Here is a 66075-nt window from a genome sequence, read left to right as displayed (position 1 = left end):
TGGCATATACCACATTATGTTCCTTCAGACACTGGACTATCAGGGCTGTAATTAAGTTTATTTTATTACTTAAGGACACAGTTTTTTGAAGGCATGTTTTGTTAGTGTTACTAACTCCTTTCCTTGGTCAAAACAGAACCAAATTGTGCCAATGAGAGAATGCCAGACAGCTTGGCTTGTACCTGACTGTAATGTTTCACTCCTTAGTTGTTTTAGGCAAAAGGTCAGTGGTGTCTTATCCAACACATCTTTCATTTTGTGGGAAAGGATGTTTAAGCTCCTAATTGGCCACCCTAGGATCATGGGCTTGGCTGACAAATCAGTACTTTAAATGGCAGCGCATCCCCACTAACTAGAGGGCTTATTAGCAGGATATGTCATGGATTATACTCTCAGAACGCTTCGATTTTGATTATTTGCTCATTTCAGAATACTAATTTCAAGCTTGACTGATTCTCCCAAGAGTTCTGGCACATTCTGAAAGTCGGTGACTCATTTTTTGGTCTGTGCCTCTGTTGTTTAAAATGTAAATCTTCAAAAATGTTAATAGTGCAGTACCAACAGTGTTTAAAAGTGCTGTTTTCCTCTGTCTGAGAGCAGAGCCTTCAGCAATGGATGATTTGTAAGAGCCCCAGGCAGAGCTCTGAACAGGAAGTTGTAAAACGGCGACTCTCCTAATGTGACGTCCTTTTGTGGGAAGAGAAATTCTTGGCCACCCGTTCATAATTAACAACATGGCTGCAGCGACTCATGGCTCTGTCTTGACCCAAGTCACAAGGAAAAAGTAAAATCTACACGAAAAGCCATCCACACCCTCCATCCAATTAATGGCAAGGACATTTTCAGAGTCCTTATTGAAAGAGTGTTAATTTCATTTCTTTGATTTTTTCTTGAGGGTAATTCGTTTTCAAATATCTGCAAGATGAAGTGCCTTGGTCCTTCCATGTCTTTCCTCACACACACACGCACACACACACACACACACACACACTCATTTACAGACACACACATGTTCTAATGCACATTTTATGGCTCTTTGAAAGCGGGAACCATAAATCCCATAAAGCTCTCCGATTGGCTACGTAGGAGGGAGCCAGTCTTGAAGGGATTTCATGAGTGCAAGAGGGAGGGAAGCTGGGAGGGAAGGGAGGGGAGGAGTGGGAGGGATTTCATTTCAAACTGAGCCACACGTTGGCCGTTAGCTCTCCAAACAGCAGAGTCTCAGCCCCCGTGTGAGCAGGGACAGAAGAAACAGAGAGAAAGGAAGTGCTGGATCGATGAAGTCACTCCTTCCCAAAACAAAATTCGCATCGAGGGCGTCCCTGTGAGGGTTTTACAGTCTGGGTTCTGCGTATCTCTGTGTGCCATGACCTACAGGACCTCCTCACGGCTCTGCAGATGTGCCAGACCCACCACACACACACACACACACACACACACACACACACACACACACACCCTCAGGCAAAAGCACTGAAACAGACACTTTTTTGTCCCTGTCACATGCTGCTCTCTGTTTTGACCTCTCTCTGTATCACTTTTCACTTCCTTCCTCACAAACTCTCATCCTCTCTCAGCCCAGTATCTGCTCAACAAACAGTGAATAAATGAATGAAGAAATGTTCATCTTGTCTTACCAATGTCCAAGTCATGCTTGTGATATTAACTTTGGCCAGAAGATGGCGCCTCTAGACTGGTGTGCTGACCAGAGCAACCCACTGGACATTTGCTTCATCAATTCTCAGTCCAGCGTCATTAAACACTTCATTGCTTCATATGTTTTGATGGAAGTGAAACCATTTTCCACCTGCGTATATTGAAAGAATTGGGCTATTGGTAGTGAGTAATGAAGGCAATTATTACCTTAAATTCTGCAAATGACCATGGATCTGATGAAAGAAAAATGACAAATGGCAAACTGGGGAAATAAAATGCCGTCATGGCTTACCTCACTCAATAAATCCTGAAAGTTGTTAGGAATAGAGGCTAAACCGCCGTCCTTTGGGATTTGTTCTATATAGTCATGGGAGAATTTCTATGATTTGGACAGCTGTCTTTTGTCCTTTTAAATAACAAACATATCAATGCTTATTTGATCTTGTGCAATCTGATGATGCAACGTGCATTTAACGAAAACAGCATGGGATTGATGCACACAGATCTCTCCACCCACATCTCAGCAAACTCACTGCTGCATCCTAGTGGCACTAAAGGGAATTTGAGACTCCAGTGTACACGGGGGACAGTATAATTAATGCAATACTTTTTCTACTGCATACATGATGTGAGAGAAAATGTATGACACATTTGTATCTATAGGCAGTGTACATTTGAAGCTGTTGATCATGACCACTTTCTCTATAAGTGTATTGTTAGTACAAGCTGTAATAACAATGCCCTATACTCAAGATGTAAAGAGAGGAATTCTGTGCAAAGAAAGAGAAAATGTATGTTTGTATGTATGTGCAGTATGTATGTATGTACTGTATGTATGCATGTATGTATGTATATTACGTATTTATTATACATGCATGCAGTGTTATGATAGCAGCCTTAGTGCCATGCCCCATGCTCTGAGCTTCAGGACATTGAAGCAGAGCCATCTCCATTGACTATTAACACATACTCTACTACAGCACGGGTTGTTCATGGTGCAAAGAAACTCCAAGGCCTTTTCCATTCAGTATTCATTCCACAGTTACAGCCACGGTTTGAATTATTCCTCAAGATCTGCAGTCTGTGTGTAAGGTCCGTTTTCCCCTGAATCAAATATGCTGGGCAGCAGAAGAGCAGAGAGATAAGGATCCATTAAACCTGGCAGTGTCCAGCCAGTGATTGTGCAGAAATTAAGAGCTACATTCTTGTTTTACCCCACATTATATATATATGTATATAGTATTTTCAACAATCATCAGTCAAAGTAGAATTAGATATTATGACAACTGTAAGGGTTTGATTGAAGAATAATGGATTTCTTATAGCAGTAGTAGCTCCATAAACCTGTCTGGTTCCTTCCAACCACACAGTCTATCAAACAAGATATCCTGCGGCTTGCTCAGCTGTCAGTAGAGGAGGTTTGAGTCCTAATGATCTTCCTGTGTGTGTGTGTGTGTGTGTGTGTGTGTGAGGGGGAATTGCTGGCTGCTGAGTGCAGGCATGCTGACAAGGAAAGAGAGAAGAGAGGGAAGAAGAAAGGTGAGGGCCTGGCAGGTGTACAGAGGACCCCTCCACACGCTGATGACACCCCCACGTGGATCTGACAGGTATGGGTTGGGGAGCAGGGGTGCCCATGCAGCCCTCCTCCCCGCTCAGCTCCGCTTGCCCAGAGCCCCGAGGGTTAAACATGAATAATGAATTCTGGCTCCCTATGGCAAGTGCTCAGGAGCCCCTATATGCTGCTTACACGCCATACCAAATCCTATCAAAATGTGTCAGCAGTATGAACTATTTTCCACTCTGAGGCTATTCATCATGCAGTGTTGTTTCTATAATTCAATGGGATTTAGTTATTTGTCTTCAGGATCATTTTTTGTTGTTTTACAAGTTTGGCTCCTCTTTGGTATCTGCCTCTCTGGTATCTTGCCATAGTCAAGATGACTGGTAATCTCTATCTCAGGACAGTTAGTGCTAGTGCTTTTCAAAATTAAAACCTCACCGCAGTTTTCTCTTTCACTTTTCTGAAGAACATAAACATGTTGGAAGTGTTTTTTTCCTTTCACTCCTTCCACCATCTGCTGTTGCAAAACACTCTGAAAGCTTTAGCTCTGTTTGCGCTGGAAGAACAGCGTCCTCTTCCTGTTTTGTGCCATAAAGCAATCCAGCAGATTTCCTGCAAAATCCGACCCGGTGGCATGCAATATTAAATGAAGTGTAGAGGCCAGTAGAGGCTGCCAATCTTGACAACTGTCTCATTTGATTACAGTAATTTCAATTGAATACAGTAATACTTTGAGACTATAATGTCTCTACTTAAGTGAAGCCCCGCATGTGTCCACACTTTCAGATACATTTATTAATGATATGTCATCCAGCCTTCATCAGGTATCTCTATAGGTGTTCAAAAGCCTTTCAAGCAGACTATAATGTTGCAAAATTAATGTGGTAATGATTTATTGATGTTAAAATGCTACATATACCTTTAATCTTTAGCACCTTTAAAATAAGGCAGACGTAAAAGATATTATTTCAAGAGTTCTATTCTAAAAAACGAATTTCAACTTTGCAAAAGAAAAAGAAAATCCTTACCTGAAGTTCTTCATTCATAATCATGAATACAATTTGAGGAACCAGGCTGTAAAAGTTGTCAAGTTACCCACTACTAAAAAGTACCTTATGTTCATTGTGTGCTATCAATCATGCTGTAAGTGTAGGTGTCACTTTTTATTAGATTATGGATATCTCATTTTGGAACAAAACTAATTTTGGAACTCTTAATTATCCATCTGTCGGAGTCTAATAACAATTAGATGTGGGTGTAGGGACAACATCACTTATGCATATGGCCAAATCAATGATGGCAATCGCACAGTACAAAGGTCAAGTGATGGATGATATCTCTGGGATCTCTGTCCATCTCTGACATCAGACTCTGGGAGTCCTGTTGCCTCGCCTGGCAAACCCAATACCAGTTTCACTCTCTATTGGATTAGCATGCTTGTGGTCCACTAACATGGTAAATATAGATTGTCTAGTTATGTGTGGCAGGGCTCAGATTGGCCTGCAAATGGCCACACCTATAACAGCGTCAGCTATTTGTCTGCAAACAACAAAAAACGCAAACTGAGTGGCCATGAATTATGAATCATTGAATGCATCTTTGGATAATCAGCTGCATTATAATAATGCTGTGTGCACTGGGAAACACGTCAAGACAAAGTCAAGGCTTTGCAGTCTGAAATAGACATTGAAAATTATTTTGCATATGAATGACCTATTGTCGAAGGATTTTGAGGATACAAGATGTTTATCTACCATCAGCACAATCTGAATAGAAAATGTAGAAATTATGTAAAGCGTGATTATTCAGAATTTATCATCGCCACAAAAGAAGCCAAACAAAATAATTTTCATCAGCTGCGCATTTAATGTATAACAACGGTACAAAGTGAATCATTTGCTTGCAAAATAGGAGTGTTTTGTATGTACAATATTTATACAATAATATTTAGTTTAAAAAAAGATTAAAGTTTAAACGTCTGACAGTTTATTGCACAACACATTTATAAATTATCATCAAAACACACATGAAACAGTGTATAATAGAGGGATGGGTTCTCTGTCATATTTCAACACTTAACAGGAAATGTATTCATTATTTATCTTATTTTATCTTGCTCTTCTGGATTAACATGGATCAAGGTCCTTTGGGGAATACAATAACCCCACTGATACTGAAATGGTAGAAAACAAAAAGAGCAGCTCTCCAGAATGATGCCAATAGATGGTCACAGTGACTTTTATGTGGAGCAATGAAATATCCTCAAGCACAGAATGAAATTCATCTTTCATCACTGCAACAGATGAATCACAAACAAACAAGCAAAAAAAATAAAAGAAAACCCTGAATCAATGCAATCCCACAGAGGTCCAAATTTTTCATCATGATACCCATTTTAAAGTTTGGATATGGCACTCCAGAAATACAGCAGCAAGAAAACAACAAGCAGTTAGATAAAAAAAAATGCACATTTGTACGTGAAACTTGGAAATATGAAACATGGAAGCAGTCAGGATGCAAAGGGAGGATGGTGCTGATAACCAACAAAAAGACGTTTATTAAATGAGCATTATTAGGATCAACTGCAGATAAAAACATGTATCATTAATCATATATCCACTCTGTGTACAAAATACGAGGAACACCTCCCTAATATTCAGTTGCAGCCCCTCCCCCCTTTGCACAATCCACATCTCAAATGTCTCAAGGTTTAGAAATCCTTCTTCTACTTGTCATCATCTGCATCTCCACTTAATGCTTAGAGCAGATTTAACAGGTAAAATCAACACCGCATCAAAGCCTTCATCTCAATTAAACTGTCCAGATTACTTCACAGAAGGAGAAGGTGTTTTTAATATCTTGTACACTTGGTGCATTTCAAGTATCATGTTCAATGTAAACAATGACTGATGAGAGGCGGAGGGTGGGAGAGTGATGCTGCTAGCCAGGGTGAGGCTAATCTGATCCGTGATCAGGGTTATAGTGTCATTAATCATGCTTTCTGCCACAGTTCAATTTGGTCTCCACTTATCTTTGAATGGCTGAATTAGTGGTCTATAGATCATTACTGTACAAAATTTCTTATCTCAAATGGGATCTTTCCGAACAATGGCATCTATTATTAATAGCTTCTACAGGAGCATTTAACATGAATGAAACATGAGAAATATTATATTTGGCACTAAAAGCTTGGGTCTGGAAATATACAATTATTCCAAATTGCAGTGTGATGCCTTGTCAGTCTGGGATTGTGAAAGAATTTGACCCTCACCCTGTCAACGAAGAGCTTTGTGTAGATTGTTTTCAATCCTTAGCAGAATTGCGATTCAGAAAATCTTCACCAAACAAACAAATATCCTCTGAAATGGAGCTTCAGCTGCGATGAAGATATTCGACGGCGCCAGAGTCTTTAGTGTTCTCTTTTTATAGGCCTTTAAAAGGCTTTAGGAAAAAGGCTTTATGACACAAAATTACACGTCTCGGCTCCAAATGGCAATGCCACTCCAAGGCCAAGTCTGTGATATGTAGTGCGAATCAGTGTCCTTCATGTTTGACATAAAAAAAAAAAAGTACTTGTAGTCTTGTCTCCTCACAAGTGTCGTCCCATTAAATTGTCTCCTGTCTTTGCTGAGCTCCCCCGGTGACTTCTCAAGTTGAGTCATTTTGTATTAAGTGCTATTCTCTTCAGAGCTGCAGCTACAAAGCTACGCCACACACATTTAGCATAACCACCAACTACAAAGACAAACCATTACCCAGTGGAAAAGAATTGGCGGCAACTTCAGCAGCCATGATGGCCCAAACCCTCTCTCTATAGGAGCCTTTTAGAAGTTGGATGTCTGCCTGTTGGAGTTTCTTCAGAAAAAATAAAAAAAAATGATGACAGTGGATCCAAAAGTCGTGCTTTGGGACGGTCTGCTGTTTGATGTGTGGTGTGGTTTGTGTGTCTGTGTATTGTGTATGTACATCTGTATGTATGTATATCTGTGTGTGTGTGTGTGTGTGTGTGTGTGTGTGTGTGTGCGCACGCCATGTTCCCTGTTTGTTTATAGGTCCATAAAGTCTCTGTAGTGTCTCTGCAAACATCACTATGTGTGTGTGTGTGTGTGTGTGTGTGTGTGTGTGTTTATGCATGAATGTGTATCTGCATAAGTGCGTGTGTGTGTGTGTGTGCATACATGCACGTGTGTGTGCCACTTGCCTTGTAAATGTGTTTATAGGTCCATACTGTTTCTTTAATGTCTTTGAGTACATGGCTATCTCTCTGTGAGTGTGTATGTGTGTGTGTGTGTGTGTGTGTGTGTACCTGTGTGTGTGTGTGTGTATATGTGTGTCTCAGCTCTCTGTAGACATGACTGAGATGATCTGCTCCACCTTGTAAGCCAGCTTCTGCTTCTGGGCCTGTTCATCCTGCTCCAGTGCCTCAGTGATCTAATACACGCACACACACACACACACACACACACACACAAAGACAGGGGTACATGAGCACATAAACTGCAGAACCAAGGTCACCGAGGCATGTCATTCATTACAGTAGCAGTTCAAGGAAACATACTGCAGTTATATATATTTATATACAGTATATAATTATATATGTGTCCTCTGCACAGCCACATGTTTCTTTCTCAGGTGCTGGTGATTGCAGGAATGACCAATGTCGATATATATAAATAAAACACTCAAGAGCAAACATCGCGTTTCACAGCTGCTTCCTCAAGTTCGCTCTTGATTCAATAGAAATAGAAAACAGATGCGCTTAAGTAATATTTTGTCATCTGATATGTCCAGGTATATCTACAAAGCAATATCTAACATCACAAAAAATTATAAAAATACGAGAACAACACCAAGTATACTACTAGGGAGAAATAATGATGCTGGCGATGACAACGGTTACTTACAATATCAATATTACATTCACATCTCTAGAGCACAAGTACATAATAATGTGAATAAATAAAAGTAAGTACATAAATGATCCAAAAATTGCTTTTACGTAACTTAACTATAACCTTCAGGTCAATTCCTGAGTAATAACGCTCCTATTACAACCTGCTAACACGGCAGTCAGCTAACCATGGCAGTAGGAGCTCCACAGTAGATAGATATCACGCCACGGCCTCACCTCTTGGCTGTACTTGCTGACGTAGGCATAGATCTCATGCAGGGCACTGAGCACATTGAACTCGTTGGAGTGAAGGCGGGCCTGCTCAGCCAGATAGGCATTCATATCCTGATCGCTGATGGCAGGCAGGCGGTTGATGTCAGCGTAGTACCTTGAAGGAGACACACACACACCGTCAGTGTCGAGGCCAGGGATTTGTGTGAGCGGATAGTCGTGTGTACCAGACCTTTCTCCTCACTCTGATTCATTCATTCAGCCGTGGAGGCTCATGAAAAGCTAAAGAATATATAGCGTTTATAGATGGCTGTGAACCTTACAGTAGGAGTTTTGGCAGGAAAATAAGGAAATGTGTCACTACCGGTTTCAGTCGTACAGTACAATACAACATGCTGCCGCATCCGAGCACACACGCACACTTCCGACTTTTTCAGAAAGACACACACACACACACACACACACACACACACACACACACACTGATGTATGTATCACTATACTTGTGGGGACCTTCAGTCACTACATTCATTCCCTAAACCCTAAACCTAACCTTAACCTTCTGAACTTCATGCCTAACCTTAACCCTTAACCTAACCTAAAACCAATCCTAATTATTAATTAATTAATTAATTAATTTAATTATTATTATTCACATAAAGGAAATATACAGACACTAACATACACACTAACATACACACATAGGAGAGAAAAAAAGGGTGAAAAACACAGTAGAATATAATATAAGAATCATGCAGTTGATTCTAATATGAAAGGAAATGGCATCAAAAACAGTCCACAAAAATGCCAATGTCGACTATAGCAAGAACATCAGGAATCCTAATAGAGGAGGCACTCAATCATCCAAAATGAAGATTATCTATCATATACATACATACATATATATACTGTATATATACTGTATATATAGGCTACTTTATCCTATTACCTTAAACCTAAACCCAAGCCCTAACCCCAAACTACCTAACCTAAACCTAACACTAAACCCAAGAAATAAACTCTGAACTAGTCCCTCAAAGTGAGGACCAGCAAAATCTATCACTTTGAGGACATTTTTTATGCTCACACACACACACACACACACACACACACACACACACACACACACACGCACCTTTCCACCCAGCTTTTGTAATGCGGTATGTCCTTGGCATAGAGCAGCTTGGTGGAGGGTGAGTCTTTGCCCAGACGGTGTTCAGACGTTGAGCAGGAGTCCATAAAGGTTTGGGCCACCACCGACAGACAGGCGTCCGTGATGCTGCTCTTATGGATGTCAAACACAAACTGGGGATTCTTGATCACATTTACCCAGAAGCGCAGGGGAAGGCTGCAGATAACGAAAAGGAAGGAGAGAGAGAGAGAGAGAGAGAGAGAGAGAGAGAGAGAGAGAGAGAGAGAGAGATTTTACACATTTTAAGATTTGTGTGGTATGTGCAAAATGAAATAATTTGCTCCATGCGTACAAAGTGTCAGCAACACCTTCTTTTTCCTTGAAGTAGCTTTAATTAAAAATGTCTTTTAGGCTTTTAGACACTTTGTGCTCAGTATTAGAGAAGTGTTTATATTGAGGATGTTTCTGGTCCTGCTTTATATTTCCTCAACACCTTCACAGTTTAACAACTTACTGTATGTGTAATGTGTTAAACACAGTCATATGGCTTTATAATCACAGTGAAGTTGACAAGCGAGGCTCCCCTCTCTCTCCCTCACCAGTTGCTCTTCCAGGTGTGGCGAACGTCCATGTCGTGGATGCCGTGTTTGTCGGCCTGCTCGTCCAGGAAGTCAAACATGTATTTGATGGCGAGGGGCAGAGCGGTGCCCCGACACACGGTGCTGAACAAAGTCTCAAACAGGTCGTCCACGAACTTCTGCAGTGTGCCCTGAAGGAGACAATGCAAGGAGATAAGTCTTCATATGAGCATGGAATAGAATAGAATAGAATAGAATAGCTCTGTTGAACAAAACTGACCTATTCCCAAGGCAACTTGAGGCCCTGAAAATTATTCTATGGGAACAAGGTCTATAGAACTTATTTGTCACAGATGGAGAGCTGATATTGTACCTTTGTTGCCAGTAGCCTCGTCAGGTAGATCTCAGACACCATCTTGCTGCCGCGCTCGCCCTCCTTCTGGTCCCCGTGGTCGTGGTTCTTCACCAGGTGCCAAACCTTCACCCCGCTCTCCAGGTCAGGGGTCAGCATGGGCACACGGGAGTGGGGGCTGTCCGGGCTGGTGGGGGTGGAGCGGAACGGGACGTCCACACCTGGATGGTCCAAGGTCAGACATAGAAGAATTGTATTTCAAATAAACAAAATGTTGCCTGAAGTTAATTTTATATCTATATAAAAAAAAATCTATGTCTATATTCATGTTATTTTGTCAACCAAGGACTTGCTATATTCAGATGGCAGAAAAATCTGATTTGTTTTTCCAAATCTGATCTGTAAGGCTGACTGTCCACATTGTAATTTACAAGAGACCAGATTGTGTTTGTGTCTTTAGACAGTATAATAATTTGCTGTCATTACGACATTGGTTGTCATAGTAACAAAACAGCCGTGTGCATGGTGACTACAGCCGCGTTTTCTGGCCAGGCGCTGGTATTCTCTTACTGTGTCTCCTCCATGTTTTTTGTTCTCTGCTCTTCTTGTCGCAACGTGTGACATTAAATACATGTTGTCCAGTGATGGAAAATAAAACACTCGAAATCTGAACTGAGAAATCTGAAGTGAGCAGCATTTTCAGAGATGCGATTTGAATCACATTTCAGATTACCTATGAATGTGTTTTAAATCTGATCTGAAAAGATCAAATTCCATATGTGTTTTTTGCTGTTCAGACTCTGTTCTGATCAGACTTGTATCGGATATGCAAAACAAATTGGATTTGAGCTGCCTGTCTGAACATAGCTGAAGTTACCTACTATCCTTTCAAAGTGACATAACTTGTCTTAACTTTGTGCTATCAATCATTTCTTTCCTTAAAGTTGTGAATACCTTACTTCTGCAACTCTTTGTTTAATGTGCTGTACAACAGACTGATGAGTGACAGCAACAGATGGTGCAGCACAGAGTGAGTATGTATTTCCGAAACGGTACTGACCGTATCTGCTGATGCTGCGTGGGAAGCTGGCTGAGGAGGGGATGTTAAAGGAGGACATCTGTTTAGGCACCAAGGCCACCACACAGCGCTCCGACACCTGCAACACACAGGCAAAACATTTCCATCATGTTTATCCATCTCCCAGCTCACAGCTGTTGGGCCAGAATCTTGCATATTCAAAAAGTACACATGGCAGGAATTAAAAACAACCTTTCAGATTAAAAGCCAGGCATTTTTTTTTGTTTTATTCTAAAGGTTGTGGATGTGTTTCATGGGCCACAGGGTCATGAGACTTACTCAACCTATAAAGGACCATGTCAGCCTTCAGTTCAAGTAAAAACATTTAAAATATTCAGGAAAATAACTGAAACTAGACTTATAGGGTTCTTCTATGACAACAGCGAAACAGTAATATCTACAACAATCAAGTCTTTCTTGAGCAACAGCTTCCACTATAGGAACAAACCTAACTTATCAATTATCCATGTCATTGAATTTCCACAAACATAAAGTTCAAACTAAACTAAACTAAACAAGATTCCATCAGAATCTCGTTGCTAACGGAGATGATTTCAACTATAGAACCAAATAAACTAATAGTGCTTCTGAATTTGGTCTTGGCATTGATAAACCCCACTTTGCCTTGCTGTGGAAAAGTCGCTGATGACATATTGTTAGCCCAAAGTTTTAAGTAATCTCACCTACTGCGCACACAGTTGGATAAAAGTCATAGTGAATATATGCTTGTTTGCCTGCCTGCACATTTATTGACTGTGTGAATGTTTTGAAGTTAACAAGGCTAAGCAGCAGCTCAGTGTGAGTGCCAGTCCTCCATTAAGTCTATGCAGTATAGTTCCAGATAACTATTCGGTAGCTGTGCCTGGCACAGGAAGGGATATCGGCCTCATCGTGAGCAGAATTCACACTACTGTTCTGCATGAGCTACAAACGAAACTAATACAAATCCAGCTTAGCAGCAGAACAAACATGTCCACACTTTGCAGAGAGATTAAAAATAAAAGCGCAAACTGTGCATCTCCTTGACAGATAAGAGAGAATACATTCCTCTCTTGTCAAACCCGCTTTTGGTGTGGCAAATGTAGATTTCCTTTGTCTCTATTTTTCTCTTTGTTTGAACAACAAGAGTAGGCTAAAGTAAATGTGAGCTGCATGGAAGTGGTGTTGTTGTCCCGAAGCTGATAGGCAAGACAGCACAGGCTATCATCAGACTGAATAAGGAACAGGATGACTCAAGCTGGAGGTTGGTGACCTGTGGAGTTAGATCTATGGATTGAAACAAAAGACACAGGCACACTAGTGTATATGCTAGCTAGACTATAATCATGCTTGTGTGAGTGTGTTTATCAAACCTTCTCTGGACAATCAAAAGTTGAAAAAAATGTTGCAAAAGGCTCAAAGTTTGTAGGTTATATGTGCCAGGTGTGCAGTGGTTTTCTAAAAAGTATGATAGTTGTTATGAGCAGACCTGGTAGTGCATGAGCGTGTTGAGTCTCTTCCAGTCACTCTCTATTTTGGTAGTGATGTCCTCATCCTGCAGGACCACACGTGCCGTCCTGCCCTGCCGCCATTCTGGGGAAAAAATGCAATTAATATTGAATGTGTAACATATGCCATCTGGTGGTTTTTTTTTTTATCTAAGCGCCTGACAGCACCATGAGCCAGTCTTACACCGTCTCTTTGCACTGCAGGTGAGATGATGTTGTCCTTGTACCACCTGTGTCAGTTTGTTCTGTCAAACTCTGTCAGATGTCAAGCGCCTCTACCCTAATGTCACCCCGACAAAAAGCCCTGTACACTTCTTGATCTTGGTGATTAAAGCGATTGTGATTCTGAGAACAAAACACAGAATAATATGACGCAGCCTCCTCACACGGTCTGAGATTTAAGATGCCTAGAGCAACTAGGAGAAGCTGATCCTCTCCAAATCCCTCACCAATAAAAGCCCCTTAAGGGGTAAAAACTACAAACCCCGGAGCAATATCAGCTACTTCCTACAAGGTAAGTTCTTCACTCCCCTTGAAAAGAGCATGTCAGCTGGTGCTCCCAGTCATTTAATACCGGTTGACATGCTGTGGGTGTAGGTGCAGTGTCAGTAAGGTTTAACTTTAGCAGTGGTGAGTGTAGCTACAGGTATGGAAGTTGGGTTTTTTTTGCCAGAATTTGATGTTGCACCCTCTGTAGATGCTGTAGGTCTAACTCATTGAAACCAATCCCCGTAAGTTTCTATGTAGGTGCTCCCATCAACATTACACCACATCCTGAGTAGAGCTGAACAATTAATCGAAAAGAAATCAAAATCACAATATGAACTTCTGCAATTTCCAAATCGCAATTAATTGCTTAAAGGAATAGTTCACCCAAAAATGAAAATTCTGTCATCATCTACTCACCCTCATGCCAAATGAAACACAGGTGAAATTTGTTAGTCCATATAACACACAGGGAGGTTACCAGCACAACTTGGTAGCAGCCTTCTCCAAAACAACTGAAGTCAATGGGGACCTGTTCTTTAGACTTCCAAAACAAAAACAGCCACACAATCACACTGTGAATAGAAAGATCTATACACCATTATTTGTTGCAAATCATTCAGCTGTAGTTAAGATTTGCACTAAATTATGGTGTAAATATACTGTAGGTCTTTTTGGAACTCTGAAGAACTGGTCCCCACTGACTTCAGTTGTTTTGGAGAAGGTTGCTATGGAGTTGTGCTGCAGCCTCCCTGTGTGTTATATGGACAAACTTCACCTGTGTTTCAACTGGCCTGAGGGTGAGGAGATGATGACAGAATTTTCATTTTTGGGTGAACTATTCCTTTAAGAGCGAGGAGCAAACTGGATTTCTGAATAGGTATTTTAGTAACAATACTGGTGAAAACCTTTCATCATACTCAAACTCGGTAAATCCTGCACACATCTATTTTTTTTAACAATCAATTTTGAACAAAATTTTCTTTAAACAATTTTAAAGTTATAAAAAATGATAGTTTAAATAGCAATTGCATTATTTTGTCAAATAATTGCAATTAGATTTTTTTGTCAATATCTTTCAGCCCTAATCCTGAGTCATGGCAATTACCTCTCAGTGTTAGTATTATTTCAGTATTGCCTACAATTAGTCTTTCACAGTATGATTTACCTAGGTCCATGTCTGCAGCGCGGGGCCGTTGGGAGTAGGGCATGTTCTTGTACACTGCGTCCAGGATTTTCTCCTTTACCTGGGTAATGGTGTCACAGTTGAGCACCTTGACAGGGATTTCTGGGCTGTTCTCATTGTCTGGGTTCACACAGCTCAGCGTCTGGGGAACCAGGATAGAGAGAAAGAGAAAGAGGGAGGGGGTAGGTGAGAGAAAGAGACAGAGAGAAAGGTGTTGCTTGTAAAAAAAAGTCCTTTCATTACCTACTCCTCACCAAACTGTCCTAGTGGAGAGGATCTTGGCCAGAAATGTAATTTCACACCTCCGGGATGCGGGTTGTGCAGCTCTAGTGGGGGGGCACTAAACAAGTAATGAGACACAGCCTCTCAGACTGTCCGACATGACGATCAGAGAGGTGTCATCCTGTCGCCGGCTGGCTGGCTCTGCTTTGGGGGCTAAAGCCTGAGGGAGAAGTTACTCTGACGGGCTAGTGAAACCCCAGCATGCTTAATTTTGATGGAGGGGAAACAGAAAAAAAAAACATGTTGTTGTATATAGGTGGCCCTTCCAAGAATGAAACGATGAACTCTTTGCTGATTAAGTTTAGTGCACACCAGTCAGGATTTACCAAACTCTAGTGGAAGAAATAGGAAAACTGTGGAGATTGTCACGGTTTAGCATTTAAAAGTTAAGTATTTTCATCCTGTTTCATTATCTGTCCACTGACTTCGTGTTATTGAAACTATCAAAACACAAGGTCAGCATTCAAAGGCACATAAGATGTTGCCTTCTTACCACCGCCTAGGCAGATTTGGATTCGTCATTCCTCTTTGTCAAGAGATGAAAAAAAGTGATTACAGACAGAATTGTGGACTCTTTGTTTTTTGAGTGTCTTGGTGACTCACCAGGGTCTTGTATTCGATCTGTTGTCGGATGAGCTTATCCTCACTGAGGGAATATCGCGCCTCTCCGGTGATGGAGTCTATGGGTCCCTTCTCCATTTGCTGTTTGATAGCACAGAACAGCATGAAGAGAGGCTCGCCAGCACACTCCTTTGTTTTGGACGGGGAACCCAGGGATTACAGAGAAAGGTGGGAGAAAGATAGGAAGAAGAAGAGGGAAGAAAAGAGATTATTCACCAGCGCAGACAGTGAGAGACAGACACTAGTGCATGACATGAAAGCTGGAGATATGTTTGACCCTATAGGTGAGCATTATCCCTCCATACCGCCCACAAAACACATCAATATCAGACGGATAAAACGACGGCTGCGACTCCAGTGTACACAGCAGTCTATTTGGTATCGAATCAATGCTAATCATTTTAAGGAGCGCCGTAATGTATCACAGTGACATCTGCAGCGATGAGGTGCACGAGTCATTTACATTACCTTGAGAAATTTGTGGAGCAAGAAGGCAAACCAATTTGTCAGCATCTTCTCCGCCACTGACTCTGTTCTGCAAGACAAGAGGAAAGTGTACTCATTTGTTAGCTGGAGATGTCCCACAGAGAGCTGGAGTGCTCTGATGATTCTTTTATGACTTAAGACGTAGAAGAGCCTGACAGTGTTGGGAAAAAAAGTAACGTGGTGACTTTACAGAGACATAACATCCTTACTCGGCCGCGCGGTCTCAAAGGACACATACTCCAATGTAGCTGAGTGCTGCTAGTGCAGAATATATTTGGGTCATGACATAATTGTGCAGACGCAACTTTGATGTCCACTTTAAGTCCTTTCACTCTGTTCCTTCCTCACTGTGCCAGCACTTAGCTATCTAACATGAAACCAGATGGGAAAGATTTCATGACTAAGTGTAGTAATCCCCTTAAATCGTGCAACAATACCTTTAAACTGGATTATAAACTGTTTTTAATTTGATTCAAAGCTAGCAGTGTTGCAGCCACCATCCTCTCTCACTCTCCCTAAACTGCTGTCTCTCTGTCACTCTCCTTCAATCCTTATCCGCCTCCTCACCTTAACCTATATCCGCTCCTCCATTGACTGCATCCCATTAGATTTTTTAGAGTGCTTCCGCAAGAGCAGCATGTTTGGGCTAACAAGTTCAAGTTCTCCTGCCTCACATGTTAACTCATCCTTATATTTAATGAGTGTGCCTCAGATTGAGAGGGCCCTCCTAAAAAAACTCATGAAACATTCAGCAGGCCAGTCTCGGCACTGGGAAAACAATCAGCAGATAACCAGAGGTGGAGGGAAGATGGGGGAGAGGAGAGAGGAGGGAGGAGAGGAGAGGTGAAGAGGGAAGAAACGTGAGCAACAGCTGAATGTTTCATGAGTGGCACACAGAAGATAAGCCAGACTGACAATGGCTCTGCCGCTGCTGCACTCACATTTCCCCCAACCATTAGGTGCTCTTCCTCTCCCAGTCCCTCCCACTCTCTATCACTTTCGCTGCTCCTGTCTTTCACCTGTCTTCTCAGGCACTCTTGTGTTTTTTTTTTCCCAGACTCTTAACGGCTGTTTCACGCCACTGCACAACACAAAACCGAACGGAGCTGGGCTTTCCTTCGCTGGCCTAGTTATTCATCCATCAGAAGTGCAGCAACTGGGCTGGAAAGGACAATGCACGAAGGAATTATCTATGCCAAAGGATTAGCAGCACTGATCGGCACTGATCAGGCTTGTGACCGGAAGGCGACTGGTGCAGATCCCCTCACCATCTTGGAAAATCTAGACAGAGAAATGAAGGAGTAATTGCTGTCTCCCCTCAACATTGCCACTGAGGTGCCGCTGTCATAAGCACTTAACCTCCAGAGGCAGAGAGCAGAAAACTGTAAAGGCCGCTCCCTAGAGTGAATGAGTGTAACTGCATGAATGTGAATTTGACTTAATTTTCTATCGAAGGTTTTCTGAGGACAGATGCCCTTTTTTGGCAATGCCTTGCTTCATATTCATACAGTTCTGTACGTATATCATATCCATATTTGCCAGAGACTGAAGACACATCTCTTCAGGTTACACCTGGACCCCACTTGAATTAACCTACAGTATCTATCATGTAATGATAAATAATAATAATACAAAAAAAGCAGATTTTACAAATGCTACTAATTCCTATTCAAGGCTTAGCTGATGAAAGACTGTGATATACAGTTGGTTTGACTACTGTTGACAAAATGCACTTATTGTAAGTCACAAAATGATTAACAGCACAGATGGTAAGTAACTCATATCCTTGGTTGAGAAAATAACACATATTTTTGAGATATTAAATGAACTTCAGATAATGGATTCTCTCTTTTCTATTGTCCTCATATATTTCATAAACAGGTATTACTGGGTTTACCTGCGCAGGAGCAGTTTGGGGTGGTTTTTGCTCTCCAGGTTGCGCTCTATGAGGTCTGACAGGAGGTGTTTGAGGACGTCGGTGGCATACTCCAGCCGTCCCTGCAGAGCGGTCATGATGAGCGAGGCCACATAGCCGCGGTCTCGCATGGAGAAGGAGCGCTGCAGCTCCAGAGTGCGGATGAATGTCAGCAGGAAAACCTTGTTATTCACCAGCTGAGCAAACTGCTTCAAGGCTTTCTCCACATTCGCCTGTCCGCTCCCTGGCACCTATATACATCATACATTTTTGTGCACACACACATGCACACACACACACACACACACAAAGACACACACTTATTAGATATTTCAGAGATCAAAGAGCAAAGTAGCCACAGAAAAAGAGGAATATGAGAATGAATGAAATATCCACCATTTGAAAAAAAGGCCTAGTCTTAAAAGAAAATATTGCTAGTATGAAAGAAATGCACCATATGGAATAATGTTAAAGTCATGAACCATCTCAAGACATTTGCATACAAAACAGTGACACTTTTGTGGATAGACCCGGGGGCCTGACTAGGACTGTACAACATCAGGGGTTTAGCCCAGATGCAGTGGCATGAAATACACAGGTCCAGCTGCATCCTTCTCTGGGGGGGAATTTTTTGATTTTCAGTTGATAAATACATCAGTCTGGTACAATTTGAGCGACTACATAGCCTAAAAATTTCCTGGGAAAAATGAAATACCTTCATGAAAAAGTAATGATGTTCTAAGTGCGATCTCAGATGCTCTTTAGAGTAGAAATCTTCTGAGATCATTGCGAATAAAATAATGGCTCAGTTGAACAGACTGTAATTGGTAACACAAACTCAATTTTGATCTTGAGCGTATGGCAATTTCATCGAAAAATAATAACGGGTGGATCAGAGACTCAGAGGGTTGTGTTGATGAAAGATAAAGTTGCATGTATCTTCAGCAACATTTTGCACTATGATTCTGTATTGCTCATGTTTCATAGATTTGGGTACGCACATTTTAGAAGACCTACACTGTCCCTATCATTTGTTTCAGCAGCTCCCCAAAGGGTTAAATCAGGCTTAGCAAAGGGTTAAATGCATAGCAAAAGAGAGATGACAGATGACACTGGCAGGCATCTAGCAGCATACAGGTCTATAGTGCCAATATTTAGAATGAAATGTTTAACCAGCATGCAGGCTTAATGGAAAATGATGAGAACTTAGTCCAGCTCACATATGGCACCACAGAAGTAGGAATTAGAGTAACGTTGTGTGCAGTGTGTTTAAAAGGTCCGGGACTATAGTTCAATAGACGGTCTAGTCCTGACCCTGGATAGAACCATTTGTGTTTCTGACTGAACATTTCTCCAAGAATGGATATATAGTGTTTTTGGAATTAAACCCCTTCAGATCAGGGCTGTAGTCAAATTCCAAGACCAGGTCTGGTTGAGTTTGAGTCAAGACCAGGTCTGAAGGGAGTCGAGACCAAGTCAAGGCTGAGACCAGAGCAAATTGAGTCTGACTCAAAACCAAGACCAAAATTGTCAATAAAGACTGTACATGTCTTTCCAAATGTAAAAATAATGCTTAAGGAGTTTCTTAAGGATCAACAGAGATGTAGATCTATCTGCAGGAGCTCTGCACTAAATCCTTCAACATCCAACTGATGCTGACTAATCAACGCATAGAAGTCCATTACAGGACCATTACAAACTATACACAGGTGTGATCCCATAAATTGTGCTGGGGAGAAAATGGAACAACCAGGTGGAGAAATACATATCGCTGAAAATTTTAGGAGGACAGGAAAAAAGTCGAGTCAACATATAAGTTTGAGTCAAAATAGGACCGAGACCGAGTCCAGGACATCGGAGAAGTGGCGTCGAGAACGAACTCCGATGTTCTGTGGCGGAGGCGGAGAACTCACCTCCAGCTCTCTCAGCACCGGGTGGTCGTCTATGCCGGGGAACAGAACCCTCATGGTGTAAGTGCGGTAGTCCAGGTAGGGGATGCCGGCTCTGTCCAGGTCGCTGGTTAACTCGTTGATGTCTGTCTGCAGCTCTGCAAAGGCTGCAAATGACAAGAGGTGTGCGTTAAACATTTTAGCAAACAAACATTTTGTCTTTGCATGAGTCACACATCGCAGTTATGAGCAACTTGCTATGAGGAAATACATTCCAGGATTTACTCAATTTATTTGAACGTTAAATACATGAGCTGAAGTACTGTAAGAATTGTAAACTAACACAATGATGACAAAGACAGACCATTGCTTCGGCTTGAACACTATGCCGAGATGAAAGGTGCTTTTTGGGAAGCGGGGCAGTTCATATGGAGAACTGCAGATCCATATAAATCCAATTAAAAAGCCTTTATTATGTTGGATAATGCATAGCAAAAAAAAAGATAAAAAGATTCAAGATTTTAAGATTAAAATTGCGATCTATTAACCAAAATAAGAACAGAAAGTGCCCTGAAATTCTTTGGATCTACATTTCTCTGTAACATAATACGATTCATAATTTATTTTACCATTTAAAAATAGCTGAGTTTTACTTGCAGATGGAAAACTGGAACTTTTAGAACTTTGTCAGTTGATCAAAACTCGAAATACAGGCATGTTTTACTCCAATGTTTACAAACATTACAAAAGTAAACTTTACATTATAAAACTCATGCTTAACTGTCACATTCTGCCAGTCTTTGCACCAAAAGCTCAGACAATAAATGTACATAAATAAATCCTCATTCCAATAAATCACAGTTTAAACAAAGCCTCTATAAGAATAATAATTTTCAAAAATGCAATTACAGGTCGGGAGTTCGTATGGGAGTGAGAGTTATTATCGGTAGACAATATTTCTGATTCAGACCCAGTTTGCCTTACCTTCCTTACACTCCAGAGCCACCCGGGACTCCAGATTGTCCATCTGCATCTGGAGGCGCTTGAGAGTGAGGTCATTCTCGTGCGACTTCCGTCTGTAGGCGAGCAGGACTATGATGACGATGATGAGCAGCAGCCCTCCTCCTGCTGTGATGCTGAAGATGGCGGGAAGTGTAAGCAGGCTGTCTGAGCGGATGTGGACCGCTCCTGGAGAGATGTGGAGACCTCCTACTTGGACCTGGACATCAGACGAACAGAAGTCAGTGTTAACAATAAAACATTTATTTGCATAGTACTTTTCAAAACAGAGTTACAAACTGCTTACAGGCAGGAAACAATAACAAATAAAACCTAATAAGATCAATAATCAAAAGGCTTTCTGCTGAAGAATAAAGCTGGCAAATACAAATTGAAATTGAAATATGTGTAGGAATGTAGACAGTATCATACAGTTGTGATATTTCATCTGCTAAAAACTATTTGATTATAGTGCATATGTATATTACTTGTAGCAGTTATACTACAGTAAATGTATTATTTAAAATTGTACAATTTAAAATTAATGGGGAGTTTATTTAGCTTTGCAACCAATGGTGGTAATAATTATGACAATCCTCTTTTTCATAATAAAGTTTATAACACAGTAAAAAATTTACAATTTTCCAGAACAGTAGCCTTTGAATAAAAGAACATAGAATTTTCTGAAAGTTCTAAGCACATAATTTAGCTCAGTTCTTTGGTCGGTTATCTTTTGTAGCGCTTTCACTTTCACTCACTCGTTCATTACCAGCGGTGCCTGCCAATAATTCTGGAGGGCAACGCTCTGTAATCGGGAACCTACCAGACCATGAGTGACAGACAATGACAGAATGACAGTGACGTAACCGAAAGCCTGTCGGTGACCCACAAACAGCGTAACGTACAGACAGATCGTGACCTACATCCAAGCAGACAGGCAGTCAGAAGGACAGACAGAGCGTCAGACGGACAGAAATAAAAACACAGGCAGACAGAAATAGTATTGGACTGACCAGGACTTTGTGCTGGCCGGTGAGGTTTGGCGGTTCACACAGCAGCTGTGTGTCAGAGACAGTGAGGGAGCAGGGAGTATCTCCAATCAACACTGTGTAATTCAGCCTGGCTCCACCGGATGCAGACGGCACCAGGTTACGTCCCTGCAACAACAACAACAGTCAAGTCATATTTATATATAGATTGCTTCCAACAAACAGGTTTGTCAAAGTGTTTTACAGAGCAGCAACAGACATAAATACAGAAACGAGCAAGAGATCAAGCACATCACAAATGTTAAGAACATACAGCACATACACAGCAAGAACTAGGAGCATTGGTTAAAAACATAAACACCAAGAACGCTTCAGGTGAGGATCCATACAGCAAAGGTCTGGTAGATGAGTGATGTTTTCAAATCTAATCTAAACATTATTACATTAATATTATATCAAGAGGCTGGGGAAAATACCAAATATATGTTCTGATTTTTTATGTTTTTCCACATGGCTGCTGTTTCTTAGCCTCATATTTCCATGTGCTATCTATTAATCCAATGTGTAGCATGTTAACCACCACATAATTACCACATAATTACCACATAATCTGGTATAATTACATTATAATTTGTGTAAACAAACGAGACCATCAAGGAGAAGATTGGCAGCCTCTAACATACTGCATTTTACATTGTGTGCTATCAGTTCGGATGTGGTGGGAAGTCTGCTGGATTGCTTTATGGCACAAAACAGGAAGAGGACACTGTTCTTCCGGTGCAAACAGAGCTAAAGATTTCAGCGTTTCTCGCAATGGCAGATGGTGGAAGGAGTGAAGAGTCTTTGGAAAAATCTCTTTAAACATGTTTATCCTCTTCAGTAAAGTGAAAGAGAAAACCTTCAACAAAAAACAAGGACAACCAGCGAGATCCTCTTTGTGATGGGAAATGTGGTTGTAATTTTGAGAAACACGCATTAACAATACCATGAGATAGAGGCTACTAACTAGTCTCCACCATGGTATCACACTTAATTTGATAATGATACACGTAGCACTTAAGATAAAATGGGACTGAGGAAAAATTGGGTCATTACAGCAGTGACAGTTAGGATAAAATATAGATGGCAATAAACTAGAATAACAATATTGAAGATTAAAGATACAATGTCCTCATCATGCCAGTACTAAGTGCTTATTAGCTATAGAGAATTCTCGCTATCTATTTTAGTGAACCAGATCACAAAAGACTGGGACTCATTAAACCCAAACAGCAACAGGTCTCCGCTAACTTACTTTGAGTATGATGGGAGAACCAGGTTTCTGCTCCAGAACCCCAGAGAGGCTGAGGGGCTCCAGGTAAGGGTTTGGGTAGTAGATGAAGCTTGTGTTGTTGTAAGTGAGCAGGGCCTGGACGTTGTTGAACACAAAGCCAAACTCGTCCACATGTTTGATCGTCTCCTGGTCGGGGGTGTACTCCGCCTTCAACGAGGGGGCGAAACAGCTGATGGTGGTGGTATTCAGCACCTTGCACACCTGGAAAGAAATCAAATCATCACCCAAACCATGTTGACAACTTACAGAGGTCACAGTAAAACCTCACTTACATATTCTATAGCTTTGCAATATGAAATATGAGAAATTACATGGACAAATGTTATACAAAGATGTAGATATAACGGTTTAATTTCAAATAATATAAAGTATAACCATTCTGAAATTGCTACCTGAAATTCATTAGTCAATATTTTATAGATAAAATTGATTTTGCAAAGGTCTTCAGTTACCCAATAACTTGCAATTATAATTTTAAATGTTAGACCACCTCAAGTGGTAATTTCTCATTTGAGTATATTGGTTCTATAATAAATAGTGTGATTTTTAACGTCCATGTTTGTCGTCCAGCCTAGGCCCTCGCCAAAGATTTTATGGGTCATATTGAATGGATCACCTTTGACTTAATGATCTCTTCTGGTCTACATGAGACCAAGGGTATCTCTGCACCTGTCTGCTCTCATGTTTTTAACCTTACTTCTGCTAGTGAGTTTTTAGAGGCATTTATAACAGCTGCTTTGCCATTAACTGCTGCAGAATTGCAATACAAAACATAAGAGATGGTCTCCATTTTTCCATAGTACTGACACTGAAGCCACCCCTTGAAGACCCTTGAAGAGTTTTTAACAGTTTTTACCAATAAGGTTGATCACATATGGCTTAAAATCACTCCTCCCCAACCAGAAACTATATATGGTATGAAGTCCACCACTTGCCCTCTTGACGTTTTTCCTACAAAATTCCTAAAAATGGTCTTTGACACAGTTTTTGCTGGTATTTTATTGCTAACCAATAGCTCTCTGGCAAGTAGCACTTTGCCGTCTGTTTTCTTCTGCACTTGTTCCATCCCTCCTTCAAAAACAAGCCTACACCCATTAAATCCCAGCAACTACAAGCCAGTCTCCAAGCTTTCATTTTTATCTAAGATTTTACAGAAAGTTGTTTCAAGTCAATTAATAGCTTTTATGGATACTTTTTTTTTTTTACCAATTCCAGTTATGTTTTAGAGATATGCATATTACAGAGACTGCCCTCATTAAAGTTACCAATGACCATCTTCTAGCAGCAGATGAGGGTGAAAGTTCAATTTTAATCCTTTTAGATCTTAGTGCAGCCATTGATACTGTAGAACATGCAATTTTAATTGACTCAAATTCTGGGTTGGCATCAAAAACACAGCACTTAATTAGTTCAGTGCATGCCTCTCACATAGAACATTCTCCATCACTATTGAAAACTCCTCTTCTTAAATACACATTACCTGTGGAGTTCCTCAAGGATCAATTTTAGGCCTCATTGCGTTTCCCATTTACATGCTCCCACTTAGTCATATCATCTGTAAACAATATTTCCTTCCATTGCTATGCCAACAGTACAGATATAAAAGTTACTTGAATGCTGTTGTCAAGGAATGCGTCAGTGATATATATGTTTTCTGCTGTTAAATCAAAACAAATCAGAAATTGTTTTATTTGCCCCACCCAAACACATTTGAATTTAACGAACAAGGTACTCCGTCGGCCAACGTGAAACCAGCTGCCAGAACTTTACTTAGTTTAAAAATAAAGTAATAAATGTGCCGCAGCACTAAATTTACCTTGTTACATTGTAGTATACTGTTGATAAAGAGCAACTTGACTGTGTCCTTTTCTATCAGCTTGAGCAAGTTACATCAATAGACGTTAAGTGCAGTATATTAGCAGGTGTCACACTCACATTGACAGACTCATGGCCGGCATATTTGACTCTGACCCGCGGCTCCTGAACTACATCCAGGTTGGTGCCAGTCACTGTCAGGGTGGTGTGTCCACTGTTGAGGAGGAAGGAACAAGTTTCATAAGTAACAAGAATTGTTGGTCAGATGTTACAAAAATGTGTAATTATTTGCATTTCAAGGCTGAACATGAAACACATTATGCATGTGTATATAAATGTGAACGCACACGTATGTATGCACACACACACACACACACACACACACACCATTATCTCCAAGTAGGCTTATGTGAAACATCACAAACTGCTGTTTCTACATAATTTCATTAGAGTGACGACCGCAGAGAAATCAATCAGCTTTAGTTGCAAACCCAAAAATTTCCACAGGAACTGCATTAATGCATCTTTGGGGAGCGAGCTGGCATGGCAACTAACTCTTTGTTATTGGGTAGAAGAGCCAGATCAAACGGGTGAACCAGCTGGCTGCTATTTTATATTCATTCATGACTGTGAGGCTGGCATAGCATGAATACAGGTGTTGCTTGTTTACATATCTCTGTTAGATGTGATTAAAATAAACAACACGGTCTAGTCTTCACATCACCTGTGCTGCGGTGAGAGCTCAGGAAAGGTTTAAGAGTATGGAATTGGAAAGTAGAGAGGGAGGGATAGAGAGAGACTGAGAAGGAGACAGAACAGACAGGCAGAGAGATGGGGCAAAATAGTAAAAAAAAAAAAAAAACTGGCCAGTCTAGTCAGTTTGAGAGAGAACCAATCCCTCTCACACTTCAAAGGCTACCTAAGCTTATAGGGCCACATAGTGGGACTGCACACTGATGATGAGAGCTCTGATTGCAGCTCCATAAAGCTCCTCCTGTCACTAGGCTGAGGGCCAGGGCGTCTCTCTGAAGTTTCCCCTGCAGGGATGTGGTGCAGGGTAAACCCACCTAAACTCCGCTTAAATACCGTCTTTTACTTTGTGAAATAGAGTTAACCAGTCTGATAGAAACGTTTATGACGCAATTTCATCTTCATTTCTACAGTAGTGGTAGCATCAGACTCATTCATAAAAAAGACCATGAAAAGAGCATTTTCAAGGAGATAAAACATAAATACTATTGAGATAATATATAATATAAGCAAACAGATTGTTTCTGTTTGCTTATATTGGTTCCCCTTATTGTGATCACAGACTGTAGATCATAGTTTACCAACCATTTTATTTCCCACTACCATAACACTACATTTCTCTGCAGCTCTCTCCCTGTAACCCTGAACTCTCTGGCTAACTCACAGCTTGCCTGGCACCATCGTAATCTGTATTAGGCAGACTGCCACGTTAAGACAGGATTTTTTTTTCATATTATCTGACTTTTATTTAAAACTGTACAACTCTCTAATAACGGTAATAATAATAAATAATGTTGAATCATGTTAATTGAGCCCCTTGAGAAATTCTTTTTGTTCAGGTCAGACACAGAACAGCGTCCCTGTCAGTGTTTTGCTCATCTCACATTTCATTGTGGCAGATGGTATCTAGTACACATGTATTAAAAAGGAGTAGATGTAATCCCTCATTTGAGAAAAACACAATTAAATTATATAAATGTTGCTATTAGGGCTGGACAATAATTTAATATAATTGTTTATTGTCTTTCAACAAAATTATATTGTGTGAAAATAATGATAGAGTTGCTGTGATACACATTTCTGTTGTCTAAATGAATGATTAAAGCAAATACTAATTAACACAAAATGAGATCTGAAACAAATTAGGGAACATTATCTGAAAATCTGAGTTTTATCCTACTTTATTTTACAATACAGTTCAGTACAATGAACATCAATTTAATGATTTAACATGTGATTTTCCATATGTTAACATACAGTATATTGTTATATATTAATATTGATTTTTTTAGGATTAGCGTGACCATTTTGTCCATATCACCCAGCCCTAGTTGCTGTAGAATAGAGATTACACTACTCAGCCATAGATATAGCCAAACCTGGGTCAAATAGTTTTTGCAAATAATGCTTAGTGTTTGTTTTAAACTGCATGCAGCACCAGATGGGTGGGGCTTGATGGGATTAGGACTATTCATAGTATTCTGTTACATCACCACACGGCCATCTATGAAAATAACGGGTGATTGTAATAAAGTAATTATTGCAAGTGATTATAATAAAAGCCACAGCCAATGAGCTGTGTATATGGTAAAGCACAATATTGTTAGGGAATGCATGTGACATCATGGGAATACTATGAATACATACGGCATTAGATAAGTTGTCAATTAACAGAATAGTATACAAAGTTGGCTTTCAAGTCCTTTCCTCTGATTCTTTAACTAGGCGTTGCAGCACTCATTGTGTTGTCCTGTGTGTCAAACCCCACCCACCTGGCAACTTTCATTCTTTACCCACTTAATCCTTTTTAGGGTCACAGGGAGCTGGAGCCTATCCCAGCATGCATTGGGCGGTAGGCAGGGACACCAACACCCTGAACAGGTCGCCAGTCCATTACAGTACTTCAATCACAATCACTCACATTCATACCTATGGGCAATTTAGGAGGCTATAGACAGCAGTGTATTGTGTTACCTGGTGATGCTCCACTGGGGTTCGATGCGCTGGACTGTGGGGTCTTCTATGTACTCAAAGGCCAGACTCCCAGGAACCTTGGCCCGGTCAACGCTCAGACTGACCTGCACCGGTCCCGCACCAGTAACAGATGGCGCAGAGAAACACACAATCTCCGACACGGTCCTCCTGGTGGGAGCACCAACGGAGGGATTTACTCTTCCCTTTCATTCTGACTCTGCCCACTCTTTGCTGCAGTGGCGAATCCCTGGCTTCACACAGCTACGAGCCATGCACAGTACCATGAGGGGTGAGGATTCATTACAGTCTGTCCCAACTCTTCCTCGTTACAGACACATTAGGGATGGAACACTGTAATTAGAGGGTGCTCTAGCTAATGGCCTCTCCTTTTCACCCTCCTGGCTCCTACCATGTGAGGCATTTGGAAATTTAAATAGAAATCTATAAATACGCAGAGAACAATATCCACCGCCATGGATTTCATCACCTCCTCACAAATCATTATCAAGACCTTTCATTTTATTCAGGGATACTTATTTGTATCTAAAGAGCACTTCTTTAAATAGAGCCATATTGTTGTGTGTTTCATAAAGAGACTACAGAAGGCTATGTAGTGACCACTGTGTGGGAGTCTTACATCAATGGCTCTGAATCTGAGGTCTTTATGAATAGGAGGTAAAGCAGTATCAGACTCACCTGTACAGCTCACAGGTCTGATTACCAAAGAGGACATTAACGGTGCTGCCAGCGCCCAGGTTCTCCCCGACAATGGTGACCTTGGTGCCCCCAGACTCAGGTCCTCTGCCTGGGGTCAGTGCCAGCATCGAAGGGATCTGCGGAGGACCAGCATTCATGAATGTTTCATTCAACACTGGTCATACACAGGATACAATATGTCTTGTTAATTGTCTGATTCTGTAAAGCACCAAGTAAAACTTTGGCTTTGGCTGAGTAAGCCACTCTGCAACCAAACACAATCTGTGATAAATGTTAAAAAATAATTCAAATGGAAGAATTAATATAAAAAATGAGGGCCAAAGAGCTTCTTTGAATTTCAAATAAAATGGGTTTAATGAAGTAAGACCCACACATCAGCAAGGATAAAAAAAAAAAAAAAAAAATCTCTCTTGGCTCTGGTACAGTAAAGCATCCCAAAGCTCTAAGCTTTTCCTCTCTTTTTGTTAGCCTTAATGTGAGAGTGATGCACACAGTGTAGAAACCATTAGAAACACCTTCCTCGTGTTGACTTAGACCCCCTTTTGCACAATCAATTTCTCACTTGTCTCAACTTGAAATCCCTCTTTAACTCATCTCCTCCCCATCGTCTTCGTCTCCAGTTCATGACTGAAGTGGTTTAAATAGATGAAATCAACATGGGATCCTAGCTTTCACCTGGAATCACCTGGTCAGCCTACAGCACTTCATGGAAAGAGCAGGGGTTCCTCATAATTTCTACACTTCACGTGTGTTTCAGAACATCTGGATGAAGAAAAGAGTTGGAATTACCACAAAGGAGTAGAGTTGGGAGGACTGTGTGCGTAGTTCTGGTCTGCATTCACCAACACACAGCTGAACCGGGCCTGGCGCGCTTCCCTTGGGGGCAGCAGCCATCTCACACACAATCCTGTCAGAGCACACACACACACGCACAAATACATGGCCATGGGTGAATGAACATACAGGCATAGGAACAGACCGACGAGCAATAACACTCAAGCCAGGCACACACACACACACACACATGCAAACACATACAAACACACACACACACACACACACACACACACACACACAGAATAATCACTGTACTGTATCACATTTGTTATCAGCTGCACCGGGGAAAATGGCCTCTCCTGGCCAATGTGATTGAGGCAGACTTTCATAGAAGTTGTGGGTCAATACAGAGGGCCATCTTTCTTCCTAATGGGAAACCTATAACAGCAATATAACACAAATGATAAACTACACTCCTCCCCATCTCTAGCACGATTGCCACCCACCATTACCTCCCGTTACCATGACAACAGAGGGGTTTCTTCAATAAATCAGTATTGCATGTCAGGTCAATAAGATAAAGTGCGCCATGAATAAGTCATTATAGCAACTGACCCCACGCTGAAATTAATGGTTGTAACAGCTGTAATGCCATGTTTTAAAGCACGGTGTGTGCCAAATGAATGGCCCTGCTGAATGCACTGCTCAGCGGAAGAAGCTCTCCACTCCCCGATACAATAAGAGCACCCAATGAATCCTCTCTGCCCAGCCCTTCTCTTCATACATCACGAGAGTTTTCCAATTTTCTGCTGGCATGTTCTTTTCTGTTTTTTTTTACAAGGATATAAATAAAGTCCCTGCAGCCGCAGCCCAATCGCATTACATGGCTGTGAGAGAAACACATGGCTAACAGATTGTCCCTCCAGTCAGCGACATGCGGCGCATTTCAATTACAGCTGTGCCGACAGCCTCATAACGACAACGACACAAAGACTGTCTCTTCCTTTGGCTCTAGCTGCGCCAGAGCGGTGCAAACCCCCTACGCAATCCTACAACCTGATGAGGCATCACCGGGCTTAATCTTATTCAGCGGGATCGAAAGAGAGAGGGAGCAAGAGCGAAGGACACACTGCATGTGTTTACTGTATTTTCTTGTGTGTGTGTGTATGTGTGTCTGCATGCATCTGTATGTCTGCGCACTGTACAGTATGTGTCCATGCGTGTCTGGGTTGGGAGGGGGGAGGCGTCTCTCTTACTGTTCTGCGGTGACGTATCCCTCCTCCTGCGGCGTGCACTGCACCCCCGCCACCTCCACGTTGCCCTCCAGCTCGGAGAAGGACAGGCCCAGGTTCAGGCCCTGGATGGTGACCAGTGTGCCCCCCTCTACAGGCCCTGCCACTGGGCTCACCTGCATTAGAAAGACATGGGGAAGATACTAAGATATAGCAAAATTTGTATGTGCACACACATATTTTGTAAAGCCAACACTGAGCTTTTATTAAATATCAGATATCAACCAGTCAGTGTTGTCCACCAGCATGTAGAGGTTCCTCCCTCTACATGCTTTTTTTGTGAACTGACTCTTCATTTAAAGGCAGTAATGTACCCCAGAGTTTCCCCTACTGTTGAATAGTTGAGGTGAGTCACCCTGCCGTAAGGAGACGCTAGCCTTAAAAAAATGTCATTACTATGGGTTTCCATGGAGAACCACATGATTTAAATGCTGTTTAAGAGGCTTTTTTTCACCCTCAGAAGGATAAAAGTCAGGGGGAAACACTGGAATAACAACAAAATATCCGCTGTTTGCTGCTTCAAAACAAAAATATCAGCACTGGCTTCAAAAATCTACATTGATAGAACTTAAATCTATGTTCTATTTTAGTGAGCAAACAATTCAGTATGTTTACCTCAAGTCTGTAAAATACGTATATAACCTCAACTGTGTTTATTCAAGAGGCACTGAAATACACTACTATATATTTCAAAACAAACCACAATAAATTATGCATTGCATCACAAGGCCTTGAGAAAACTATTCAGAACCGTTCCAATGGAAAGCTGGCCATGCCAGCAGGGAACCTTTGGACCTGCAGAGCAGAACAGGAGCAATGCCGGAGCAACACCCCCTCCACTCCCAAGCAGCACTAGGCAGTTGATTCATTCTGCTGCAGCTCCTTCAGAAACACTAATAATGTGACAGGGACTTCAAAGGCTTGCGGCTCTTTGAAGTGGGAGAGCCTTGCCTCTCTGTGTCTGACCCACTGTGCCTCATTCAAGAGAATGAACAGGAGTTTGTGACATAAAAGATCCATAGCCACTCTCTAAATAGGCTGAATTCGTTTAGCTGTCAAGCACTTACAGGATTCAGCCAGTGTGGCATAAAATGTGAGACAGTCTCAGGTAAACAGGCATTTGGATGGGAAGCTGGAAAGTGCCATGGATAGAATTAGTATTTGTTGTTGATATTTACAGATTATATCCAACAAAGTGTGTTGGCACATTGTCCTAATATGGCGATAGAGGGTTGGAGAGGCAAGCGGCAAAAACCTGAACCTTCACCTCTTCCAGTGAAGCCAACAATTGTTGTATTGTCAGCTCCAAAGACTGAGATGCATGTGTGTAACCCTCCCTATCCGTGCACCTACTGATTCACTCGGTTCAGTATTTGGAAAATCAATAAGGAGAACATACCATTTTATGCAATAAGAGGACAAAAAAGGACAGGTGTTTGTATAATTAGAATAAACTGTTCTTCTAAGCTCGGTGGTTGCTTGACTGACTGACTGACTGGACGACAGACCGAGAAACCAACAGACCTCAGTGATGCGTGGGTTGGTACACTTGACGTTCCTGGCAGAAAGGTCCAGCCACCGGCTAGCGTAGGGGGAGATGGGCAGGCAGTGCTGCCTCATGGTGCATCGGCCCTCGCCGCTACACCAGCCACACTGGAACTTCCTCTCCGCCCGCAGACACATGCCACAGCTGTCCCGCTGGGCGCTGCACTTGTAGAGATGCACTATGGGATAGGAGGGAGGACATCAGGTCAATAAAAACATCAAGCCATTTGACATGACAGTACTGATATTATTGAAATGATCAAAGAACACAGGACGGCAGTCTGATTAATAGTTTACACACTTTACTATGTAATAGCAAATGTCAACCATACAAAGACCCACAGCTGGGTCTGATTACTGTGTTTGGACCAGCAGGGAGTGCTGTTCCAATTCCATCGACCAATCAGAATGCATTCGCAAACATTACCTCTGTACAAGCATCTCAAAAAATAGCTGAATACAATTAGGTAAAGCCAAGACGTCATTCAGCAAATCTCATGAATAGCATGTGTGTGAATTCCTTATCCAAAGCATTAGGAATAAGGACGCCCAAATAATCCAATAAACTTTTCTTTGAAGTCTCTCGCTGTCGCGTTCTCTCTGCTGTAAGCATCCTATCTTTCTGCCCATATAAAGCCACTTACTTAAATCGTGACTTAAAATTCACGGCCATTACTGAGTATATCCTTGACTGTGTGGATGTTATTAATGTACAACCCACAATGGCAACTGCCAAACACCCACACCTGCATGATGATGGAGGGGAAACCGAGAGCAACTGTGAAAGGCAAACTGAGCACATGCAAAGATTCACCCTTTGCCCTTCCAGCACACAAGTGATTGGGTACTTTTTGATAACACTCGCTGCTATTGTGAACTTTCTATCAAGGCCCTCTGGGAGCCTTGAAGTGCGCTCTATGACCCATCAATCCCCTGTGGAGTGAGTGCTTTACACTTCTCTGGCCTGGCAGTGATGGATGGCAGAGGCACCTTTAATCTTCTCGGGATTGTCGATGATGAAATTGCCGTTCCATACGATGGAGAGGTCCACCGCCAGGTCACTGATCTTCACACCCTCATACATGTACTGAAAAGGAGAAAGAGAGAGGGGGGGGAAGCGGAGGGAGAAAGTCGAAGAGAGAGACAGAGGATAGAGAATAAAAAAAAAAGAAAGGGAGAGAGAGAGAAAGACAGAGAAAGAGAGAAGGAGAGGGCAGCAGAGAGAAAAGGCTTTTAACCACCTGTCACTTCTACCATGGCTGTCTGCTCCTCGCCTCGTTGACATGGAGGGACGCAAGTTACCCTGACTGGAGAGGCCAATCATCCACATCTGAAGAAAATGGCCTTTTCACTCATTGTCTTCGAGTAGCAAGGTGCGGATTGCATTCAAATGTAGTTTGTGTCATTTGCACTGTGCAACAAAACTAGTGTCTAGTTCTAGTTGAATAGTCCCAAACCCAATAATTATGCTCCATGAAGGTCTAGATGTTACTTTGAATGACATTATTTCATCCTAAACACTTCACTTTAGCCTGATGATAGCAGAGTATTTTTCCTTTCCTTTCCTTTCCTTTCCTTTCCTTTCCTTTCCTTTCCTTTCCTTTCCTTTCCTTTCCTTTCCTTTCCTTTCCTCTCCTTTCCTTTCCCTCCATCACACAAGTGATTTGTTCCACTGTGCAACAAATCTCCAAGAGTCCCAAACATGAAAGTCTAGATGTTAGTTTGAATTACATTATTTTATCCTAAACGCTTCACTTTAGCCTGATGACAGCAGAGTACTTTTCCTTTCCTTTCCCTCCCTCTCTTCCCCTCCTCTTATCACCTCTCCTCTCCACACATTCCCCTTTCCTCCACTTTCTCCTCAGTATGTTCTACACCTCAGGCGGTATTCACTGATGTACACTATGTGCCTTGCCTACACAGCATCCAAGCTGTCTGCCTCATTTGACAGCTGTGAGACTCCCACTGGGAGTGTTTGAGGTCATACCGAGCTGTTCTGGCACTGCACGCTGGTGCTGTTGAAGCGCAGCGCCGTGACACGGTGGCTGACACCCTGCACGTGCACCGCGCACTCGTAGCCCCGCTGGCCCGACTGCGGCTGGGGAAGGTTTCGGGCCCTCAAGGTAATGGGACGGACCTCGCCGGCCGGGATCAGGATCTCCCCAGAGTGAAGAAGCTGAGGGCAGTCCTGGGAGAACAAAACACACACACACACACACACATATGATTATAGTACTCACAGGGAGGTACAGTAGTAAATGGATTGTTCACTTCATGCTATTAAGGGTTAATATTCCCTAAAGTCAACATTTTACATAATATAGATTAATACAGATAGATGTGTTATGTAAACATGCAATAGTCATGTAGTGTATGGATTAAAAGGGCATAAATATAGCTCTAATGCGCGTATAATGTTCAGACACTACATGTTGTATATGCTGCCGTATCCTAACCTGCAGATATACTTTTAGGACTTCTTCACTGTTCATCAATGCATTTATTTACTGAATCCTTGGTTGTCTATGCTATTGTTTTTTTATATCGGACAGTTATTTTGTCAGTAGAACAAGTTAAAATGCTTCCTCTTGTAAAAGTGTTGCATAACTCTACAGATAACTGGTGTTTCATTATGAAGTTAGACTTAAACCTGCTAATCAAACTGTAACTCTCACTCGATGTGAACGTAAATACAGCCTACCTCTGAGGCGTTGACCCTGCCCTCCTGGAAGGAGCAGCTGCTTGGGTCGTGGGTACACAGGTTGCGGTATTTGCACCAGTGGCAGCGGAAGGTACTGTTTACACAGGACAGACACCTGCGGGACAACATGGATGCATTGGTACATATACTGAGAGTGTAAAATATCAGGAAAACCTTCCTTATACTAACTTTCCTTCTAACCTTGATCTACATCCCCCCTTCCTGAGTGAAGGTGAGATTGGTAAAGGATTATAGCTTTCAACTGAATTTATCTAGTCAGTCTGTTCATAGACACATTTGTTTCATAGACACACCCTTTTCTTAGACCACAAATAAATGACCATGGGCATTAAGTCCAGTAAGTAGAGTAATACACAATTGCTGTCACATAAAGCTCTTAAACACCATCTACAACTACTGTCAAGTTACATTAGGTAGCAATGGAATACTTGTAACGGTGTTGCCTGATTCTAAATTTTTAAAAAATCTGATTACAGATACTTGTGAAAAAAATAGAGGCTTATTTCTGGGAATACAATAAAAGTGAAAACAATAAACTCTGAAGGCCATTTAAATAATTGCAGGTGTTCTATGTCTTCATAAAATGTGGCACAGATGAAAATTTGTGTTTGTATGCAAACCTGAAATAAACCTGAACTTCCCAAACTTTGTAATTTTTCATAAATTTCTTATTTGTACCTTTATACCTCAAAGTAAAGTGGCAAAGTAATCTGAAAGTAACCGCAAATTAGAGAGTCAGAATACAGTACTGAGTTTGGGTAATCCCATGGATTTTGTTACTGATTACAATTCTGCTGAAGTACCTAGTACATTTTTAAAGTAACCTACCCAACCCTGGATTCTACATATTGAAAGTGGAATGAAACTGAGAAGAATCTGTGATGGGTATAATTTAATGGGAATGCTTGTGCAACATCCCTGGCTCTGATTCAACAGACTGAGAGCCAACCCTCAGTCGTGGATTACGGTTGTGCTCAAACAACCCTGTTGGACTGTATTTAATCACATTTCAGGAGGGAACCAGGAAGGTGATGGTGATAAAACTTTGGGAGGCGAATAGAGAGGCGAAGAGATGAGAGAACTGAGGTGGGGAGATGTACAGCTGTTGATATGCCAAACAGGGAGCGAAAATGATTGGAGAGCTGAAAATTGGACATGCCCTATTTTCCTGTGGGGAGAATATAGGTTTCGCTGTGCAACAGCGGCGCACCGCTGTGTGGAAAACAGATCAGCACACTATCAGAATCTTTCTCCTGAACTTTGGTCACAAAATAGAATGAAACCATGAAGAAACCATAAAACCGTGAAGATACTACATGAGCAGCAGTCCGATACTGTGGCTCATAGTAATGTACTAATGCCAATAAATGTAGTACAGCACCATTAAATTTGGATATTAAATAGCTACCCAGAGCCAGTGCGGACATAAGAGTGTGTGTGTGTGTGTGTGTGTGTGTGTGTGTGATCTGGGGGGTGGGGTATTAATAGAACGAGCCTGGCAGGATACCGCATACACTGGATAATTAATTATGGAGGCTGATGTGATGCTGAGGTGATGGTGCTGAGAAAGGGGGGAGGGGAGGGCCGGTTTCGGAGTGTGTTTGGTCTGAAATATTAATCACAGAGTTCAGAGGGTCACTGTGCAGCTAATGGAGGCCATATTGGTCCGGGGTGAATGTGATGAGCTTCCGACTGTTTCTCTCTAATGGCTTAATATGGTTATTTGGGACATTCATGTCACAATCAAAGAGCGTTTTGAATAGATGGATAGTGTATGCACTGTTGGCTAATTTCCTGGGTTTGGCTATGAATTCTCCATCAATCAAATGTTCTTTTCTACAGTGGGCTTATTGTACATCCCTGAATCCAGCTGTGTGTGTTTTCATGGTTCAGTATAATTCATGGGGCGGCTAAAGGTTACTACCACCTAGGTGTCCTAGAGCAGTGGTTCTCAAACAGAGGGTCAGGACCCACCAGGGGGTCACGAGATAATTCTGGGGGGTCACGAGATAATTCTGGGGGGTCACGAGATGATTTATGGGATCAGAAAAAACTATATATAAATATAAATATATAAATATTTCTACTATGCACATCTATTATCCTAATTTTTCAGATTTTTCTCTCATTTTTGCTTTTTTCTTGTGAAATACTGAGTAGTTTTCAGCCTCCAGGCCTCCTCTGATAATCAAATGAAATGACCTGAAAAGGAAAAATATTTTTAGGGTGTACTATTCACCACTCTGTATATGCAGCCTGTGATGGGGGCTCACAAGTAGGCATTGTGTCGTTTCAAGGCGTCACGAGCCAAAAAAGTTTCACCACTGCCCTAGTTGCACCAGTGAAGCAGCTCAGTCACTGACAGTAAAACACTGTGGCTTTACTGGGCAGCTTCCAGGTGAAAATATAACTGCTTGAGTATGAAGCAGGGCAATGCTGAAAAGAGCAAGAATGCTTATAAGAAAATCATAAGAAAATTAAAAATAACAGGCACAAAAAAGTGTAGCTCATGTACTATATATCTAAAGCTGTAAGCAATTAGCCTGCTAACTGTGATTTTAAGCTTAACTTAAAACAAACAACCCAGGGCTAATGGTGTCATGTTGATCTAAATGAAACCAGACAGATCATTTGAACTCGGAGGCTATCTAACAGCCTGATCTAAAGCAGGGTTGTGAGCATCAGTACATCATTGTCCTAAATGAGGTTGTGCTCTCCTATCTATTGAACCAATCAGAGGCAGAGGGAGGGAGAGAGGGAGGGAGGGAGAGCCGGACTCACGTGTGATGCATGCTGCAGTTGTAGAACTTGACCTCTGTGCTGGCGACCATTTGACCTGTCTCCTTTGAGTTGAGACGAAGCTCTACGCCAGACCAGTCTGAGAGAGAGAGGCAGAGAGAGAGAGAGAGAGAGAGAGAGAGAGAGATAAAGAGAAAGAGAGGGAGAAAGAGAAAGAGAGAACGGGAGAGAGAGACAGAAGGCAGAGTAAGAGAAAGGGAGAGAATGGGAAATGTGTGAGAGAGTGAGAGAGAAACAGAGCGTGAAAGAGAGAGGTGAGACAGTGAGAGGGAGAGACATATTGCATGAGAGAAAGAGTGAGAGAAACAGTAAAAGAGAGACAGAGAGAAGGATGGGTGAAAACAGAATGAGTGAAAGGAAGAGGGAGAGAAAAATGTAATGCTTTTAGCAAACTCTCGCAAAGAGCCACTTCACCTCTGTGTGTCTACAAGTGCATATCGCTTTAGTGTGAAAGCCTTGTAACTTTAATTGAAAGATGACATGGTCTTCTGTGGTTGAGAAAACTGTACAACCCCTCGGTGCGCGTGAAATCCTTTCAAAACCCATTGGACAAACTCAAAAACTGCATGTTCAACCTGAAAACAAGGCTGTTTTTCTTAGATCCTGAAAAATTGACACGTTGGGAGACGGGAGGTTTTCACCCGACAGCGACGATGTCCTGAATCTGTTTAGTCACGGCTGTATTTCGTCTTCTCTTTGACACCAGAGCTCACCTTGTCCCTCTGGTATCTGTGGGACCTCCCTGCCGGCCGGGGACAGACACATAACCCTGTTCCCGTTGACGTGACCCTCCACTTGGGCCTGCTGGCCGAAGGAGCAGGTGATTCCAGCAGAAAGGTCCGGAACATTATTCAACTCCAGCAGAAGCTACGGGAAAGGAGAGGGAGAGCACAGCTGAGAAAGAATAAACAGTAGGGATGGGACGATATATTGAAATTCAATATGTCGCAAATACAAAACTGTGACAATATTAATTACATTTTACTCTGCTGTAGTAATGACAAATGAGACGACTTGGCCATCACAATTTCACAAACTCTCCATCCAAATTATATTATTTGGACTTTGTAATGCCATTTTTAAATTGTTGTTTACATTCTAGCAAGCCAATGCCATTGCTAGAAAGATTTTATGGCTCAGAAATAAACATAATTCTGCATAGTCATACGTTGTTGTCACTGAGCTTTTATTTATTATATTGTATCGTGGCTGTATCGCATTGTGAACCCCATATCGCGTTTCGTGTTGTGAGATAAGTGTATTGTCCCATCTCTAATATACAGACAAAATTCATGTACAGGACTGGAGGATGGCTGGTACATCGGTACATCTACAACACTGAACATGTCTGGGCCAAAATAAATGGAGTGGATACGCTACAAGAAGCATCACACTTGCCCTCTTACAAAAGTAATCTTCTCTTCTAGGCGTGTAGCTACCATACATGTGGCTGTACAAGGCTACTCATGGTGATTGCTCATAAAAACTAACGTTGTGAGTGGAGTGACAGCGCAGTGATTGGTGGAATGATAAGTAGACTCACAGGCACGCTGTGTGCTGACACAGCAATGCTGTCCGGGTGAGCGATAACCTTCACACAGCGGTCAGTGTCAGTGGCGAAACGGAAGGGCTCCTCCGCCCTTTGACACCGATCCCTCCTGGAGCACCTGAGGAGCGAGACGAACTCTTACAATTAAACATGTATCACACTGCACAGCAAAGCTAAGGCGAGTTTATGATGTTTAAGATGTACAATTTCTGGCATTAATGTTACAAAACACGTGTAAATATAGTGCCAAAATGAGAAGACACCTGTAGTTGTCCATAGCCTGCATCATTTTATGAAGTTAGGACCTAAATATCTTTCTGATATGAGTTCCAAACAGCTTCTAAAACAGTTTTAATATGATTTTAGGGTGCCATAATACAATATTCTGCTTGTTTGGGTTGCCGTTGAACTCGGCCACCTCCTGCACATCGCTGTCCATCAGATGCTTGCTGGGTAAGGATCCATTCCCTTTACATTTTTACATTTTAGGCACTTAGCTGATGCTCTTATGTAGAGCAAATTACAGTGAGAGCCACAGTAGAATAAGCCTCAATTCCTGGATCTCCAGCAAGCGACAGTGAAAGAGTCAGTGCCATAATGCCCTGACAATATTCCTGTGATCTTAGAATGATCATGCAAGAGAAAAGTGCAAAGGAAAGAAGCTAAGGGAAGAGCTATAAGTTGTTGTTTTTTTTAATCCTTTATAAATTTGTCCAGGCCTAAACCTGTTGGAACATCATATAGATGGACATATTGTTGAGAGTGATTCTTAATGTGGTTGCATTGATACTGATCTGTTGAAAGAGAGGCATTATGGCAACTGGGTGTTTGCTGGCTCAGACACTGTCGAGCATGCTGAACACGTAAACACCGCACTTAAAAGACTGAGAGCCTCTCAGCTGTACTGTTACTAATAGCAGACTCTGAGACTGTTTTGGCCATACACCGTGTCTCTTTCTTTTAAATTTGTAATGCACACAGCGAAGGGAGGCTGCTTAATACACTCTCAGATGCTGTTGAGGGGGTGGCACCTCCTGAGAGAGCTCAAAGAGCACTGAGGCCTCTGCTGTAATTACAAGACAATATAAAGGCGGGATGGAAACGCAGTGACAGCTGTTGCTGGCGCGGCTCCTTGAGGCGGACCGCAGCCACGGGAGGATAGACAGTCACCTCCTGACCGCTCATCAGCTGAAGTGCCTCTGAAAAAAACAAAGCCTTTCATCTCAGACTGTCTTTCATTGCCTTTTATTTCGCCTCTCTCATTCACCATGTTTTGTCTGATGGGGCCATTTGTTCCCTTCTCCTTCAGGCTTTTTACATGTTCAGCAACGCCCTCCGCACACTGTCAGATGTGTACTTTGGTCTCCCGTGCCAGGGGTGGGAAAGTGAGATCCTGAAAGGGGTCGACATGACACTTAGTGACAGGCATTCAGAGACAAGAGAAAGACCCCGATCTGAATTTAATAGACTGGCAAATAAAGTAGTCTCACTGCAGTATGGGTGCTCATGATTCACTTTGGTTTACTTGAAGGAGCAGCAGCCTATCTATTCACTGATAAGTGGAAGGCATTAATTCAAATAAATAGAGAAATGGGACTTAAGCAGACTGCAATAATGCACTCAAGAAAAAAAAGAAAAGCAACGGATTAATAAAGTAATTTAGATAAATTACATAATTTATTATTTCTTCTCACTTAGCCAGTGAGTTGATAACACTGAGAGCTGCAATTTAAATAATGCTGATCATCATCAAGATATAGCTGAAATGCAAACGTCATATGATGAGACTGCTGTAAATCCCTCGCTGAGGTCAGCTTCAAACACAGCGGTTGGTTCAGAAACACAGAGTTTTAATCTCCTGAATCCCCTTTGCTCCATATCGAGGTATTACGCAAGCTAACCTGGAGGTCAGATAATTAAGATGGAGGAGATAAGCTCGCTCCGTCAGGTCCAAAATGTTCCCCGGGTACGCAGAGGTCCAGTTGGGAGGCCCGCTGCGCTACCAGGCTAATCCCGTCCCTGCCATTAACACCAGTCGTCCTCTCGCCCGACTGACAATAGTATCTGGGCATGCAGCGTCTCTTGTCCTAAATAGCACCATTTAAAAGGGATCATACTGTACAACAACCAGTTCGCTGTTTTCAGTTTCACCGCCATCTGTTGATAATGGTGAACTCCAGCGAGCACAAAGTCTGCTATATTAAATTGCATAATTTTAAAAGGATCACTTGCTTCCACGTCTTTCATGCTTGCTGCCAGCTGTTTGGAAAACACCAGTGTTTGCGGTTTTAACCCGGGGATATGATGTGTTTATGTGAGGAGGGAGATGATACGGTGAACACACTCACATGTTGAACAGGACACACCAGCCACAGTGCGGGTCACCGGAGCTCAGGCACTCTGCACATGTGCCGTACTGCTCACACGCCTCCACAGGCACCTGGGCCACCTGGACCAGAGCAAACACGGGAAGTGTTAACATGTGGAATTACAGAGGTAAAAGAAAGAGACACATAAAATACACTCCTCTTAAAACAAATAAGGCACCCTTCTCTCCATGCAAATTAAAACTGGTCATTATCTCAACATGTTATTTATACTTTTTTTTTTCAGACAAACATTTATCATTTCACAGATTCCCCATTGAAAAACATAGTAGAAACAAATGGATCTCAAGAAGGACAGGTTCACATTTTAAGGTCCTATATTTGGCCCAATATACCCTAGTACCCTAGTATATTGGGCCAATATTACTAGCTAGTTAGCTAGTAGCTAACTAGCTAGTAAGTTAGTTAACTTCCCTGCTAAATTCAAGTAGTTGTTTTTCCCAAGGGTTGCTTGCTCATTCGATAACTGTTAGGTCTATCTGAACTCCTCACTTAGGTGTTGAAGTAACACTAGTTTAATTTACTATATATGCCAATCTTCCGAGAGTGTCGGAAGTTCAAAATGGCCGCCAGAAATAAGGCCAATGAAGGCATGTACCCAAAACTTGTTGATGAGATAATAAACAATAATCTGATGAGAGAGCCCCCTGGCATCATGTCCTTTAGTGTAGAATAGGCCTATATGAAAGACTCTGGCATTGCATTTGCAGTCCATGTTGTATAATGTCCCAGAGGTAAAACACTTCTTGCTGTGTACACAATATTGCACCATGCAATATTGTGGCTCTGCCCACATGAGAAATTGATTGGAAAAACATTTTCGATTTCTTTTTTCAATTGCTTTTTTTTTTCAGCTATCAGAAAGTACAAGTAGACCTGGCAACTAGTCACCTGAGAAACATTATTTTTGTGCTGCAAAATCCCTATTCGGTTCTACTTGAGATTCTGTATGAGATTTGAGAAATAACATTCTGCAGCGGTTGTTGCGCTACTAAATCAGGATAGACCAAGGACAGATGATCGCAGTGGACTTCTACAATAGTTATCGCTCTATGAGGACACAGTTAAACGCTGCTATCTCTAAACTTGTTCTGCACACAGTTGCACAGAAACACACACAAACAAACAGACACAGTCAAACTGACAGACAGACAGACAGATGCACACACCGCTGCTGCCGCCACCTCTCTGTGTGGACGCCTGGCAAAGCATAAGCTCTCCATTAGCTGCTGTGAGAGACACTGCTGTCACACGGCCAGCACCAGCCCCTGCATACAAAAACAGGTTCGGAGCCTCAGCCTCAGCCCGGCTATTTTATACTTTGTTATTATTCTAGGTCTCGACGTGCGATGCAAGCAATTTCCTGATGTAAGCAATCACAAATGAAGAGTGGATTATGGATTAGAGTGTCTCCGGTGCTCTTGATAGCGTAAGTGGGTTCTCTCTCAGGTCTGTGTTGGCAAAATGGATTATCTGCTGCTCCCTACAAAATGACTTTTTCTCTTTTTTTCCCCTTATTTCAGAACACATTCGGTGCATTCCATTAGCAAAATGATGTTGGAGTGCGGGAAGGGGGGTGGGGATTGGGGGGGGTTCTCAGTCCATATCTGACGCAGTAGGAATAATCCATGAATCATCGTGAGCTGGAGCTCGTCTAAACTAACAAAGTTGTTCTGCGGCCGCTGGGCAGCGTGACCTTTTACAAGGGGAACGCTATGGATCCTCTGTTTCAGCCGCTGCGAATCAACTGTGAAGCTCCCGCCGCACATCTGAGTTGATTTGTTCAGTGGAATTGACCTGAGCAAGAAGGCACAGTGTTGAATCCAAATAAGATCAAAAGACAGGTCCTGTTGTTTGATGTCTCCTCAAATGATAGACGCTCGAAATGGGGATCGGAATCTCTCTCTCTGTCTCCATCTATCTATCTATCTATCTGTCTATCTATCTATCTATCTGTCTATCTGTCTACTTAAATAGATGTATAGAGCACCCTCTATACATATTTATATACATATACATACTCTATACACCTATTTAACGCTATTGTTCTGTGAAAACCTCATAACTCAAATTTTTGTGATTTTCATGCTTTAACTTCAGTTGAAGGATCACATCCCTCTCTATTGTTTGAGAAATTTAAACAACCCTTGGTACTTATAAAAACCATTCAAAACCCATTGGATAAACTCTTAAATGCACAGTGGTCAAGCTGCAGTTCCTGAAAAGTTGATATTTTACCTTACACATCTATACACATATACATTTGTATCTCCTTCTATGAACCTGCCCAACCTAGAGTTGGTTGTAGAGGAAGACGTAATACTGTAATACCTCAATGAATTGATCCTTCATAATGTCTTCATAAGCTCTACATAGATGCTTTATAAATCATTCATATGCAGATGCTGTACTTAAGTATTTCTCATCAAGCCTTTGTTTATCTTGTCTTCCCTGGGATAATTTCTTCAGGAGAAACCGATCATTTAAAGCAAACACTGAGTAACAGAGAAAATCCTCCTTTCCCCGAGAGGCAAAGTCTCAATATGGCTGGTTTTGATTATGTTTCAGTGTGGCTTCATGGCGGGGCCAGATGATCACGTCCACTTTACGAGCTTTGGGAATCATTACATCTTTATCACTTCACAACATCTGGGATGCCCTTAACACTAATGCTCGACCTTATCATCTTACCAGTCCACTATCACTTTAACACTTTCATCCGGATTTGCTGGAACTTTAAGCATGCTGTCAGATGAGCATACAGGCTTTTAGGTCCCTCTACTATCATCCTATATCCTGACTCTGCCTCGGGAAAATCCGCAGCTATCACACGACGGTTGGGAGAAAGTTTAGGGTATTTCAGGTCATATCCATCAGTTTTTTGAGGACAGAGCAATACAGGAAATTAAGGATTTCATTCCAAATTGCTACATAACCACTTTCGAGAGTTTTTAGTCAATAACCCCACATTGAAAGATGATACTCTAATGTTCCTATTTTGCAAAGACCTAACCAGTGAAATAACATTCCGTGCCTTTTACTTTCATACCAAATGTTAGTGTGCAGTGGGAGAGGGATGGGTATAATTGAGGAGTTTTGATCTAAAATAAGACAACCACCATTTGAAACTCTTACAACATGAATGGTAGCACAAAATGAAGACAAACTGCGTCACTGTATAATGAAGAATGGGTAATTAAAGGTCTCGGCTGACAAAATGCTAACAGCTCAACAGACTGGAGCATCTTTATTTTAAAGATAATGAAGTCTGAACTTTACAAACCGGGTATATAAAACACAATGATGAAAATATTTCACCGCAGTGTGCAGTAGAATTTGTATGGACTGTTGCCTCTGCTCTGACTGGCACCTGAGAAGAGTACTGCAGTGCACAGGGCATCAAAAACCCACTGATTTATGACATTTTAGAAATTAACTCTTCTGTTATAGCACCACTGATTCCAGTAACACATAGTTTCATCAGATTATAGATGGTAACCTCAGTTTGACATGCTGATCATGGGTAAAGGTATTATCCACGGTAATGTGTTCTGTTTTTGAGTGATACAATGGTGTTATATGAAGGACAGGGAGACTTGCACTCCACTTGTTCAGCAGCACACACATACACACGCATATAGAGAGGGGAGAGAGAAAGACAGAGAGAGAGAGAGAGAGAGACAGAGAGAAACATGGAAGGGGATGGGACGGATTTCAAGCAATGATTTTACATTTTACAGGATAGCACTTTGAGAGATTGCCCTGGAAAAACCCTGGAGCAGTTTCCCCCTTCTCTTAGCGGTGCAGGTTTAAAGCCTTAGCCATCATTTCACAGAAGCAACAGTGACGTTCACTGAGGTGAGCGTGTGTTTGGATACATTCAGCTATTCTTAGAAATGATCAAACTAAAGGCATACAGTAAAAAAAAGATTAACTGCTGTCAAATTTTTTTGCTTCATATCAGTGATGTTTTCCCAAATGACGGTTTTGATGGACACACAGACAGACCCGCGCACACACACGTCAAAACACACACACACACACACACACACTGATTCTGTCTCTCTCCTCTCCTCTCCTCACTCTTCATCATCATGCTAACCCTGCGTGTTGCACTCGGCGGGAGACAGAGAGGCTCATTGTTATTCCACGAGGGTCGGCTGATCTCAGCCAAATCTGTCTGCGCCTCGCTCCTCATTCCACATCATTTCTGTATTGTCTGGCTCCCAGGAATCCAAAAATCTCTCATCTCTGGGATCTACTGGAAATGTGGGAAACCTGCGAGCGAAGCCCCTCTCCCCGTGGAATTCCTTACCCGAGCCGCGGGAACGTCTGAAGGGAACGAAGGGCGAAGAGAGAAAGGGAAAGAGAGAGAGAGAGAGAGAGAGAGAGAGAGAGAGAGAGAGAGAGAGAGAGAGAGGGGAAGGCTTTACTCTGCTCTGGGCTCCTGAGGGCCACAAAGCCTAAGCTGTTCTAATATTGAGAGAAAATGCCTGGCCCAGCTGGGTTTGGGTTTTGCTTGGTTATTATGTGTCACCAGAGGCGGATTGAAGGGAGTAGCTGGCTATCTCCTTGAAGGAAGCATGTGTCTCTCCTTGAACAACCAACGCTCATCAATAAGTGATGCGCTGTCTCTTCCAGTCTATCACACTCTAGTAAGAGCCGCCTTGATTTGTTTTAGAAGACAGTACCCTTACACAATACCGTCTCTATTCTCGCTCTCACTCTTCAAACGGCATCCCTTGTTCTCTTAAACTTGACGCTTTCATGGGCTGTACGCTGTTTTTCGAGCACTCAGAAAGAGAGTTTGGAAGCACTCAGACATAACTGACACAACTGCAATTGTCCCGATGCCCTCTGCCTCTCCGTCCTGCGACTTCGGGGGTTTAATGCATTCCAACAGTCAGAAGACAAGTGAGAGCAGTGATAGGGGCTTTTTTTGGCCGCACTGAAACCTAATCCCATTTCACAGTGCCATGCAGCCGTGCCAAAATAATCACTTGATGGGAGTTGAAAGTGATTACCACTGTTCGCTCTTATCTCCAATGAGTCCAGAGAATATCGTCCAACAACAACAACAACAACAACAACTGCTAGCCTCTGTGATGCCGGTCCAACTGGGGAGCAGACTAGGGGGATACAGCCTCACAGCAAAGCTAAGCCAAGCCGCTAATGATTTTCTATGGGATGTGTGTGGCATGTACAAAGATGCATGCACTGTAAGTCAATGCGCATGGATAAGTAATTAGAACAGTAGTCCATCCCTCTCCACCAACCCTGCATATTTAACACTCCCAAGACATACAGTTTGTGAATGTTAGGGAATTGCCACATTGTGTCTGGGGGATAAGGCATAATCATCTGGTAGGATTCCAATTAAATAGTATTAATTTATCATTTAACTTGAATTAATCATTGATTCTAAACAGTCTTACTCCTAATTCCAGACTTTACACAATAACAATGCTAACAGTAACACTGATATTTGTGCAAACAAAAGCACAAACATGACTCTAGTTCTTTTTTTGCCATACACAATCCCGCTCAATTAGATCCACGCATCTCCAAAAAGATCCTCCGGAAATGAGAAAAGGACGCTTATTTTTGCACCTCAGTATGCATGCATTTTTGATTTTGTGTGTTTGTTGTTTTTTTTTAGAGTTTCATGAACCAAGTGGCAAAAATAAACACGTACATTTTCATTTCAACTAAGAAAAAAGAAAATTTGGAGTTGCAATTTAATGGTAGGCATCAGCATCGCGCCCAAGGACGCGACAGCAGCGGACGCTCGCTGTCACGGGGGGCTTGAACCCGGGGCGTCCAGCTGAAGGACGGACCGTCTCGCCTCTCCTACAACCTCGCCCCGCTGCTCACCTTATGTCCTGACAGCAGAAATAAAACAAGGGCATTTCCTCACCTGATTGTCAGACATGACATAGAGAGAGTTCCTGTCCAGGGAGAAGGCCATGTCCCGCAGGATGGGACTGCTATCCTTCATCACAGTCACTGTCTCGTACAGCACTCCTCCCTCCAGAGGGCCGTCCACCCTGATCTGCAGGGACAGAAACACAGAAACAGAGGGACAGTGAATGCCATGCTGCAGGACGCACACTGTGACTGAATGTTTAATGTATATTTGCAGTGATATTTGTAGTCTACTGTCCATCGTATGCATTGTACTCTCCCTTTCGCTTTGTTTGTGAGGTCCCGTTGTCCTTGTACCATATGCTAGTGTGTGCTTTGCTACTGTCTTATCTCTGCACCAGTGTCACCAAGACAAAAACCTGGACTATTAATTAGGGATGGGACGATATGCTTATCTCTCGGTACGATTCAATACGCGATATGGGGTTCACAATTTGATACAACCACAATACAATGTGGGCTAATAAATAAAAGTTATTTGACAACAAAGTCTGTGCAGAATTATATTTATTTCTGAGGCATAAATCTTTCTAGCAATGGCATTTGCTTGCTAGAATGTAAACAACAATTTAAGAATGTCATTACAAAGTGCAAATAATATAATTAGGACGGAGAGCTTGTGAAATCTCATTTGTGATTACTACAGCAGAACAAAATGTTGCTAATATTGCGATTCATTTTTCTGCCCCATGATACGTATTGTCACATTTTTGTATCGCGATATATTGAACTTCGATATATCGTCCCATCCCTACTTTTGATGTAAAGGTGTGACTGAGAGGGGAAAGATGGATCTGGTGAGACTCTGCTGTACTGTGGCAATCAGTGGTTCAATCTGACAGTATTGCTTTGACCCGAACCCCCCTGAGGTTAGCTCGGTCCACGCCGCGGTCGAGTTTTGAAATGTGTTCAGTAAGCTCAGCCTCAGAGGATCAATTTGACTTTGGAATGACTTTCAGACGGCAATCTTTTGGGGCTCATTAAACGCGTGCATAGAGAATGGATGCCCACTGGTAAAGAGATTTCGATTCCCTTCTCCCACCTCTGACTACAAATAAGATAAGACGCCATTCCGGAGAACCAAACAAACAAGCAGGTCTGTCTTCGTTGTAAGTAGCTTACTGATCTTGGGGCTGTAAAGACGTAAAAGGCACATTGAAATGACAAATAAGCTGAATAAACCGTTATTATGGCACGGTTAGACAAAGATAAAAACTTCCCTTTAGTAGCAACCACGCCATGATAAAGCTGTTTTAAGTTATTCATCTACTTATTCATCTAGATTTACAAAGACAGATGTCCTTGTTTGTTTGGTTCTCCCCCGCATGACTATTGCCTGATCCAAAGAACAATTGATTATGTGTTTTGTACTTGGACTATAAACGAACTCAATAGCGCTCCTTCATTTCTTTATTCAGAAACACATGCCATTATTTGCACACCTATGCAGAGAGTACACGTCTTTCAGCATTTGTACAGGAGTGATCTGAACTGAATCATGCAATAATGATAGCTTTTTACAGACAGCTTGACACTTGAAATAACAGTCACAGACATGAAATAAAAGGAATAAACCTTGAATAAAGCATGATAGTTGAGAGAAAAGATCCTCATTAGCTATGCAAACCCAGGTTGAAGCCCTATTTAAAATTCAAGGAGACTGAATCATTAACCGTGTGATGCAATTACAGTAAAGCTGAATTAATTTCTTAATCATAATAATTTTAAAAAAAGCAAAATAATGAGGAAATGGAGCAGAGAACTGTGGGAGCTTTGTGAAATGTCTGGGGCGCCGTCGCGACAGTCTTCCCTGCATGCATCCTGACATGCGAACTTGAGCGACCTCGCCACCCAAATCAAATGTGACTGCAGAAGATTTTGAGCGTGTGCCAGGCTGGCTCACACATACAGTGGCACAGAGCCTCAGCAGTCTCTCAATAGAGACAGCCCCGATCAATACAAACTGATTACATGATTGGATCCCCTGGGCACCAAAACTGCATCAATCAATCACGCCTCCACCTTCCAGGCAGCTGTGGCTCTCCAACCGGCAGCTCTGCCAGCCAAGAATGAGGGAGGGAGAGAGTTGAAGTGAGAGAGAGACAGAGTGTGTGTGTGTGTGTGTGTGTGTGTGTGTGTGTGTGTGTGTGTGTGTGTGTGTGTGTGTGTGTGTGTGCGTGTGTGTGTAGGGGGCATCCCACACACTAAAACACCGAAGCCCAGTAACGAGCCACAGAAGAGTGACCTAGGATCTGCGCTTCCAGATCATAAGAGGACACAGTCTGTCTCACACCGATCAGACTGTCATTACCCAGACCTCAGCACCGAGAACAATCCTATCCCTTAAATACTTATTTCATAGACAGATTTATCCAGTGCTAAGCCTCTCTCGCTCTTTGTCTGTTTTCTTTCTCTTGTCCTGTCTTCCCTGCCTCCTCCTCCTCCTCCTCCTCCTCCAATTCCTCCTCTCTCTTACCACAATCCCACGCAGCAAAGGAGCCAGTTTTCATTATATTTCCTGCACTCTTCATTTCATAAATAGTCCAGATAGAAAACAGAGCTTGTAAGCATTCCGCCAGTGAAGCCATGTATGAAAAACCCCCCAAAATAAGAAGGACAGAATTAAATATATAGGCTGAAATATTGAGCCGGAGCGTATTTAGCTAGGTACGATGATGCTGACCAAGGGCAAGGGGTTCAGGGATGAGCTCAGAGAAAGTACTGACCCCCTGACCCATCCATGGTGTTTGATTTCAGTGGATTTAAACTGGTTTTATCATTTAAAACAGGACTGACCGGGCTGCAGCCCTCTGGGAGTACAACAGGTCCTCAATCTCTCTGTAAGCCCCACAGCCCCATAATGAGAGTAAGGCGGGTTTAATTGGTTTTATAATGAGCCTGCTTGTAGTGAATGACACACAAACACACACACACACACACACACACACTCACACGCTCTTACACACATGTGCGCACAAACAAACACGCACTTACTCTTGCACACAAACCTACACGTTCGCACAAAACAGACTCTATTTGTTGGCTGCTCTCATTAAGGGAGAGTTTGTAGTTGCAAATTGTGCTCATGGGTAAAGTTTTTTCAGTTTCATAAGCACTTGTTTTGATCAATACAGTACCATTGCTTGTGGCATATCAAGAACACATAGCCACAGCAGTGGAATGATAAAAACAGTTTGTAAATAGTTAGGACTATTGTGTATATATGGGGTCACTATTGGGGATGGGACAATAACCAGTATTACTATATATCTAACAAATTGATATAGTCATGTTGCTGACTGAGTTAAAGTAGATGCAGGGCATTTGAGCTTTATTTGACACTCATTTGACTTTATTTAGTCAAATGATGCTGTTATTTGGATTTTTATTTGTGTTGTTTAAGACTATATTCTATATTCTATCTATTTTTTTTTAAATAAATAAGTCAAAAGTCTTGTGATTGATATTATAAATTCGTTTTTAAGTAATTAAAACAAATTGAAACTAACTGAATTACAATACTGTTTTTAAAGTTTTTAAAAACAGTACTGGAGATGGAGAACATTATGGATAGTATCGTATATTGAGATAATTTTGGTCAAGATAATCGTATTATGTAATTTTCATATCAACACAGGCCTAGTCACTATACTGTAGCCTATTAGCCACAAACCAGAGAAAACCTAATTCTAAAGTTCAAAGAGTCCCTTCTGTGCGGTCCATGCCATTTAAATGATTTGTCATTAATACCACATGTTCATATGACCTCAGTGTGCTTCTCTCCTTCATTCTTTCTTCCCAGTAAATCTAACAGTTGAGGAGGTATATATTTAACCCATGAATAATATTTAGGCCAATAACAGCAATATCCTTCCTGCTGTTGAAATCCCCTTCCAGAACCTGCAACCGATATAAACAGCCAAGCTTAGTACGGCTACACAAACAGATAGCGATATGCAACGTGAGCCCGTGTGCTTTTAACCAAAACAACCTCCTCCTCTCACGGCTCGGTTTGCATCTCGAATGGTCCGCTGCACTCTCATCCTGTGAGAGCCAAAGAAAACAAAAAGCCTGACTTCTAGGATGTCACTTGGCTGGAGCGGGGTTAGCTCAGTTGAAAGGCTGCCAGACGTTGCATGAGCAATGCACTTGCCCACATGTCTCTCCCCCTTGAGGATTTACATGTGGGATTGATTCTGAGATCATTTTGGCTGATGATTTTATTCATGCTGAGAGGAAGTACACATGTAAATATCCCTGAAATCCTACTTTTCCGCTACAGAGTGGGAAACTTTGGAAAGCAGGTGATTACTATGTTTATGCGGCAATGGCAATCCAATCCTAAAAAAAGTGTGTCCATATGTGGCCTGCCAGTCGGTGCCCTCTAAATTCATGCTGCTAACCTAAACATATGGATGATGACCCAGGAGGCGAGGAGCACTCTGTTCAACCAATCATTTCCAATCTGCTACTCACAAGGTTGCTTCTGTCCCTGAAGACCGGTCTGTCCAACTTCCGTTGACCCAGACATGAGGAGGTTGGTACAATCAACTTTGAGTCAAATTCAACAATAAACTTCTTTTGGATTACTCTGTTGTAGTTTAATTTGTACTTGACTTCTTTCCTGGCAGACGACGAGTTGTCCTGCACACAAACATCAAACCACTCTTTTTTTCACATGAAACCAAAAGTAAGGAAATTACAATTTGGCAGGAAACTACACAGAAATCTTCCATTTCAGTGGAAAAAACACAGCACAGAATCAAAAGTAGAGTAGATGCACACAGACTGTAAGCAAGACAGACTTTGGCACAGTCAGTGACTTCAAAATGGATGTTCCCAGACTTCACTCAATATTGCGACGCTGGAAATGCGGTGACATAAGGGCCAGACAACTGGCCACCTTTAAGGTTGAGTGGCTGTGCATATGGTCAGATCGCGGCTGACAGCTGAGGAGAGTGGGCATTGATTAGCCCATATATCCATCACGGCTCTGTGAATGCTAATGAGACGAGGGTCCAGATAGAGCTGAGGCTAATGAAAAGGAAAAGTGTTCGGCGGGGGGGGGGGGGGGGTCAGGGAGGTGGAGGTCCGTATTACAGAACAGGACTAATCATTCAGCCATCACATTAACTACAGTCACAAAGAGAGGCGTATTGATCACAGCCACTAGACATGCTGTATGTTGGCAAGTGCCATTACCTAAACATGATTACCAACTGGGTCGGAAGAGAGGTAATGGTGTGTGTGTGTGTGTGTGTGTGTGTGTGTGTTTTGGGGTCATTGTTAAAAGCCTCCCAGTTTAGCGGACAAATTTCAGGATGGAGCTCAACCTAACCTTCAGCTGCGTGGCGAGCTTCCAAGAACTTCATACCATAATTTCTACAACATGACCACAGTCTCCTCTGAGTCTCTGAGTCTCACTGCTCTCCTCTCTCTCCTTGAGGACACGGTTTCCTGTTCTCTATTTCCTGGCCTCCTCCGTACTGCCCCCCCCGTTCCCCCCCCGCCCCGTCCCTCCAATCATTCCCATTGTTCAGTGGGTTCCCATGGCCCACCAACAAAAGCAGTGGGAAAGGGACAGTCGAACAATTCATGGCACTCGTATGGTTTTCATTTTCCTGACCACAGTACAGTCCCAGAGTTTTTGTGTGTTTCCATGTGTGTGACAGAGAAAGAAGAAGAAGAAGAGAGAAAGAAGAGGGGAGAGAGAGAGAGAGAGAGAGAGAGAGAGAGAGAGAGAGAGAGAGAGAGAGAGAGAGAGAGAGAGAGAGAGAGAAGGAAAGAGAGATGGAGTCACGAAATAAATTGCAGTCAGGGAAGGCAGGAAGATGCACACCTTTCCATGTTATCACAAAATTGCCTCACTTAACGCCATTTAGAATTTCACTTGTGCTGAAACATCTAATGGTGATCCGCTGAGAGTTTTGCCCTCAGGCCACGGCTCCTTCCATGCAGTTATGAAAATCCTTTCAATTTAGCCTCAAACACACCTATTCCCTGCCTCTGAAACTCCATTCTCATGATTTCAATCACCGAATCTCCCCTTCCTGCCCCCTCCTAGAAACCGTGACTTTGAAAAGCCAGAGTCATTTAGATATGCACCAGAGAATTTCCTCACTTGGTCAGCACTCAACAAGCCATAATGAATCCACTATTTGCACATGAGAGTATTTGAGTAAGCCTTTATTTGCAGCGAGCTTAACATTTTCAGCCGTTTCTAAGAAAAACTGCTGCTAAGTGGCTGCGGCCACTGGGGTGAAGTGCTGGTTTGTTTTGATTTCATTCAAGATAGCAACCTCTTATACGGCAGCGTCTGCATCCTCCAAATTATACTTACAGACATTTAGCTAATGCTCTTATCAAGAGGGTCTTGTAGTGAGGGAACAGTTAGGCATTTAGTGCCTTGCTCAACGACAGAGTGGAAGCTGCTGATGGACATATTGGTTGTTGCAGGGATGAAATCTGCGATGTTTCGGGCCCTGCCAGCCTGTCGAGAGCAACGTAATGTCTAGTTAAGCTGAAGCCTGCTGACAATCTGACGCATTAAATAGTTTAATCACATTAAAATATTGCCGCAATTCCACTGTGGCAGCTTTGATATTACTTATCTCCCTCTGAACTGGGATATACACTGAACGTACAAAATAGGGACATCTTTACTGATGTAGAGTTGCAGCCCCTTTTGCACAATCCACATCTCGATTAGGGCTGAAAAATGTTGACAAAAAATCTAATTGCAATTGTGTTTCTTGTGATAATATGCATTTGTGATGCATTTTTTAGAACTTTAAAATTGTTTAAAGAAAAGTGATTTTGTTAAAAAAAAAAATAGATGTCAGTGTGCAGGATTTGCTGAGTTGGAGTATGATTAAAGGTTTTCATCAATATTGTACTTTATTCATGGACCAAGATTACCTGGAGCTCTAAAACACCTTGTTTAGAAATCCATCGCCTCTCTCTCTTAAGCAATTAATTGCAGCCTCTGAGATTTGGAAATTGCAAAATTTCATATTGCGATTTCAGATTTTTTTTCGATTAATTGTTCAGCTCTAATCTCAATTGCCTCAAAGCTTAAAAATCCTTCTCTAACTCATCTGCGTCTCTTCATCTACATCTCCTCCTTTGAGATCGGTATTGATTTAATAAGGAAAAATCAATAAGGGATAATTGGCTTTTACCTGGATTCACCTCATTACCGCCTCATGTACTTCATGAAAAGAATAAGTGTCCCTGATATTTTGTACAAGCTCATGGCAGCCGTAGGGTCGCACTACTCAATTAAAATCAGCCACCTTGGGCACCAAAACCGTGACAGATACGATGATGGAAAGGTCCTGCTATATCGGGAACAGGAGTAGCCTAATTGAAGGACGACGACGGACACGGATCCATATGCTGCGTGGAGCCCTGGACCATGAGACTGTTGGTTATCCCTCTGACCTTTCACCCCAGCTACGCCCTTCCTGTGGCAGGCCTGACCTTTGCAATGGCCTCGCTGCCTGAGTGATCTGCTGATGGCATTTATTGTCATGCCCCATTTCCACTCAGCCTGTCCATTTGGGGTGATGGAATAGGATTGGAGACGTGACCCTCTGCTCCTCGGGGGCTCCCAGGAGTCTGAATCATGCCCGCACATTCTGTCAATGTAATGACAAACTCTGCCCTTTTACCCGCGCAGCGCTTGCACCAGTAATGATGGATTTCACACTCTCCTCACCCGAACTCACTGCTCACTTCTCCAACACATACAAAACTATATTCTCTGCCACTCTCTCTCTATGTATGTCTGTTTCTGTCTCTCTCCCTCTGTCTCTGTCATGTCTCTCTCTCTCTCTCTCTCTCTGTCGCTTCCTTATGTATCTGTATGTCTCTCTGTGCATCTTTCTCTCTCTCTCTCTCTCTCTCTCTCTCTGTTACTCTCTCTCTAGCTATTCCCCTCTCTCTCTCTCTCTCTGTCTCTTCCCTAGTCTCTTTCTCTCTGTATGTCTCTGTGTCTCTCTTTCTCTCTCTCTCTCTATCTCTCTGTCTCTCTCTATATATCTCTGTCTCTCTCTATGTCTGTCTGTCTCTCTCTCTCTCTTCCTCTCTCTATCTCTCTCTGTCTCTCTCTCTCTGTGTCTCTTCCCCTGTCTCTTTCTCTCTGTGCATCGCCCCCCCTCCCACTTCTCTCGCTCCCTCTCTCTCTCCCCCCGTCTCTCTCTCTGTCTCACCCAGGCTATCTTCTCTGTTCCCCGATGGCTCATCCAGTGGAGCAGCTCCAGTGATGCTATCTGAGCTCCCAGTCTGGCCCTGTGTGTGTGTGTGTGTGTGTGTGTGTGTGTGTGTGTGTGTGTGTGTGTGTGTGTGTGTGTGTGTATGTGTATGAGTGTCAGACAGATTGCTCCTCATAAGACTGAGGCCCCCAGGCTAGTGTCACAACAGTCCTCTCACACATTTCCTCAGTCAGTCGCATACTGTAAGACTGTGCAGTAAGCAGACCCTCCGGTGCTACCAAGTCAATCCAGTTAGATCAAAGAACGAGCCTTATAGGAACTTGATTATAATATATCATTACGATATGCGTTGAAATGAAACATGATGGACAAGGGGTTAAATCAGCTTCATGAACGTCTTAGAAAGAGGTCATCCTATGTCTGTGGGCCTGGTGTAAAGAAGCCTATAGCGGCCAAAGAAAACATTAAATAGGAAAAATGTGAGTTTGTTACACAATCCTATAGATTCCCTGTTCAAACCATTTACTTTTGATCATCAATTAAGTAACACAACCGTGTCTGTCTGCCAGGATCCGCCTGACTTCTACATATTGAGTTAAGTCTAAGAATTTTGTAATGGTAACAGCCATTAAAAGGAAAATCCATCCTAAAACAGTTTAACATTGTTAAACAAGAGGTGACTTGAGCTGCCTAATGTCCCGCAATAATTACCTTGATGTATAAAACAAAACCAGTTATGTTAATGAGATCATTAATTAAGATAATTCATGCTTTAATTAGTGTTAATGCATTAAACGCACATTAACGCGTTATGTACCATGTTGCCGGTACATAAAAACAGCTAATTGGCGATCTAACTTTGTGGTGTATTATTGTTATTCTCGTGGATAAAACAGCAAACGTAAACAACATGGCGTCACATCCAGACATTTCCAGCACAGCTACAATGGAGTTTGACAGGAGAAAATGTTTCAGCGATCTAAAACATCAACAGTAAATGTCAGGTTTTGGTGTCAGTCCCCAGAATCAAAGAGCAAAAACTTCTTTCTAGACTCACCATTTTGCACCCATGTTCAACAATCACACAGGGAGAAATCCATTGTAGAAGAGGCAGAAAGACCAATTTCTCTGACAGTAGCCCCAACAGACCATAATGCAATGCAGCCAGAAGACATGTTGTGTTTGAGTAAGGGTCGTGACTCACTTTTTCTCAACTGGAAAAATTCTTGTTTTCTTGTCTTTACTATTACTATCGCTATCATTCTCTCCACCTACACACAAAACCCACAGCTGAATGCAGCAAGTTCAGGCTCACTCTCTGGGGGTTGGTGAAAGTCATTCTAGGAAACGTAGGAAATCATTAACTGAAGTAGTAGGAGTAGACGAGGCAGGATGAGGGGAAGTGGGAACACCAGTAGATTACAACACTCCTGGAATGCACTGACCATCACAAATTACTGATATCTAACAGTGAATCTGAGGGGGAATTTCTTTCCTTTAAGAGAGCCTCGTAGCATCGCTAGCGAGTTAGCAATACCCCGCAAGTACCCAGATGGCCCCTGTGTGTCTATTACAGTCCAGTGTGAAAAGTTAGGCAGAGCAATGCCCACCTTGCTCCCCGGTGTCTGTCAGTGTACTGGTGCTCTCACCTTCTTCAGCCGTCCGCTCCTGGTGCCCAGGAAGGCCACGCTGTGTCCGTTGTAGACGTACGAGGTGACGGAGGTCAGCCTGTCCCTGGTCTCGGTGTACACGGTCAGGCCGGACACCAGCTGGGAACCCCCCAGGGGCTGGTTGATATCCAGGCCACAGAAGTGATCATCGATGGGAACAGGCTGCGTGGAGAGAGGGAGGGAGGGATGGGTGTTGTGGTGAAGATTGAGAACAGATTAAGAGCGAGAATGCAGAGAGGTTTTTTTTTTTTTTTGAGTGGGTAGAAGAGAGGGGTTGTGAGGAAGAGAAGCAAATAAAAGGAGAATAGGTGAAAGGAAGGAGGGGATGGAGACGGGGGAGAGAGTGAAAGGAAGGAGGAGTGAGGATGACAGACACAAGGAGGAGCGACGGGGGCAAGCAGAGAGAGGGAGAGGGAAAGTGGGAGCCGGAGAAATGAATGAGATCACTGTAGACACATGCGAAGAGAGGAGGAGAACTCAAACTGACTTCTGTAAAGCCTAACATGCATTACGTGCGCGATTTTCAGGGTTAAAAACGGTTACTTCAAAAGGTTTTGGGCCGTTCCATTTATCAACAAGCCTCGGAGCGTGTGCATTTTGCGGAGCAGACTAATTGCTCATGGCAAACACGAGAAAAGCTGTGTATTTTGCGCCAGTTTCTGTGATTTTTAGATTGCTTGATCTGACATCACACAAACACACAGCACAAGAGATGTCAGGTTTTGATTAAGCATCAAAGAGAGCGGCATGCTTAGCAGTCCTGTTACATCTGCTATAGCCCACCTCAAACCTCTGCTAATTGCCTGTCACTCAGTATATAAATCTCTCTTTTTAGGGCAACTCATTTGTTCTGTCCCATTCTGCGCTTATAGGTCGTGCTGCGCTTTCTTTTACGCTAAGTGATATGCCTGAACATAGCAAAGAGGCTTTACTGTATGTGACAATCAGTAAAGTGAACTGAAGTGAAGTCTTTTAATAGAAAAAATAAAAATAAATAGACTTTTTTTCTGTCTAGCTAGTAGGTTATTACTCACCACTTCTCTATTGGACATAAATATTCCAGCTACACATAAATATTTGTTATTTGAATATTTGTTCTAACCCTTGCATTCCTTATTATTGGTGTAATATTGCCAGTCTAGGAATTTCAGCTGATTTTAGTGTTGAACTTGAAGTCGCTCTGAATAAGAAAATCAGCTAACTGCCAAAAATAAAGATGTAAATGTACATTCAGGGAATAAAATCCTATAAAACACAAAAATACAAGATCTAATGACATCGTAACAGGATTGAACCGTTATTTCATTAACAGTCCCATTTTAGATATAAAACTGAGCAGTAAGAATTAATTATTGAATTATTATGTATCTCTATGTTCACTGAAATCTTTTTGTGAATAACATTACATCTTATTTGTTTGATGGCATGGTGGAATCAAAGTGGATGTTGGGAACCACTAGAGTGAAAGATGTGATGAATATCATTGTTTTCATGACTCGCTTTCAACTTGTTTTCATGAAAGCCACTCATTATGCTGAATTATAGCTTTCACGGAGGCACAGACTTGGAATTTTACGAGAAAGCCCTCTTCTCAAGATCAAGAACAGGTCTCAGAGGGTTCAAATACTGCTGACAGCGACAAGAATAGAGGGAACGAGAGGGGGGGAGAGAGAGAGAGAGAAGGGAGGGAGGAGGGGAGGGAGGGAGTCAGCGCCCAAAACCCTGAATGAAATCAAAGCTGCATACAAAACTCCTCTGATTAGCATTGTAGAATTAATCTCCTCCAGCTCTTCTGCTCTCACGGGATCCTGAAAACCTGAATGGTGTCTTCAGCGCAGCTCTGGCTGCCTGCCTATCAGCTATTTAGGCTGTAATCGTGGCTGTAGAATAATCAAAGAGCCAACCTACAGTATATCTAAATCAATGCTGCTCGCCACCCTGTGGGTTTCATAGTTTGTCTAAATGTGCATGTGTATACGTGTGTGTGCTTACGTGTGTGTGAGGCTACATCAGAGGGGCCACCAGTGATCATGATGAGAGTTTCTACAGCACACCTACCGCCTTGGTGCACTGCACATCCTTTCCCAGCAGCCAGTGCAGCTCCAGGTTCCCCTCTCCCTGGTAGCAGGACTGTAGGCGCTCCTTGATGCGGGTGTTGATGTCTTGGATGGTGAAGACGCAGAGAGCAGAATGATCCGGAGGGTCGTGGTACTGCTTCTGTCCCTTGGAGAAGACAGCAAAGAGCACATCGTCCTGGGCGCTGATGTTGAGGGACTTGGCCAGAACCCTGCCGGCCTTGGACAGGTACGCCGCCTGCAGCAGACGGTACTCCTCGCCTCGGTGCACGCACCCCACGGGAAGTGACACATAGGAGTGGAACTTCTTGTCACCTTTACAGAGGCGGATGATGCGAGAAGTGTAAAACAGGTCGCCGGGGGAGCTGCCAGCAGGCATCCCGTTCTCTGGCGTCTCCGGCTGCACGGTCATGAAGTAGACGAAGCCGCCGCTGGCGAAGCCGTAGATGTAGTAGATGTCAAAGCGTGGGACAAGAGCCAGAGTGTCCGAAGGGATTTTGATGAGAGAGGAAACAAAGTCCGTGTGGAGCTCGTAGTCCAGCATCGCAGAGGATTCTGGGTCGCGGGGCAGCTTGCGGCTGGAGATGGTCGGGAAGTAGTCCTGCTTGCCGCCGACAGCCGTGCCGATGTACAGAGTGGCATCCTGGCCCTGCGAGGGCACGACGACCCCAAACATCGTCCCCGTCTGGTTGTCGCTGGACAGGTAGTGCTCCTTCTTGTGCGTGGGCTCCACCAGGATGAACAGGTCGTCCAGCCTCATCAGCTTGCACACGCCCTGGTAGAGGCTGCCGCAGGCCAGCAGCCGGTTGTGGGAGTAGTCGATGAGCAGGAGTTTGTTGACGTTGTCGGTGGAGGCTAGAGGTTCGGAGCAGGGCTGGACGATCAGAGGAGGGTAGCAGGCCTTGTTGTCGTACTCCGGCCCCGTATCGTGGGACACCAGGAGGGTGAGGTTGGCCGACAGCTTGTAGATCCGGTTGACCGCTCCGATGTACAGCGCCCCAGTGGACTGATGCACGGTCAGGTGGTTTAGAGACCACTCCCTCCTCTCTGACTGGAAGGTGCTCAGGGACTGTCCAACGGTCGTCTTTTGATTCACAGAGATTAGAGTCAATAGCCACAGTGCCAGCGGCCATGGCATGACCTTTAGAGGACCGTGACCTTTAGTGAGGCCACAGTAAGTCCATCCCCTATCCAAGCACGTTCCCATCCCCATAGGGCTCAGAAAAATACAGAGGTCAGACAAAACACCTGGGATTGGATTTCACCAATGGAGCAGGATTGTCCTTAAGAAGATGGGCTGAAGTGTGGTCTGTTCCCTCTTCAGTGATCTTCACATCATTCTGAAAGAAAAAAGAGATAGTTTTAGCTTTAGACTGAGAAGATGTCTGATTCTTTTGAAAGTGAAAAAGTGCTTTCAGGGTATCATTAGATGCTTCAAATAAAACCTAGAAGTATATGTGCTTGTTTTTCTCCATCTCTGCTTAGTCAGACACATGAGACATCAAAGAAACAAGTAATCATTTGTTCAAACTGTCTCCCCATCTTTAGTAGCCCAAGAGAAGGTCCAATGTTCCCCCAGTCTGCGGGGGAGCTCATTATATTTGCCTCTATGTACGGGAAAACTAACTGTGGCCCATTACTTGAACAAAGCAGTGACACACAGCGCCTGTGCCTACCCTCTGTTTGGGTGGCTAATTAAATGATCCAAATGTATTAATTATGCCTCCATATTTTGGGCTCACTGTTTTCCTTTCTCCCCTCCCTCTTGTTCTTTTAAATGGTTGAATCCAGGAGGAATTAATCACTCTCCACTGCGGCCGACATTCCTAAATTAATCAGGCTTTTTCCAAGGATGGCAGGGAGTCATTAGAGATTCAGAGCCAGGCAGCATCAACCCTCACACTTCCCCATTTAATTTCATTAGCATATTTTATGTAGATATTTCTAGCAGGGGACAAACAATGTCCCTTGAAGGCTGGATGGACTGAAGGATGGATGAATTTGACAAAGGCCAAAGGATGTGATGTATTAAACACAAATAATATATGTTGTGTTTACTTAGGTTTTTTTTTTCCTTATAATAACTATCATGTGCTGTATGCTTTGGTCTGATGCAGTGTGTTTCCCATGCAGACGAGATGAGATAAGGCAATTTGACACCAAACCTGGATTGTCTAAGAGAATAAAAATGGCAGTGTATAATTTAGTGTAGGCACTGATCATAGATGAGGTGGCTTCATACATGCAGTTACTTCATCCTAGTCCATTACTGAAGTAATAAAACTGTCAAGCACAAGGGAAAGGACAGTAAATTAGGAAACCTACATCTGTCTGCACTCATCCACTTCGTCTGTGTTTCCCCCAGCTCTGAAGGCTTATCCAAGCTGGCTCTCTCTGAGGCTGTGAAGCCTCCATCCCATCTCGCCCCTCTGTCCTCTCTGTTGCCACACCAGCAGCTCTCTAACCCCTTTGCCACTCTTTAAAACCCCCTTTTTAAAAATCATTCAGCCCCTCAGTGAAATGCCTCTCAACGTCCACAGTATCTGCCAAGCTAGAAGGCTTCAGCTCAGAGGCAACTGCCTGTTTGGCTAGAGCTAATGTAAACAGGGTGTTTTCTCAGTGAGACTTCCTGGTATAAGTAAAGGTTAAATGAAGACAGCCATGTCAGATCCTAATGCGGGAGCCATGATGCGGTGGGTGCTCTCTATTGGCCAGCTAACAGGACGTCCGGCAGAGTTGAGCGGGAGCCAGAGATGGAGCGGATGGACCGACACTGAGCTGGCTGGGTTAACTCCAGCTCCACTCCAGCATCTCCTGTCCATCTGTCCCTGCCATGCTCACACCGGGGGAGAAGTCACTGGAGTGTCTCGACCTACTCTGGTCAATTTGGCAGGCTCAGTGTGAGCAAGTCTCCCTGTAATTGACCACCGAAGACTAATCTATCATGCACCGTATCACTGCGTTAAACCTGAAATCTGATTTTCTTTATCTACCCTACTTTTCAATACGTGTATCAATTTATCTCATACTGCATTTCTGTTTTAAATGTTAGATGAAATGCGAGGCTGCCTTCTCTTCTCTTGACCGTTTTTTCCCCGACTGGCCACAAAAACTGTGTTTGCTGTTATTAGTTCTAGGAAGCCGGAGATTTGGCAGGCGATGTTGGCTCTAAGATGTACAGCTTCTTTATTTGGGCAAAATCGTCTCCAACGATTTCCTTCTCAAAATCCCTCACATCATCTGCTTTGTAAACTGATGTGTCCCTGAACCAGTTTCTAACCAGCATGTTCTATCATTTGTCTTTTTATGTGAAACATTATGAATGAAGAGTGTTCAGGCATTTTAAAATATTTCGCAGGGAGCAATGGTGCTTCTGTTTTATGAAGGCCTTCAAGGTAATCTGGCAACACTTTTGTTTGTTATGTGCAAAGCAAATTACATTAAAAAGTAAGTTGCCCAAACCAATGGTCAAAATTATCTTTATTCCCTGTGGAGTGTAAACCTTTCTTTAAGTCACAAGGAAACGGCATTTCAATGTATCAATCTATCTCATACTGTCCTGCTTCTGTAATTTGATGTATTTCCATTTGAAACAGGATGTTGGAACGGGACATAGTGCGGGGAAGGACTGTTCAAAAGTGGGCGGGTTGGACCATGACAGACATGAGTGACTCAGTGCTTTGCACAAGAAACTGATTCTTCCAAAAGAATAAATTCCAGCCATGGAAAAGGACACAGGGTTTTTGGGGGGTCAACACCCAAAAATGCATCGCCGTACTATGTTTCACTTTGAAAGTTGTGAAGTTGCAAGTTATAATTGATGGGATTGGTGGAAACGGGGATTGTTCAAACATTTGTGATGGTATTACTAGTTGGAATTTTTATGTACACCTACTAATACGCTGATGAAGTTCTCCATACTTACTCCATATACTTTATGGAGAATTAGCTAACAGAGAGAAATAGTCATTTTAAGCTTTAAGCTTCTAGTTTACCACATCAACAGACACCAGTGAGTTGTCATTTTCAAAAGAATCCATTCGCCCCGCTATAAATCACACAACAAACTTCCAGGTTATGACCTTTTGATATAATCTGCATTATAAATTTATCAGGGCCTCAAGCATTGCCCTTGTGTCAACATGAAATAGGAACACAGAGGACCAAACTCTTGAAAACCATAGTGAGTGAGAGCTAATACCAGACAAAATGATATTTGCCAGGCCAGGCTTGAGCCTAGCATGACGTTACCCACAGACACCGATAGTGCCACCCAGAGGTTAATTCAGCGCTGAGAGTCTCCAGCCAGGCCCTCTGGAGAATTACAGCGTCGGGGAGAAAAAAACAAACAAAATATAAATATATATATATATATATATATAGGAAGTGCTGCTGGTAGCAAACGGAGCCGGGCAGGCATGCAGGCAAGCAGCAGCCTCATCGCTCCATCCATTTCTGTTCTGCCGGCTTTGGTCACGTCTGAGGCGTGCAGTCATGCTACTCAGTGTTTACCCTGGATTATAGAGACAGCTCTTCGCCCTGCGCAGTCCTCCCTGCTGAATTCTCCGCCTCGCCACTCAGACACGCTCACACTCCTGCCCAGACGTGACTCATTCACACTCACACACAGGAACATGGTTTGCTGGGGCCTCTGGGGACATGAGCTCTCAGCGGGCACCAATCACAGGGCAGAGGAGGGAGAAGCCAGCCTCTTGCCTTCTACAAACACGACCCCTTGACCTGGATCGAGATCAGCGGAACCAAATCCATCCTTTGGGTTCAGCTTTTATCGGGGTGAGCTGTCATAGCTTCGGTAGTGTCCTATTAGGCATGATTCATGGGACAGCAGGGATGGTTAGGTTTTTTTTTTTGCTTTGTTTGTTTGACCCATCTGCCATCAGAGATGAAATAAAATGTTCATAGGAGATATTTCCTTGTTATGCTGTCCATGTGCATCATTTTCACTGCTTGCTCAAGTTTGATAGTATGAACCTGTGCTTTGTCCCGGTGAATAACGGACAGGCCAGCATTCATGTTGCTGGTGGTACATTTGATAAGTTTGTTCCAGGCATTAAGAGCAAAAAAGCTTCAATTCAAAAGAACTGATGCAATTCATATCACTGTTGTTGTATGAAAACCTCTTAACTCCAATTGGTTTCAATTGAAGGATTACATGGGTTGGGAAAAATCCCTGAACTCTCTGCCTTATGAAACCCTTTCAAAACCCATTGGATAATGTCAAAAATATGTCATCAAGCTAAAAACAGGTTTGCTTTTCTTAGTTCCTGAAACATTCATATTTTTGAAGATGCAGGGTTTCTATCCAACACCAACAATATGGCTCAATATCTTTTTTTCCCACAAATAAGGACAGGCTTTCCATGAATAGCATGCTGTTCAAGTTTATCTTCTTTAGGTCTTGGCTTATAGAGATGTGTGGGATTGGGAACATAGTCAACAGACTGTGACACGATCTTTCTAAAGGTTACAAGAGAAATCTCTGTTCTCACACTTAGTCAACAATGGGAGTCGTGTCACTTGCATCAGAAGTGATAAAAACATTTGCTTTTTTTGTGGCCTAGATTTATAAGGCTGGACAAAAGCAATAACAGTATGGGACCATGGGGGCGGAACAGTGTCTGAAATACAATAGTCATAACAGAGCTTCTGTCCTCATGATCACAGGACAGCTGGGCAGAGACGCTCTTCAAAATAAGGGATTTAAAGGTAGCAGGAGATTGAATTGCACTCTTGATACAAGCTGAATGTCATGAAGTTCCTTCTCAGAAATGATTTAAGATCTCGGCTGCAACGCTGTGCTGTGCTGCACTTTTTGGTATACTGTAGCGTCATTATGAAGTCTGTACAATGTGACCCTGATGCTTGCACTTACAGTATCTAAGCGTGGCAAAATCGCATGGCCTGATGGGATACCTTTGTCTGGGGTTTGCTGCAAATCCACACGGACGAGTCATCGGGGGGAGGGCGAGCATTGTACGCATTACACATGAATGAGCTGGGAGGGCGCCAGCCGCAACAGAACTTGACTTCCAAATGAATAAATGAAGGCAATTAGTAGATCTGTTTACAATGTTGTGGAGACAGAAGTAGGTCAAACGTGGCAAAGACAGGAGGGAGGAGGGAGCCAGCAAGCCAGAGCCAGGGGCTGTCGCTGGTACCTACAGTGATGGGTAGGGGAATTAGGACATGAAAATGCCGTCTTTATTAACAATGACTTTTAAATGAATGTCATATTGAATCACAAGGGACCGGTGGGGTTTATTAGGAAAGCAATGTTTTGTGATCAGTCCAGCGTGTTTTATCTGTGGCTGCGCTGCGGAGGGGCAGCCCAGGGCGACGGGCCCCTTCACTGAAACACACATTCAGGCCTTAAAAGGCATAATGTGTAGCATGGATGCTCGTACTGCAGATACCCACAGGATATCTTCACTCTGATACCACACAGTGTTTTGTTTTTTTTGTGACAGTTGGCCTGTGGTTAATTTTCATCATAATGTTCCACATTTTAGATTCAAACAGCAGAAATGTTTCTTAGTGAGGGAGAAAGGCCTCAGAAACACTATTTAGATTAACGATACTAAAACTGTGCGATGCTAAAATTCTCCACTGAAACCAATATACAGAAAATGAAATTCTTTCAGGCTGGCAGCTCCTCTGGCAAGCGGCGTTACTGCATGATTTAATATTAA

At 42.6% G+C, this 66075-nt stretch overlaps 1 protein-coding gene across 1 annotated transcript; it reads right to left on the bottom strand.

The window, feature by feature from the left end:
- Positions 1–7552: 7552 nt before the first annotated feature.
- LOC139643837 (plexin-A2-like) lies at positions 7553–60578 on the bottom strand. The gene is made up of 31 exons (XM_071519115.1): positions 59349–60578; positions 57270–57452; positions 47397–47531; positions 41441–41541; positions 39087–39210; positions 38257–38410; positions 37526–37622; positions 34724–34838; positions 34010–34210; positions 33013–33109; positions 32002–32201; positions 30442–30593; positions 29198–29315; positions 28388–28524; positions 27692–27859; positions 25088–25181; positions 23114–23353; positions 21844–21987; positions 20816–21050; positions 19856–19998; positions 17925–18193; positions 16010–16076; positions 15524–15670; positions 14621–14780; positions 12948–13051; positions 11462–11558; positions 10423–10622; positions 10071–10240; positions 9475–9687; positions 8346–8496; positions 7553–7648 (listed from the first exon to the last, which is right to left on the bottom strand). Exons 1-31 carry the CDS (start codon positions 60576–60578, stop codon positions 7553–7555), a joined length of 5742 nt encoding a protein of 1913 aa, XP_071375216.1.
- Between the last annotated feature and the right edge of the window lie 5497 nt (positions 60579–66075).

This window comes from Centroberyx affinis, unplaced genomic scaffold, assembly GCF_046629955.1.
Source record: "Centroberyx affinis isolate AG114_WGS23_722 - 3 ecotype Tasmania unplaced genomic scaffold, CSIRO-AGI_Caff_v1 ptg000659l_1, whole genome shotgun sequence".
Lineage (NCBI taxonomy): Eukaryota > Metazoa > Chordata > Actinopteri > Beryciformes > Berycidae > Centroberyx > Centroberyx affinis.
Note: the sequence above shows the minus strand (reverse complement) of the source record. Positions and strands in the feature narration are given on the sequence as shown.

What these genes read in the sequence shown, in the direction of transcription:
- LOC139643837 (XM_071519115.1), bottom strand. Translation starts at nt 60,578, where the DNA reads ATGGGGATGGGAACGTGCTTGGATAGGGGATGGACTTACTGTGGCCTC. An exon ending in GGATACGTCACCGCAGAACA is followed by an intron (nt 29,316 to 30,441) that starts GTAAGAGAGACG and finishes GTGCTCTGACAG; the next exon opens with GATTGTGTGTGAGATGGCTG. An exon ending in GGCTCTGGAGTGTAAGGAAG is followed by an intron (nt 19,999 to 20,815) that starts GTAAGGCAAACT and finishes TGTCATTTGCAG; the next exon opens with CCTTTGCAGAGCTGCAGACA.